This window comes from Doryrhamphus excisus, linkage group LG3 (assembly GCF_037039965.1).
Source record: "Doryrhamphus excisus strain RoL-2023G ecotype Guam linkage group LG3, RoL_Dexc_Guam_v1.1, whole genome shotgun sequence".
NCBI lineage: Eukaryota > Metazoa > Chordata > Actinopteri > Syngnathiformes > Syngnathidae > Doryrhamphus > Doryrhamphus excisus.
Window position 1 is genome coordinate 14,984,112 of NC_136359.1, and position 71,423 is coordinate 15,055,534.

A 71,423-nucleotide genomic window follows, 5' to 3' on the forward strand; every position below is an offset into this window, starting at 1 on the left:
GTTGTTCACCAGAGGGATTTGCAAAGCAAGACGTGTGTTTCCCACCTTCTTCTGTACTTAAAATATGAGCAACCGTTTAGAAATGGGCATGAATTATTTAGCTTTCACCTGAGAGCACTCACATTACTTCATGGGAAGCGGTATGCACAAAGCAAAGCAGTTTGATTTTCCTACATAATGAGCATTTCTTGAGCCATGACTGAATCCTAGAATTTGATGAAATGTCACAAATCTTCGCCAATATGTATGTAATCAAAATTGGCCTTGGGTTTTTGGTTCTTAAAAGGTTGCCGTTATAAGGTTGTGTTTAACATGTAGCGTTGAGTGTGTTTGGAGTGCATAAAAAATTCAGCATAATTGTGTCTCTATGCACTCAAGCCAAACATCGGTGAGGTTCCTCAATGGTGTATGAACAAACACTCTCGCTGGGCCTGGTCCATGGCTCAACAAGGTTGAGCTATACAAAAAGTTACAAAACACGTGGGCTCTGTTATATGAGACAAGAGAAACAACTAGAATACATGGACAACACATACATACATTGACATATATGGACAACTAAAGGTGATAGTCGTATGTTTTAATGTTCTTATTGTCTAATCCTCTAACAGTATTTTCAAACAATTAAAGACAGAGTACTGATACAATGCTGTAGTAACACAGGCACATCAAGTATGTATAATATGGATTTGTATAATAGTCTATCAAAAACGCAGGCAAGCACATTAAGCATGAGATTGGCCTGCGTTTCCCTCACAAACACCGTACTGACGTAAATATAAGACAACCCTGAATAAAAGACCTCTTTTTAAAATTATTATTGTTGAGACACTTTTTTTAGAGCAGGTGTTATGCCTGCATCTGGCATGTGCAAGTGACAAGAAGAAAAGCTCGGACCCACTTGGGGAGAAGTCAGTTTGTGTAAATACATTTCTAGACCCTGATAATAACAATGGTATGTCTTTCTCTTTTTGTTTTTTTTTAACCTTTTTATAGGGGGAAATATAGGTCAACACAGTAGTTTACTCAGCATGCCTCTGCTGGTTGAAGTGGAGTAGTACACCCCATTTTGCCTCCTCACCAGAGTCAAAAGTATCTCCTTAGAAAATCTTGCTTTTTTTGTAATTTCTTGATTAGACATTCTGATTTGGGGCAAAGCTAAAATCAGGGGTGTCCAAAGTGTGTTTTGTGCAAACATATGAAAAAATAGAGCAAAATGGCAAAAGTAAAGACAAAAAGCAGATATGTTAGTACTTAATAGTAAATAATAACACAATACTTGAACGTACATAAAGAGTTTTTTTTTAGCCATTTTGTAAAATTTTAAAAATATAGAAAAATATCAAAGTGATCACCTGCATCCTTTGATTTTTCTGTATGCAACCCTCAGTAGAAAGGCACCTGGTTTCTAATAATCGCACTGTATGACTCCTTCGCATCAATTTATCACACATAACACTGAAACGTTTTACTTCTCACAATACATCCTGCATGTCTTTTCAGATGGCTCACTGATGTGCTCTTCCTGTTCATCTCTCAGGTGCTTGTTGTATTTCCAGGAAACACACAAACAACGCCGCTTGGCTGCTTAGTATTCACATCACGTAAAGTGGGTCTGTGTTCCTCATTTAGTTCTCCACTGTACAGCTGGGGAGCTGGCCATGGTGCTATGCAAATGAGTCCACATTTGAATGGGGGTGGAGGTAGACACAAAGCTCAATTAGAGAGAAAGAGAGGAGGGTCCGTGGGGGAGCGTTAAGTGTCTGCAGGGGAGGGGGAAGGGTGCAAAAAACAATGCCAACCTGAGAAAAGCAAATGGGGCTTTAAAATGTATTTCTAATTTCTTTCGACAAGCTGGTGGATCTCACAGGAGTGTCACACATAACCAGCATGCACGTCCTCTTTTGTTTAAAGGAGGATTAAAGGGGGATTGGTGGCCATCTTACTGCTGGGTGTTGATGCCCAGCTGCAGTGCATATGACCCTGTGCCTGTATGAGTGTCCTTGGAGGTGTCCCTGATGACATCAAACACTGGTTGCCAAGGCAACAGCTGCACAGAAAAAAAAGTAGTGGGGGGGCATGTTTGTTATGTGAAACATAATTAATATGCACACGGAAGGATTTAGAATCAGGCTTTAATTGCAGTTGTTGGCGCGTGAAGCTGAACTGCATTGGAAGGCTGCATGCAACAAAAAGGAGGACTGTCAAATGAGATTTAGTGAGCTCATTGGTCAGAGAAATCATTTGCATGACTGCCAAGGTTATTTCCTAATTATTTCCTTTTATACAAGAGAGATGGGCTTCATACTGTATGGAGTACTCCTCCTCCTCAACACCAATAGTTGAGCCAAGGTGAGGCACCAATCCATCAGTCAGGTGACTTTGTGTCCACAAATTGCAATCTTTTCACATTTTGTGCATGAAAAGATTTCTAATATGGGCTCAAGGTGGAGTCGGACTTGATCAGGCAGAAACAAAAAATAATTTCTATGACAAAGTGATGACCTGTAACACTGCCATATATCAACACCAAACATTTCATCTATAAATAAAATACACTCCACACTGCTGCCTCATCACACAAAACGTAGTACAAAAGTAAAGGTGTTTTGGCCAAACAGATATGCATGTGCTGTCACCAATGCTCACAAGCATACACACACACAGAGCAATGGTCTCATCAATATTGCATGTTTCCTTATGTTTATGCAATGGTGGCTGTGCTGTAGACGCTGCACGGTGCTCATAACAAACAAGCCAATCACAGACAGACCTAACCCCGCACAAGTTCAAAATCATTGGCAAAGGCAGAATAATAGCAAGGATAGTACAATTGTTCAAGCACATACCTGGTTAAGCTTTAATTCTTTGCTTGCGGATGGTTAATGCAGGCTGGCAGTGCTGTAAAGACAACAACACCAGGCTAGGAAATCAAACCGTTGCTGCAGTGATATATGCAAATGAGCGACTCTTGCTGAATGCACGTACATTCATTATTCATAAATGACTCCTGTTTATGCAAATGATGGTATGCGGAAACACGGGTGGGTGTTGAGACATACTGTCTGATTCAAGAGCTGTCATGCTGTCTGATCTTAAATGACTGCAATTGTCTGGTTTTGTCCAAATTAACTGAAGGTGGTGACATTAGCACATTAACCATAGTGGTAGTATATATAGTATATATATTATATATATATATATTCTTTCCACTATATACTATATACTATATACATATATATACATATATACACATACACTCACTCCAAACTGTGCAAACCTTCGACTAGTATGGTCTATATTTTTTGTATTTATGTACCAACAATATTTATGGGGATGTAAAATTGCAGATTTAGTATATTTAGGTTTTTTTTTAAATTCCATAATTATTAGCAAAAATAAAACGTGTTTGATATAGAGAAAATCAGTATTTAGTGCGCATTTCGTCCATCAACGTCATCAACCAGCGACGACGTGGCGTACACATATGCGACCGTCACCCAGTGCTATTTTCAATTCAACTTTAAGTAGGATTCACTAACGCGAACAAGCTAGTATTTGGGGAAGTGTTGTCATCAACGGTAAATAATGTGTGCTTCGATAACTAGTTTTTAGGCATTATGAAAAATGATTGAATTGACGTAGCGCAAAGTGACGTAAAATGCGCGAACAGCATCGTTAAAAGCATAAACAAGCTAATACAGCTAAACTAGCAAGTACCCACTGGCTAACTTTATCGTCAACGTCGGGTTTTTTTAAGGACGAGACTCGGCCTACCTTTATAGTACCTTTATTGGCGCCAAGGGGAAAGCTTGTCGTAGTTTGAGCATCCTACAAAGATAACTTGCTTTCTCTCTGACATGTTTGACGCCCTGTTTTGCAGACATGTTCCATGACAGCTCACAGAGAAAATACTGGACGTTTAACAGCGAAGAAGAAGTGGAACTGTTAAGATGTGAAGCCAACCAGAAGTTCAGAAAAAAGGCGCTAGAAAGCGGGAAGGTAAATACTTTCTCGTATGCACAGAAGCTATTAAAGTCACGAGGAGGTGTTTGATCAACAAGCTCTTTGTTGCATTGAAATGACTCCACCCATGCCGCGTTCACGGCAACCCAAATCAGTCAGACAAATACAACCCATAGCAGCATAACTTCAGGGTTGCTACAATACTACTGATAGAAACATAATCACATATTGTTCCTCACCTCCAACCTGACAATTTTGACTTGATCCCGCCTTTTCCTGTCTGCTTCCATAGCACAAAATAAGTGAGTCCATCTTCCTGGAGCGTCATGAAGAAGACATCCTCTTCAGAAACTATGAGAGGAGGCTGCTGGACTTCTGCAATGTGTTCAAGCCTACAATGCCAAAATCTGTTATTGTATGTAATTGCATTTTTTTTTACGTTAGGTCAATATAATCTCAGTTCTCTCATGTAGATATGATAAAGTTGTGTTTGCCGTCACAGGGAACATCGCTCATGTACTTCAGAAGATTCTACATGAACAACTCTCTTATGGAGTACCATCCAAGGATTATCATGTGAGTAAAAGTTGGTACTGGTACATTTCCTCATATAGTGGTTCAGGATGTTTATGTACCCAACCAGGGCCTTCCTTACTCCCTGAAAATGATTGTCTTCTGAACATGTGCTGTCCTCTTGAAATGAACTCACCATAGCTTAAATTAGATTAGGTTTTTCTTAACCAGTCTAGCAGCATCTATACCCCTTTCCCTTTTAAACACTGCTGTAACACTTCAACTTTACAGGTGCAACATCTGCTTTGCAGGCAGTTTGTGTTATCATGTACCGCAACATATGTTTTGGTTTTTTTTTTTCTTGAAGGTAATTATATTTGAGGTGTAGCATTTTATTAAATACCCAGCGATAAATTGGAGCATGGTGCCAATTAGGGCAGAAGCCACTGTTTGAGGGGAATGCGGTCAGTGCCATGTTACGGCACATATCAGGAGTGGAATTGAAATGCAAAAAAGTAAACAATACACTACTTATCATGCATGCTTTCATTACACTGTTTCAGGCTGACATGCGCGTATCTGGCCTGCAAGGTGGATGAGTTCAACGTCTCCAACAGCCAGTTTGTGGGCAACCTTGTGCAGGAGACCACAGCAGAACAGGAGCGGGTTTCAGAACAAATCCTGGAGTACGAGCTGCTGCTTGTTCAGCAACTCAACTTTCATTTGGTAGTCCACAACCCCTACAGACCCCTGGAAGGCCTGCTCATTGACCTCAAGGTGGGTGAACCGCTAAATATTGAACTAGTAACATTGGTTAGTTTGAGTACTTGGAGATATATATATATCCATTTTTTCTTCAGACCAGATATCCTACACTGGAGAACCCGGAGTCACTGAGGAAGAGTGTTGATGACTTTCTGGCATATGCAGCCATGACAGATGCAGGGCTGCTGTTTTCTCCATCACAAATCGCCCTTACTGCTATCCTGAGTGGTGCCTCAAGAGCTGGTCTCAACATAGAGAGGTAGGTCACTTGGAGTTGAGTCGTCTCTTTGTCGTGTACAAAACACACATATAAAACCTTATTTTATTTCATGGACAAATATTTTATTTGCTAGCTACCTGACTGGATGCTTGGGACTGAAGGATGACAAAGAAACCCTCTCCAAGATGTTTGATTCCATGCGACGTGAGTAAACCGCACTTCCAGCTGGGTGCCACAAGATGGCGATGTCACATCCTCTGAAGGCCCGTCTGTCTGCCTGTTGTAGGGATTAAAAACCTACTAAAGAGATACCAGCTTCCACAACCTCAGGAGGTGAATGTCTGCAAACAAAAGTTGGCGAGGATACACGCAGAATTTGGCACAAGTTCAAACAAGTAAGGATGGAAAAACGCTAACGATGGTATTGATGCTTCACTCAGACATTGAATTAGGAACAACGCTTCATTGAGATCTTGAAAACATTCTACTTTCGCAAAGCTAACAATGCTCCATTTTGAGTGACTCAATAAATGTAATTTTTTTAAACTGTAAATAACATTTACGGTGCGGTGTTATATAATTAATGAACCTTTCTGAACAAAGAAAACTGAGCATTATCGTCTTTGTGAAAGCAGAATTGTTGATAGTTGATTTGATCTCATGAGATGCTATTGATGCAACTGCAGGTTTCCTTAACACATTTGCAGCTCTACTATGGAACCCTTTACAGTTTCTACCCCACACATCTGAGTGATCCACTCCTTTTTTTGCGTCATGTCACAACAGTTTTATTTCTGCCAGGTTGCCGTATCTAAGATGCAAAAGAGTCAATATCAGGTAGAAAAATAAAAAGGAACACATTGGCCTGTATGAAATACAGCAAAGTACAGTACAGTAAGAGAACGCCACATTCCTTTTGGGGGTCATCCATACCTGGTGGGTACAGCTGATAATGCTTATCTGCCTGATTGCTAGTTGACACTTGGTGAGGTCCGTGATATCGTTACGTGCATCTACAGTTGAGTAAACAGTTTGGTCAACTCTTGAGCTACAGGACAGGCACAGATTCACACAGTGCAGCTTTCAATCACAAGGAGGCCAACCCAGGTTGAATCTGTGCACGGTGTGACTACTTGTGAAGCTAAGAGAACAGTCACGAGGTGTAAAGGTGTTTGTGTGTTCCAGCACCTGCTTTGGCTGGAGAGACTGCAGATAAGTAAAAGCATTAGGTGGTGATGTACAATATGTACTAGCTGGAGGTAACATGCACAGGAACGGGCTACACTTAAACAGGATCTCCTAAATACGACTACCTTTCTGCTGTTTAGCTACATTGTACAAACACACATTGCTTCTGTATAAGTCGACAAAGCAGCATATAAAAACTGTCATGTGGTTGTTAAAGGAGGAAGAGCTGGATGTAAGGATGGTGTGTAGAAAGGAAGTTAAGGCTTGTGTAGTCTTATTAAAATTCCCTGACGACTGCAGACAATGCTACCTCTTTACTTTGGTTGCCCCACCCACCCCATCCCGTGCTACTATGTCCACATCCAGGGAGTTCATAGAGCTTACTGTAGCTCAGGTCCATCATCTAGTTTAACATGCCGTCTGTGTCTAAAGCATATTTGGGAAAGGCTTTGGAAGGACAATGTTCATGTACACAGCTAGTCTGTCCTCTCGATGGAGGGCAGCAGCCATATTGCATTTGATCTATGGGGTTTGTAGGCCACATGCTGCAAAATACAAGCCGACTTCAGGCTCCACGCCTCTCGCTCTTCCTCGCCGGCACTGTGACTCTCAGGTGTGATTCCGCAGTATTCACATTACCTGGATGGCAGCAGCTAGTGACAGGATGGTGCACTCAGTCCTGGAAGATAGAGTGAACATGTTGGGAAAAGTAAATGCTGTCACTATTTACTATTGTAAATGTACTTACTTGAAATGAAGTGATGAAAACTACACATCTACGTTACATCAATGATAATGGGAGATGATCTTCAAAACATGTCACTATTTGCTTGCAACAGCAAACGCAAGCGAGGCTATGAGGAGGATGGCCACGTCGCAAAAGAGCCACGCTTGACAGAAGAGGTGAGGCAATGATCCACCATTTCATTTTCACTTGCAAATCAGCTATTTAAAACTTGTTTTATTTCAGGAGTGGACTGATGAAGACCTGATATGATCATTTAAATTTGTGTGACCGACCTCCTTCCACTGCTTAATTGCAGTACAATGGGGTAAATTGCCATTCATTAGCAATTGTTTGCTCCCATTCTGTGACTAAAAAAAATAAAAGCTATTTTTCTAAACATTGTGTCTTAAGATGACAATGAAACAGTCCAGCTACTTAACAAAAACTGTTTAATAAGTGCATGCATGTCTGATACAGTCGGTACTATTTCCAAAAACATCTGCTGTAAACACTTTGCATTATACTTGGTTTCTCTGATTATGTCTTGCTTGGCATTACAAAGTTTGGAGGAAAAAACAGCACAAAAAAGCTTAACCAAACAATCAAAATAGCTGATACAATCTGAGGGAGAAGAATTCATCTCACTTATATACTCATGATCCCAGCAAGAGAATTTATTCTTATATAAAATAACCATATTTTGTTTTTCACCAAAAGAAGCATGCTTGTTTCAGCACTTTGCTGATCACAACAAACTTAAAATAAATCAATCACTAATTACAGTATAAAAGCATCCTTGTTCTGAATCCAGTTACAAAAGAGATAACTAGCTTCTTCATGTCAGTTTCCTCATATGAAGCAAAGGGGGGGTTGACTTTGGCAATCTCTGTTAGCAGGTACAGATAATCGAATCCAAGCATTCTCCCTCAAGACCAAGGGAAAGGACTAAAAACCAAGTTGGAATCTTCCAAACAGTTTAAAAAAAAAAAAAAAACTAAGGTTTTCCTGTGCGTACAGCTGTCAGTCACTGGTGCAGGTTTCTTATTAGAACTGCATTGGTTGTACTCAGCTGTTGTTGCATAGCTCTTGGCGGTGGCAAACAGGACAAGATGGATGGGACGATTGGACGACATGAGGCATGGTGGTGTTGGATGGGTTGCCATGGAGATGAGGGTAGAACATACTACGTCTCCTCAGTGCAGCACCCCAGTGGAGGAGACTTGTCGTGGGGTGGGGGAGGAAGATGGGAGTGAAGAAAGGTGAGAGGGTAGAGCGGATGTGGTACTACCTGCTGCTGTTGGACATGGCATACTGAGCCTGCTTCTGCTGGAGGAGCTCTGTTATGGCCAGAAGCTTCTTTAAAACATGCTGCAGAGGGAACAAAAAGAAACATGCATCTACCAAGCTTAGAGACAATTGGATGGTAATTGCAGAAAAATTTATATAATATATATTAGTGCTCTTTGACTTTTGACATGTAAAGAGTTATGTCAGGTGTTTATATGGATACATAGTGACTATTAAATGTTTTTATGTTGATTTGTGACTGGTGGGTTTGTGACTGTGCTGGTGGACATCATAACAACGTCACTTTCCATCACATTTTCTATACCGCTTGTCCTCACTAGGCTCACGGGTATGCTGGCGTGCAGGAGGAGTACATCCTGTACTGTATGATGTCAAATACCTCATCACAACCTTTAATTTGATGTATGTGGGGTTTGTTGATTTTTTACTTTATTACAGCTAAACCATTAATCGTTTTCAATACAAGTTACAAGCGACAAAATCTATACAGTGAAGCAATTCTTATTTGTGAGTTTAAAGCCAGGATCCTGTTTGAATCAATCAAAGCATTAGGGCTGCAACAATTATTCCAATACTGGTAATTCAAACACTAAAATAAAAAAAAAAATTGTCAAGGATTTTTCTGCTTCAAGGAATTGCATAGATGCATACGTCACCCATGCAGAGGACGAAGAAGGAAGCGGGTGTTTGTTGAAGATGTGGGAAGATTAAAGAGATTGAATAGCTTCGGCCCATTATTAAAATTTATAATCATGATTAATCACATTTTCAGTTAACTTGTGATTGATCTTGTGGGGCATGTATGTTGCATTGTTTTGTTGTATTAAATTATCCAGATTAAATATTTTTCTGAATGTTCTCCACAATACGTACAACACAATGCTGCATTAAAATAAATCCTTAATGCTGCATGCCAAGTGATCAATGCGCAAAGTTTTTCATTATAAACATAAATAGGAGTGCATACACCATACTGAAGTGGCACTACAGCGGCGGTAACTTGGTTCACAGCCTAGTTGCATTGCTTCCCGTTTCTCCAAACGGCAGGACATGCAAGCAAGCGTTAATTGTGTGTTTTCAAAAAATAGTGGCGTCACCTACTACTACCTTTAACCTACTGTTAATTCAAAGAAACTAATGGTGTTTGTGAGTGTCAATGGTTAGTGTTGCACAGAGACAAAGCGCTTCACCTGCTGAGCCCCCCTCTCGTTACTGAGTGTCCGGAGCTCATCTGAGTGTGTGGCACAGACCTCGTGCAATGCAGCCAGGTCTCGGGACAGATCAGTCCTAAAGTGCTCTGTGGCTTCAGGGAGGTCAGGAACATTCTGCAAACAAACCACAGACTTAACGAGTTCAATAATCCAATCCTCTATGTAGGTGTGTTCATACATGGATCAAATATTACTCACCCCCAACTCATCCAGAAACATGATCATCCTATGCTTATTGTTTTTGATGAAAGGATTCACACCCTCCATGTAAGGCTCCTATTTGTGGACACAATTAGCTCAAATGTTGACAAAACAATTTCAGTTTCCAGATGGATAACCCATACCTTAGCACCAAATTCGACCAGGTTGGCCAGGTTCTGAACAGACTTTGCCACCAGTGTAAGCGTCCTGCCTGCCGTTGATGATGGAGGATCTGAAAAAAGGATGGATGAAACAACACTGCAGACATATACAGTATGCACAGTAGATTTGGAGTATAATTCCAAATGGGTACACACCAGCAATGATGTTGAACATTCTCGGATTGAGGATGGCGGGACAGATTAGTCTGAGAAAGACGAAACCACTGAAAGACAAATGAATGAGAAAGAGACACTTTATTTCTCTTTTCAGTTTTACCTGCAAATAAAATACAATTCAGAAAATATTAGGTTAGCTATTTGACATCAAATGCCCCTAAATCCCTTTGTGTGATATTTGATGAAAGTTGAAAATCCTGATTTACAAAAAAAAACAGCCATCTGCACATGACAGTGTAGCACGGTTGATCACATGACCTGAAAATAGGGTGGGTAATCATGGTGTGCAAGCACACCACTGATGTGTCAATTTTTAAATATTGGGTCTTTTATCAGCAAATACCATATCATGTACCATGTTGACTAAAGGAGCTTATTTTTGTATAACTATATGCACCGTAACTTTAACTATTTACAGTGTATGGCATGTGAAATAAAGCCAGCCGACCTGACTTTTGTTAACTCATTCCATCGTTTTATTCAGGTGATGCATCACTATTTTTCAGAGTTTTGCACATTCCAGGTCAAAATCAACAGTCATTTGGAAAAATATGATTGTTGCTACGCCCCGCCTTGCCACTTGCCCACAATAAGAGTTGGTGAATTTGCTAAATGAAAATGGATAAGCCATCGGGCATTTAACACGGAAGGAATGTTCAGTTAATGTGTGTGAGTTTACCTTACGACTCTCGTCCTCATTGTCGTATTAGTGGGCCACTTTTGCTGCACAGATTTTTGCAAACAGCCATAAATGAATCTCAGCGTCCTGGAACAGCAAAAACAGCTTCATTTTACTTTCTTGGGTCTGTGACATTTTTAAGACGCAACAATGAAAATGCTGAACTGCATTATAAAGTGTGATTGTTCTTACGATGGTAGGATCTCAGCAGCCATGAAGATCTTCTCTACCAGTTCTGACAGGATACTGAGGAGATGCGCCAGGTTCAGGTTCACATCCTCATTCTTTTCCAGTTTGGATGGGTTCAACTTCAAATTAAACACAGATGGAAACCGTGAACATCCATGAGGACCAACATTGCAAGAGACTACAGTGACATGTAAGACACCTAACTTAAATTATCATCTATTATTGTTGAAGCAAATGTAATATGTATGTAAAATATGTCAACTTGAGACTTGAATTGAAGCATGGCTTAAATCCACTGTAACCTCTTTAAGTTTTAGTAACAGCAGTAATGCCAGCAATAGTTTTGTTGACAGCAGACCATTACCATTCCACATCATAATACTAGTACAACTAAAAAAAAAAAAAAGTCATACAGCTACACAGCTATTATTGGATGCATTGTTATAGCAGCCATCTCATTGTGTTTTTGTTACTAGCCTATTTCTCGCTCTCTCTCCTGTGCTTAATTTCTGATAGTTGCCTTGTGCTTATCAGATCAGTTTCATGAGTTTACCTCACAGGACTGTTTGCTCTCCATGATTTTGAGAATAGTGTCCTTCAGAGCGTGATGGACGAAGGGCGTCGCCGTGGCCTTCATGTACTGCTCCATCAGTGTGCTGGCCAGTGTGGTCGCTCGAAACAACGTTGTGGCTTCATCTGTCCACAATTAAAAACAGTTTTATTATATTCTGCAGAAAGGTTTTGTGTGATCAATTTGCTTCTGGGGATGCAATAATTAAACATCCATATGGGCTGGATAATTACTTTGAGCCTCAAAGTAAAATTACTTTCCTTTACATAATTTTGGCTGTTTGTACAGTATACACAATTTTTGACTGCATACACATCGTACCCTCCATGCTAATCTCTCGATCATTGAGAGTCCTGAGAAGAGGGGCTTCAACTTTTTCATGCCTGAAGATCCTCAGGAGGAGGCTTGCCAGTAAGGTGCGGTCCTGACCACATACGTGGGCCAAAGCATAGATGACATGGAACTCTTTCTGCAGTATCATCTACAGGAGGACAGACAAACATAGATGGATCATTGTTGACAGTGCAGCGACTATGCAGTGCTAAGCAATTTGCAACTGGATCTGACCTCTTTAAACTCGCTGTACTCTTCTTCAGGCATGATTTTCTCCATGGAGTAACGGGCGCGGACACGTAAAGAGCCCGGTTCGATGCCCTTCAGAGGCACGTGAGAGCTGAGATGGAACCACTCATCACTCATCTGGCCTTTCTGCAGACGGCTCAGCTGGCAACGCATGAATACTGATGGAGAGTAGAATAGAAGAAACCAAAACAGCAAAAGTTGAATAATGGAGGAAACCAGAGGACCACAGGGGTATTAACACAAAAAAGCACGTACATATGTCACTTTCTTTGCTCTTTTTTGTTTTGTTGCTCAGGCTGATTTCAAATCTGTTGATTTCACTTGAAAGGTCACTAAAGACAGAAGAGCACAGTTTTATTTTAGAAAACCAGAAGAGACAGAATGTAGTGTCGTACTGTCAAAGAGACTCACTCAAAAATGAACTCCTCTGTGAAGACTGGGTTCTGACCCTCCCTCGGGTGCGTCTTCGCCACTTGGACATTGTTCAGGTAGATGTTACAGTAAGGATTGGTGAAATACTTGACTGGTAGCTTGTGGGCCTCCTCCACATAAAGCACCAGGCTGCTCACCTGAAAAAGGAAGATAGCTGTACATAAATACAGGTTTTCCCTCAGAAATGTACACACACTTTAAATAATATGTTTATTATAATTAATTCAATTTTCAAAATGTAAGAAAATTTACTAACACCATTCTATTTTTGTGCTACCCCTGACTGACATCCGTTCTGACAACGCAAAGCAATGGAATCGCACACATTGCAAAACAATTACCGGTACTTGCTATCTTTGTTTTGTAGGTGTCCCCATTCAAAAAGTCCAACAATTGAGTTATCAGCTGCTAAAAGGTGTATACTGTAGGTTTGGGTCACCCAGCAGTTTCATCACACATGGACTTGTGCATGTCAGGCATGTCTACCTGTCTTAGCCTTTTGTTAGAGGTGGGCTGAGTTGTTTTCCTTAAGTTACTGCAGAATGTTTGAAGGCATTTCATCCAATCCTTGGAAAAAATGAGAAAGACATACGATTAAAACTACTTTGTAGACATAAAATAATGAAAGTTCTTGAAGGCAGAGATGACTAAAGATGTTTTTTCAAGTTCACACGAGCAATACCTGTGCTTGTTCTGGAACTTCTCCCGCAAAGTAGAAAATGTATTGTTCCTCACTAAAGTGCTGGACAACAATCTGGAAACAGTTTGGCCTGAAAATGACAAAAGGAGAAATGAAAGTATTAGAATTACCCACCTACAGGTTCCTAGTAACATCACTAAATTATACCAAAAGCACCTGACCTGCCAAATAGACTGTCATGTACACCATAAACAGAGCACACACTGAGGTCGATCAGCCCTTTGGGTTTTGTGGCTCTTTTCTCACTCTCAAAGTAGATTAGCTGGGCGTCATTGCCCTCCAGAATGAAGTAAAGATTCTTCCACCGTTTGCCTTTGCCTGAGGGTGAGAAAATTAAAATAAGAACGGAATACATAATGATGGTGCTGTTAAAAATTTTATTCACATAACATACCTTTGTTGAAGAGGAGGTAGCCTTTCTTGACAATGTTTTTATAAAAAGCATCTTTTGTTTTTCGCCGGATTGTGTTGTAAATTTCTCGCCCATCTACTGTGTCCGTGATGACTTGCTCCTGGTGCTAATGAAATACATACAATGCTATACAACAACACAGATACACACAAGACCACCAGCCTACCTACACTATGACATCACTTCAAATACCTTGAGCAAAGTAAAGAAGACCACAAAGTCATTCCTTTTTTTCTCATTCAGTAAATAATGTTCAGCTATGGCTTCATTACTTTTAAATTTGATACAGACAATAGTTAATCATTGGAAATTAAAAGTTAAACGCATGTACCAACCTGCACTGAAACAGGATCTTTCAAGTTGTAGCCCTCGACAATCTGTTCTTTTTTGTAGTGGTCAATGATGTCGTCAACACTGCCAAAAAGTGAGCAGAGATGAAGTATCACACATAAGGAACAATATACAGTAGCTTAAATATAGTTAAAAATAAGAAATATACAATTTAAAAAATCCACAGCATCAGCTGGCTATAATGTTCCACATCTAAAACTATGCATTAGTCTTTTATTTTACTCCCAGCATACTGTCATACTAACCTGTTGTAGTACCTTCCCCCCATCATGTACTGGTTGTTGGGGGTGGGAGAGATCTTAAACCTTTGGATGTTCTCATTGGTGCGAAAAAAGAGGGAGTAGTCCCCAGGTGTGTTGTCTGATGGCCGCACAAGAAAACTGCACACCTGTCCAACTATGTATGAGCAGGGAGAAAAGGAAAAGTCGTAATTCTGATTTGTTTTGTCAAGGTCAAAGAAGAATTGTACCTGTCATCAGCAGGTTGTAGGCCTCTTGTTTTGTTATCTTTCCGTGGTACCAGCTGTGGAGGATTTAACAGGACAATTAGTAATGTAGGTTGTTGAACAGTATGAGTGAGTGACACCCTAATCATTTAGATGCTGTACATGTTTAAATTAAAATACACCAATACACTTACATTTTTCCCTCATGTGGATCCTCTTCCCGCCCCTACAAATACAATAATGGAAACAATTTTTCAGAACTGTCAAAAAACTGTTAGTATTGGTATTACTATCTGTTTTATCTCCACAAAATGCAACTGTATTGAATTGTGCCCTATAAAACAAATAGTACAGCATGTATAAAGTCAAATGTAGGATCCACTTACCACCTCCTCCACTAGATCTTCCACAATGAGGCCCTGCTCCTCTGTGCGAACATTGGTCACCCACATCCAGCCGTCATCCAGTTCATTGTGAACAATGAACATGTCCCCCTTCAGGAAGCTGAAAACACATTTAATCAACAAGGATCGTTACAAAAAGGTTTTATGTAGCATAATACAATGTAGGTTATTATGTCTTCACTAAATCATCATACGTTATTTGTGGCGCTTCTAAATTTGCACCAACATTTTGGCTGAAGTATCACGGTTTAACCAGCAGGGGTCTGACCTGTGCAATGTTTGAGGTTTGTATGGCTCAGTCATTAGGTTAGTGGTAAATATGTGAACCACCATCTATTGATGATATATATGTAAGACAAATAGAAGCTCTTACCTGATCTCATCAGTATCTGGCACTTTGGTGTATGGCAGTATGGCCCTTACTCTCCTCCTGTCTTCTACAGGCTATGGAAAGAGACAAAATAAAAATAAAACTCAATTAATGGGCTGATGGGTTGTATCATTATGCACACTGCTCAAATCAAATCAATCCATCATGTAAAAATACTTCAGTTCTTTTCGTCCACCTTTTCACAAATGTTCACAATTTGTCTTTCGGTCTGGTATTCATTAGTCTTACCATTTTTCAAAACCGTTCAAAATTCACATTTTTTATTGAGGGTTGGATTTTATTTATTGCATAGTTTCAAATATGCATTGTCAAACACAATAATGCATATAAACATATCGAACAGAAGGTAATTTAGTATAATTCAGAGCTAAATGCAAATGCAGATACAATAAACAATGCAAGACAACAACATGAGGGGTATAGTTTAAATCATAAATGACATGAAACACAATCTCACCTCTGGAGGGGCCACGGGCCATTGCAGCTTTTCTCCTTTGAGCAGGCAAGACACATAGCTGTAGTAACCAATTAGGTCTGATAAGGAAGAGAATCGCCGCCCGCCAATGTAATAGTCCCCACACATGGCGATTATCCTGTAGAGAGCACATAAAGCAATAATAGTCATTAAAATTGATAAAATTTGTAAGACCAGGTGCAAATTGCAAAAATATATATTATGCACATTGGATCCTAAGGAGGGCTTCAAAATGCAAAAATAAAAAATGGAAGTTTAAGACCACACAGCCATATAAAGCCAAAATCTTCTCAACAATGTGGATTCAATGTCATTTTCTGTGAGGTATTCATACTGTCGTGGTCTCTTGGTGGCAAAGAAGAAGCTTTTTCTCTTTCTACATAGATTGTTGCTGCACACCATCTTACTGTTGTTTACAGGAAACAATTTTTAACAGCTGTCCAGGGACAACAAAAGAAAAAAAGCCTTTTGGCTAATTCTGGTTCATTTGCAGCATCCTTTTCAACCATCCTGCATGCCCCCTAATCTAAATCCAATTGAGAGCATTTGCGGATGGATGGCAAGGGAGGTCTACAAAAATGGACATCATTTCCAGACAGCTTCACAGAGGGCATTCACTATCTCCACCACCCATGGCAACATTCTCAATAGCCTCCAGAAACTGGCATCAAGCATACTCAAATGCAATGTTAGAGGTGATTAACAAAAATGGTGCAGTGCCGCTACTTGGGGGGTGGTGGGATTACAGCTATGGTCTTAAAACTTTTGCTCAGCTGATGAATTTCAGTTTAATGCTTGATACTGAAAACATTGTGGTATTTTATTTATATTTTTATTTCTGATGTATTTTATGCTGTAGATTCAGACAGTTTACAGTTTCCATAATGAAACATACCTGAAGTGGTTGACCACATTGGTCACGCTGAGGAAAGACAGGACAAAGGAACCGGGCCGGCGGTCACTCTCCCTGATGAGGTAGCTGCCATGGGTCCGGGCCTGACGCAGCCGCTCCTCTGCAATGGTTCGGTCTAGCTTGCCATGGTACCACCTGAGACAAACAAAAAGAGTAGGTGTTTTAGAGAAGAAGGATATGTCTATGTACAGCCATGTCCTGCGTGTATTTGGACTGCATTTGTAGAAACAGCAGAAGTCTTATTCGTCACAGTTCCTCAATAGTGCATAGTAAAAGAGCAAAAAATGTATAACTTTTTAAAGATGTTGTGTCTTTTCTCTACATTTTCAATGACGGATGTCAGTAGGAGTGTTCAATAAGTTTCAACAATGTACCTTACCACTAGATGTCACTATTTCTCCAACATAGTCCCTGATTTATGTAACCAATCTTTGAACTTTCTTCCAAAATAATGACAGGTTTAATTTAACCTTGCCTATAAAACAGACATGGTGTATGTGTTAGCTTTGTATCATCTGGTTTTTAACAAACGTTATCTCCACTTTATTTATTAAAACAAAGTAATGATAATCAGTTCCGTTCTCAGTTTCAGTCCTAATGTTAGGGAAGAAAAAAAAGAAGCAGCAGTTTTATTAGGTCAACATCTCAATGCTCATCGACTTGCATAACCTAGTTCTGTAAAACCTGTCAAGCTGTGTTTTTATTTTTATTTTTTGCAGTAGGTCCTGTAACAGGACAGATACAGAGATATGTATATACAACATAAGCCAACTGGACCTGATCTTGCTGTTTGTCACTAATTTCATTCTACTGTGACCCCTCAACTGTTTTTTCCTCATTATGTTCCATCTTGGTGGATGCAACTGTAACAAACATCACCCAAAGCATGGTGAGGCAGAATCCTGCACACACTGTCCAACGGGCGTAAAAAACAAACATGCTATTTTCAAATTTAGTCTACAAGTGCCTGTCAAAGAGCAGAAAACTGCAATATTTCTGTAACAAGAGAGCAGAAAGTGCTCCCACCTAGTTATGACCTAGCAGGTCTGTTTTTGGAAAGCAAGTGTGATAAAGCCCTCTACAAGGACAGCTTGCTGAGTGGAAGTAAGGAGAAGGAAAGAAAAGTGTCTGAGGAGGGATTTGGATGGATTTGTGTGATAAGAGTATTGAAGAGCGAAATTGAGTGCAGTTGGAGAGTAAGGCCGAGGAGCATTAAGAGGCCAATACAACTGTGGGAATAATGCTGAAGGAAGATAGAAGAGGCAAAAAGAAAAGACAAAGTGACAGTGGCAGACAGCACAGCTCAGCACGTCATTTTCCAAGCCAAAGTAGCTTCACTCCAAATATTACATAAGGTTTAACTGTTTGCTTTACTCTGTATTCTGGAAAATAATGTAAATCCTAAAAATGCCCGTCAGTGTTAAAATATTACAAGAAGCAAAACCTAACTTACTGTACATTAGGGTTAACAATAAACCGATGAGATTGGATGTCCGATGTAACAAGCAAGTGATGTGGTTGCACAGATAGAAGCCTTCTGGAGCGATAAGAATCAGCCATAAATCCTTAGATTAATCAATTGTGGAGACATGAACTAGGTATTGTAAGACTAGCAACCGGATGACAGGCCGTCTCTTAAACAATGTGAGAGCTTGGGCTGCAGGCAAAGGATTGTAGCGTATTCACCGTAGCTCACTGTGACTGAAGACAAGAGTGGCTATAAATAGTAGCAATGCGTACATTATAGTGATCTAATTTATCATATATTATGTACCATGTAAACATAAGACAGAAAAGCACACTATGAATGGATTTATCCATACTGAAATATCGACACTTTCATACCAGCTCCTTCATACTCGAGTCGAAATCAAAATAGTGATACTTTTGATACGTCATGAAGTTGTTAGTTTTTTCTTAGCTTGTATATAGTATTTTGAAATCACACCACTACCTCAATACCAGACACATCAGGTGAATTTGCACATACAATCGGACCGGTATCGATGATACCAGCCTAACTTTTTACACAGTATCGGCATGAAAAGGAAATCACTAACGCTGATACTGCACCTATATTCACTTCGTACACACATAGACATGTGAGTGATGTAGTGCTTTTGGCACATGCACATCACTTTCCAGACAGATTAACATGTTGCATTTGGTTGGTAATGTGAATGACCAAATAAAAAATCATATTTAAACAAAAAAAATCTGAATTGTGTATCAAACCCTGTCGTGTCAACGTTGCCTTAGTTTCTCTGCATTAACCTAATGGTTGACATTTGCTCAATATTACAAGACTGCATACGTGTTTCTTTTATGTGTCACGCACAATTATGTCAAGTTTATCATAAAGTTTTCTTTGACTTGATCTACAAACTTTAAAACTCGATATATTTCATACGGTAGATCAGGCAGGAAGAGTGTTAGAAAACACACACACGCACACAATGACAGTGGTGGTAGGTTTAGGTGCAACTTGAGGAATGCCCAGAAACAGTTTGAACATGCAAGAACATGCAAACAGTGACGTCCCGCTTCTCTACTTGACTGACATGCCACTCAGTGGAAGGCATTAATATTCAGTATACAAAATCTCAATACGGAAATTGTTAACAGTGCAGACCATGGTGCATCAGAATTGGATAACACCTTGAGAAGACAACATTTTCTAGTTAAATCGAGTCCTACTGGCCCAGAGTCATGCCAACACGCTAATCAGGGCATACATTAACACAGGTTCCAGTGTATATAAATAAAGATCATCAAATACCATTGAAATTTGTACTGTGTGTTAAGTCTGAACACCACACTGCTCAAAATTAGGGTGTATGCTTCCCATTAAAAAAAAGCAATGCCCAAAAATAGATTAGCTGAAAACAAAAGCGTCTACAGACAAACAAAGTAAGAAATGCTGTGATTAAATTATGCAGCAGTTTTATTAGGTCAACATCTCAATGCTTGTCGACTTGCATAACCTAGTTCTGTAAAAACTGTCGAGCTGTGTTTTTATTTTTTTGCAGTAGGTTCTGTAACAGGACAGATACAGAGATATATACAACATAAGCCAACTGGACCTGATCTTGCTGTCTGTCACTAATTTCATTCTATTGTGACCCCTCAACTGTTTTTTCCTCATTATGTTCCATCTTGGTGGATGCAACTGTAACAAACATCACCCAAGGCATGATGTCAGCCCTCATTGGCACCAAAAAATCATGAAAAACTGCATTATTTGACATTAGTCTTACCTCACTGGAGCTGTCAAAATTTGTCAAGGGAGGCGTAGATGTTTTCAAGAACAGAAAATGATCACAAACTAGCTCAAATCCAACATTTTAAAAATAACCAATCCACAGGAGGATACAACATGGCCATGAAATGATAAACCAAACTTGGTCTTGAATAAAATTGTATTTAAGGTATCTCAAGAATATTCAAACAATGCATTTCACACTCATACATGTATCACTTAAAAGATGTATAAAAATTAAATCCCACTTTCATCTGCAACAGGCAACAGGGGGTCAGTTGCTTGTGTGGTCAGGTATTATTTGTTGATTTAATTGATGCCCCACTTACGCCGAAGTCACCCTCTGCTGCATTTCCCTCCACTGTGTCCCGTGGTTTCAAAAGCTGTAACCGCTCCGCCGATTCAGCTACCGCGTGGCAAACTGTGAGCTTTGACGTGAGAAGCGGAGCCAAGGCAGCTTGAAATCCAAACAAGCCATGATGTTACAATGCTGCTGTCGCCTTGATGCATTCATCTCCCCGTCATCATCCACATAAATAGGACGAGCACAAGGATACGACGATGCAGATGAACACCCCGGATGCATTTATTTTTACTAACGATGTCTGTTATCCATTAGCAGCACAATGGGGTCAGTCTTTCTTTTGAAAAGTGTAGCCCTGCAGTTGTTGCTCTTACTTTTCCTCCTCCTGCTTACTTCTCTTCCCTCATTCCCTCTCATAAAAACCACGAGCATGCTGCCTATTGGTTTCTTACTTAGTGGGACAGCAACCGTGGGGAGTGGCATCCATGCATTCAGAAAACTATAGTAAGCTGCATTTTTATGCACATTTGCATATATTCTTATGATGCGCATAGACCTGAAGAGGTTATTTAATATAAAGCTGGCTTTAGCCAAGCCTCCGCCATCAAATACATGATGGTGTCTTTTGCATGGTTAAAATCACATGAACAGCAAACAAATCACACAAAGGATCTTTTACTTCAATTATGGAGTTCATGAATGGATGAATAAATAGTCGATGACCACCACACTTGGCACATCGTACAAAAAAACTCATTCATATCATTATTATTCGACAGATTTAGCACTAGAGATTGAAACCATTTTACAGCCATCACTGTGTGTTGTGCATGCATGTTTATTGTTTTAAAATTGCAACTCGTCTGGCCAGTAGGGATGAGCAAGTACACCACTATCTGTACCTGTATCTCTTCACTAAGTGTACCTAATGTTGTGGCCATGGAATGTAGGTTACCGATACCATTATCTGTATACTGCTAACTGAAAATTAACAAATTTCCAATATTGGAGGTTGTATGCCTATTGATATGCATATATGTATTCATGTCTGTTTTTCTCTCTGTGAAACATAGGCTAGATAACAAGAGGGTTCAAATCTATCTGCGCAAATTGGTCTATAAGTGGAATGAAGGAAGCGAATGGGCTTCTACCTACTACCCTGCTCCGTTAGCATGGAGCCAGCATATGCTAACAGCGACTCGTGATTTTAAGGTGATACAAACATAAACCAAACAGTGCAAAATGTTGCACGGCCACAGAGTTGACAGTGTCACTGGCTACATTGCAACAACATACACACATAAGGCAACGCCTGCGTCAAGCTATTGTCTCACACAGGTGCACAAGTGGTGCAAATGTGAATGACACCTCTTATGACTAAAATTAATTTAATAATTTGTCAAAAAAATGTATAATATTGATTATCAACGATACTCTGAGACATCTTTCAAATTACAAATTCCAGTCTCAAAAACAATTGAAATGGAATTGAGGATCCCTGCTAAGGTTACAATGAACAGCTCTGAAGTGTTGAAAAACAGGATGCTGGAGAGAAAAGGCTGGGTATGGCAAGTATTGGGTATGACAGGACATTGCATAACACATTGGAAATGGATGCAAACCAAAGGTTTTTCCTTATCAATCAATGTGCTACACAAATCTTATAGGTCAAGCCAAACATGGAAATCTATCACTTCTGAGCTAAGTGAGCTGGTGAGAAAAAAATTTGCAGTGTCACATTAGCCACAACAATGAACAAGTCATTGAAAAATGTATGTAAATACTAACTTGATGAAACCATTTCACTAGAATTCTGAATTAAAATTACAGTAAACCTCGGATATATCGGACTCGGATATATTGGAAATTCGCTCACAATGGACAGATAAAAAAGAACCAATTTTTCTGTAATGCATTTCCAATAAAAATTCATTGCACATATCGGATTTTTTATAACGGATTTTGCCTATTTCGGACAAAATCTCCAGTCCCGTTCCAATTTCCCTCGCATATATCGGATGGCCGCATTGTGTCTTTCTCCTGGCTCCAGATTTAGGACAAATATAAAAGTGAGTGACGTCAATAACACTAGCACAGCAGTGAATGAGATCTTAACCTCACTATTGGAAATAACGTAGGCCTGACGGGCGTAACAGGGCCTAGCTTAATTAACAATTTGTTATGCTCAGAGTCCAATAAAGTTAAATTCTCATTACCTTACGTCTCTTTTCATTGCCCAGTCCAGGTACATTGGAAACATAGTCAAGGAAGTGCCTTTTTATAACGGATAAAATCAGATTTACGCATATACCAGATATAAATCCGATATATGCGTAAAACGGACATTTTCCGGTATACGCATATAACGGATTTCGCTTATATCGGACAAAACCAGTGGGAACAATTGAATCCGATATATCCGAGGTTTACTGTAGAATTTTTCTTTTTATATCATCATATTGTGATACATCCCAAAAATATTGTGATATACGCTAAAGTCCATCTCGCCCAACCATATTATAAAAAAACAAAAACAAAGATCAGTACCGGATCAGCAAGACAATAACAAAAAACGGATCGGATCGTAAGCCAAAAAATGTGGATCGGGATGTGTACATGTAATGTATAATGATTTTCCACCAATAAGAGGCAATGAAGACGAACACACAGTTACAGCGAGGTTCAGCAAACTAGTGAAACTATGTGCCATTACGTATCAGGAGACATTTCTGACTTCTATTGTTTTTGCCACACTTCACACAGCGGGCAATTATTATGTACATTTTCATATCCATCGGCTAACTTTGGTAGGTAAACTAATTTAGAGTTATGCCAATCTTCGATTTCCCTCCCTCCTTTTTCTCCTTCTGTATGACCAACCCCTGTGGAAAAGCCTTCATGACTTAGGCGGTCTCTAATCTTCGTGGAAACTTGAAATCTACGACTCCTTTCCCAGTGTTGTTTTAAGCTCAGGCAATAAACTTGGTACTTTCTCTAGACAGTAGAATCCAACACTTCTGAGGACAAATGTCTCTGTTTAACCTTCAGTGTGACATTCTTATTGCACTAAGTAAGTTTATGAATGGCACACAGTTTGCAAGAGTTGTAAATGAATCTCTCTCTCCATATCTCTCTCTTACTGTGACACATATTTTCACTCTGCTAAATGTGCAGAGTTGAGCTTTCACGGTCAGTGTGCAACGTGCAGTGGAGATGACTTCTACCACTGCAAAGACATTCCACTGTCCATTCTTGTAAAATGCACTTTACAAGCTGCTGACTCAGAGTAATTGAAGATCAGTTAAAGACATACACAGCAAAAAATTGCTCAACGAAGGGGGTCAGAGAACAACCCTGTGTAGTCTCCTGTGACTGGAAGATACAAGATAAATGCACTCACATGAGGAATAGGTGAAAAGGTGACTCTTAATACAAAAATTATCTATTATTACTCATCACTCTCGACATAAAGTTGTCATGTCATAAATATCTAATATTTTTCTGGCTTAATCCTAAGTACAGCTGCCTTTTTGTGGCACATTGTTAATACTGTTAATACACTGTGGCACCGTAATGACCAGCTAGGAGGAGACATACACTGAGGAGAGACTGCTTTGCAAATCAAGTAGTGTTGTGCCAAAATCTGAGCCATGTCGGAGCAAGTACCAGTACCATTCTAGAAATAGGACTTATCAGAGGTCCTACACAAGAACAATTCTTGATAAGTAACCTCATGTTAACTGGGTCATCATTACAAGGCAAGAACAGCACAGCACCTCACAAAGTATTAGGAGATAATCTGGAGATAATGCCACCATCAGTATTGAAGTCTCATCTCCTGTTTTTTGCCAATGTTTTGCCAAAATTTTGTATTTCTTTGGATTTTGGAAACCGGTCTGATTTAATGTATTCCACACACGGCCCGCCTCCAGGCATGCCTACTCCGCTGTGGTTGGTCACAATCAAAACAGCGGATGTATCTTTTTAAAATGTCGTCTTTTAAATATGCAGCCATATGTGTTGGATTCCGAATCCAATCCAGACAGTCCAGGGTTTCTCAAGAAAAGAGGTTACTTCAAGACGTCTCTGAATGGTAAGTAGCTTTAGCATTTTAGCGTTAAGTTTTCTACAACATTGGTAAAGTGTAAATTTGTCATTAGATGTCTTTTGCAGGATTACCAGTGTTTGAAAAAAACTCGAGTAGACCCACTGATTGTGGGAAGTGGCTATTAGCAACTCCAGACTCAGTGAGCTTGTAATTTGCACCATGCTCGCTGTATGCATTTTCCATAATGCTACACAGACAGCTGTTTTTGTTCTATTTACATTACCGTATTTTCTGCACTATAAGGAGCACTTAAAAGCCTTTAATTTGCATGGCTTCAAGTCAAACCTGACGGTGTACGCATAAGTTTAGGAACCACTGCTGTACATGATAAACTAAAGATATTTTGTACTGCTGTATTTGGTCAGTTAACCGGCTCATGCGTTTACTCGGTACTTTCTGGTACCTAAGCATAATAAACCTCCAGGGTAAAACTTTGACTTGTAGTAAATTGTATCCACTTCCCAACACAATAAGAAAATAGTGGAATGCCAGTCCCGTTCTTGCTCTGCCTAATCTGACAGGGAGATATAGGGTGCCACCTAAAATAAGAGCTGAATCCACACTCTGCACTCGGGCCGTTCCGTATCTCATTGCATGAGGGCATGAAATGACAAAGCGCTGCACTTCTCTAATGAGAGTATAACAAATAGGGAGAGAATGTATTAGCGTTATTGCAAGACTGGTACGCACGCCTGACTGATATGGACATTAAAGTGTCTACAGTGAAGATGGGAATGTTTCTCTGGTCTAATATCATTGGAAGGCAGGGATTCTAAATGTATCCACATATGTCAAACATGTTAAGAAAAGACACCTATTACAAGCATCCTAAAAATTGCATATTTTATCATTTTCCATGACATCACTTTTACTTTTAACTCTCAACCAAGGAGTATGCAGAAAATGCTAAAAAATAAAAAAATATATAGAACAACAATTCATTGCTTCATTTTCTATCCTGCTTGTCCTCATTAGCCACAGGTAAGGTGGTGGCCTTTCCCAACTGACTTTGGAGAGGAGGGGTATACCCTTGACTGGTCCCCAGTAAATCACTGGCCAAAGAACAACATATTATTTTTAACTATTTTAAACAAAATTATTTGTGGTAAATAATGATAAAATATGAATAATAAATATCTTCTTAACTCAATCTCCTTTACATCTCCTTCTTATCATTTGTCTAGCGCAACCTCCTTCCGTCCAGCAATAATGGTGGTGATGCTTCCCCACATGACACACTTTGGCCTCATCCTGAATGACGCAAGCATCTATCACTTTAATTCTAATAACATTTTATCAAAACTTGCCTCTGCAATCACACTCACATGGTAAATTTCTGATCTTAATATCTTGTTTCCACATTGATAACTCTGGAATACAGAGTTTTGTTCATAAGCAAAATTTAACAATTGTTCTTGTGTTTGAAGCACGGCTACATTCTACAGTTTTTTAGCTTTGCTGATTGTCACTTTATTTTCAACATTTTTTTATTACAACACATCACGTGTGATTAGCTTTGCTTCAATTTTTATATTTTAGTATGCAAACAGCACTTGCAGTGTTAATAGCAATCACCATTCATGGCTTAGCATAGCTCAATTTTTGTGCCAAATGGCATGGGGGTGATGACGCTGCCAGTGTTTATTTTCCAGGTATAACTGGCCAATGTTTCATTCACACTTCTTATATATAGTACTCACTGGTTTGTGGGAGGTGCAGAGAGGGGGAACACCACCTCTTCTTCCTCGTATTCCGGCCCATCTTGCATGTCGCTTTCATCCATAGTACCACCGAGACTCCCTAAACCAGGAGGGGGAGGCGGTGGGGGTAGTGGGGGGAAGTCAGTCACCCCTTCCGGCCCTGAAGATGTAGGTGAAATCCGACTGGCCGGTGCCTCCAAAGTGGGAGAGCAACACATGCCGCCCACGTTCCCTGAGCTTGATCCTTGGAAAACTGACTGTCCACATCCGCCACTCCCTGCGGTGGACAGTGCTGATGCGCTAGTGTCGCCACTAGACAGGGGATAGATCATACTGATGTCCGGGAGAGGGTCCGGAGATGTATTAGAATTCTGACGGAGGGCTCCCAAATCAGCCCCCCTCACTCTAGCTGACCTGGGATAGCAGGGGAACGAGGCCGTCTCCGGGCCTCCGCCTGTCCCCGTTGTGACCGAGCTCGTCTCCTCGCTGCTGACCTCCGCTGCCATCATTCCAGGGAAATGTGTAAAGGGGGAACAGTCCAGAAGGGAGCCCGCCCTTCCCCTATTTTGTAAGAACACTCCGTCAGTGCTTAGACTCCAAGGTAACAATACTAAAAGTTGAACAAAAACGTCTCTCGCTTGTCAGCTAGCATTAGCCGGCAAGCTAACTTTGCTTGTTTGGTTACACTAGCAGGCGTTAGCTAACGGTGGCGGAATGGCTATCACACACTTGATGAGTTCTTTCTTAGCTAGGTCTTCATTGTTTCCTGAGATTAAAGTTCACATTGATACGCTGCATGGAAACAATCATTTCAAATACGAACAGCAAGCCGGTAATATTTACTGTTTCTGTACTCGGACTTCACCCTCGTTGTGTTGTTTTATTGTCACTGCTGTGTGCAATCCTCGTCTTCTTGCCACTCGTTGTTCTTACGTCCACAGTTCCCCTGTCGTATCGAGTAGTGTCCATGAACGAGCCGCTCCTGTCGCCTAAACCCACGGCGCGACCCAAGCATATCGATATCTAAAACTAGGTATTTGTGGCTGCCCAATGCTAACTTTGCTTTAATTTCCAGGTCTATGCCTGGTGGCTGGCTTACCCGCTCTCTCTCCCCTCCCCTCGCCCACTCCCCTCCAGCCGCTCAGCAGACATAACTAAGCGAGCCCTATGTAGTCAATCCATGACATCTGCAATCGATACGATGACTGGATTGTATTTATCAAATTTTCTGTGTTGAGTAGATTTGGTGATACAGCATTACTAGAAAAACGATAATCTAAAAAAAACAAGGAAAATACATTCTACTGCAGCTTATGTTGTATAGAATCAAAATCTTTATTTACCAAGTGTGCTTACACAAAGAATTTGATTAGCTTTAGTTTGCCAATTGGTGCTTTGGGATGATGTGCACGCTGATTAAGTTGAGGGTTAATTCAAGTGAGCCAATTGAAGGCAGAGTGATCATCTTTCAGCAGGGAAATCTTTGAAGGAGCAGCAGACACCATCCACATCACTTCTGACAAACAATATAAAACTTTAGAGCGCATGGCACGTCATTGATGTAACCTGTGAAGACATCAGTTAAGACGTTCCAAGATGAAGGTTGTTCAAATATTCAGAAATCACCAATTCGTTTGTGCAATCTTACCAGTTGGCCACATGTGCATACAGTATTCTTGGTATTTGGCATTATTGGGCTCTAGAATTCCCCATTGAGCACGCTTGCTGGTCTTGTCCCAATAATAGGTGATGTCAAAGGTGGAGCCATCGATCCATTGCCAGTGATAATACTGAAAAATGAAAGGAGGTAGCACCGAGCTGCAAAGAGTGGCAAAGAGGGAGGAGATAAGGCGTGAGAGGGTTTAACACAGCCGAGTGTAATCTTAACCAATCAAATGAACGCCTCTCATTGTCTTTAAATGCGCCGGACTGGACTGAGCATCAGAGGCCACTATGAGTATCATTCACCAGATACGCCACGTCGTGGGACACATCATCTGTTCCTGACAATTACATTAAACACAGCATCACGCTAATCCAAGCATCTTGTTTTCCACCGGCATTCCTGCTGTACATTGCCAAATAGGAAAACCTTTGATCCTGTATTCGCTGTATCTCCTCTCGATTCTCCTTGAGAAAACGGAACCATAACAAAATATATTTGAACAACCAACTTTATATTAATCGTTTTTAGTTGTCTAATAGGTCACTTTCTGTTTCCACAATGTCTGCGCTGTGTGTTGGCTCATTTGTGATTGGATTACTAAGCGGAGGGGCGACCTGGTGAGCTGTCTTGTGTTTTTTTCAGTTCTAAAATGTTGATTTTGAGGGACAAGCCATTTATTTAGGGGGGCCCAGCCCCCGCACCTTGCCCCAGTGTAGAGTTGGCCCTGGTCATCATACTTTCAGCTGCTGTCAGGTTGCGTGACGTCTGAGATGTGATGGGACAATTAATACAAAAATGGACAAGCTGGTTCAGACACTGAAATGTGCGCGACAGTCGTAAAAATCTGCCTGTGTGGTTTTGGTGACGTGTCTGCACAGTGCGCCTGTCAGCCAATGCCCCATTATGCAGGCAGCAATTCACCTGCGCCCCGAATAGACCAGGTTGGAGCTGGCAAGCTTTCGTTTGGCACGCTGTTTTGTCACAAAATTGTCACTGCACCAAGATGAAAATGTTGGCTAGGCGCAGTCCAGTCTACCAAATTACCATATTGGCTGCGCACAGTAGTGTGCTGCACCAAATTACCACTGTGTGGGCTGTGCCTTGCTCTGCCACTCTGCGCCACCTTGCACTGCACCACGCAATTACAGCCCATGTATGTCCATGTATGTCAAGCTGTGGTTATTACATCACCCACCGATTTGAAGCCGCCAAGCCAAATCGAACCTTCTTTAGCAAATCCCTTCAGGAACTTCACCGTGGCTTGGCTGTGAACTGAGGCCAAGTGTCCGCCTAAGGCTAAGCAGTACTCCTGAAAAAGCACAAGATTGGCATGACTAACTGTGGCTGTAGGCAACCTCCTCCATGAGATGGCATTAGCTGCATGTGGCTTTCAAATGAACAGCGTGTTACACTTGTGAACAATTCGGCGAGAAGCCTATGAATGATCAGAGTAGAATAGTGGCAATGTGCAAGGCATCATTGCTACCCATAGTAGCTTGCTGTTCCCAGCGTTCAAGCTGTACTTCTACATTTCACTTACTTTTTACTTATTTTGTCAGATATTGGGACTTCGCCTAGAACTTCACCTGTGTATACATACTGTTGTTGAATAATGGGCACGATATGGTTTTGCAGGTGTGATGGAGTTGATATTGTTGTGGTGAGGGAGAAAGGAGGATGTTGCTAAGGACATTTGAAGAAGGGATGGCATACCTCAGCTTCATTCCAGGTCTTCTTTTTATCAACATACAGGTAACAGTGAGTGCCATGTGTGAGCCATGGCGGAAAGCAGATGCCTGTGAGAGACAATATATACAAATAAAAAGCATAACACACTATTGATTGTAAAGAGAAATGGATTGACATGCTAACCTGGTTGTTCCTTGAGAGTCTGTCAATGTAAAACAAAGAATTCTTATTCAAGTGAAACGATTCTTTGACTTGACTCATCTTATCCTACTGTTTTGATTTCAGCCTGGCCCCCAATACTGTCAGTAATACCTGACATATACTATGACATCATCTTTCTACTCCTTTTTGGACATGTGAGTTGTACTTTTTTTTCCAACAATTTAAACTTTCTTGAAATTTTGACTTGATTCCCAAAATATTTTCACTTTCTTCTCATAACATTAATGTTTTCCACAACCTGATTGGAACTGACTGGAACAGCTGCTAGCATATCAAGCTAACTGGCTAACTGGTGAAGTTTAAAGTTGTTGACCTGCAACCGTGCCATGGTACCGGACCCGCAATTACAGATTCAAAATCGGAAATCAGGTCAGTCTGGCTGTTGAATGAGGAGGTGGACAACGCCTCAAGTGAAAACAACAGTCACACAATTCCAAGATATTCCCAGGGGCAAAAAATCTGATACGTGCATCCATCCATCTTCTAGCGCTCATTCAAGGTCAGGTCAAGACGTCTTTCTCAGCCACTTCGTCCAGCTCCTCCCGCCGGATCCTGAGGCGTTCCCAGGCTAGCTGGGAGACAGTCTCTCCAACGTGTCCTGGGTCTTCCCTGAGGCCTCCCCAGGGAGGCGTCCAGGAGGAATCCTAACCAGGCGCCCAAGCCACCTCATCTGACTCCTCTTAATATGAAGAGTCTCGGTTCTCAGTGCTTCTCACTTGATCTCTAAGGCAGAGCCCACCTACCCTGTGGAGAAAGCTCATTTTGGCTGCTTGTACCTGTGATCTTGTCCTTTCAGTCACTACCCAAATCTCATGACCAGTAGGTAAGGGTAGGAACATAGATCGACTGGGAGATTGAGAGCTTTGCCTTTCAGGTTAGCTCTCTTCACCCCAACGGACCATCACGGCACCAATTAGCTTGTCGATCTTGTGTTCCATCTTTCCCTCACTCGTGAACGAGACCCCGAGGTACTTAAACTCCACCACTTGGGGCAGGATTTCATTGCTGACCCGTAAATGGCACTCCACCCTTTTCCGGGAAAGAACCATGGATTCGGGACTTGGAGGTGATAATTCCCATCCCGAAGGCTTCACACTCAGTTTCAAACCGATCGAACCAGAGTTGAACGTCAGGTCTCGAAGCCTGCAGGACCACATAATCTGCAAAAAGCAGAGACACAATCTGGCAGCCACCAAACCAGAACCCTTCAACGCCCTGGCTGCACCTGAAAATTCTGTCCATAAAAGTATTGAACAGACTGAATGACACTGGGCAGCCCTGGTGGGGGCCAACCCTCACTGGTAACAGGCCCGACTTACTGCTGGCAATGTGAACTAACTCTTGACAACAGTCATACAGGGAATGAACAGCCAGAATCAGCTGGTCCGATACCCCATACTACCGAGTCTTCCCCACAGAATTCCCAGAGGAACATGGTGAAATGCCTACTCCAAGTCAACAAAACACATGTAGACTAGGCAAACTCGCATGCATCCTTAAGGATCCTGCTGAGTGTAAAACCGGTCCACAGTTCCACGACCAGGACTAAAACCACACTGTTCCTCCTGAATCCGAGATTCAACTATCGACCAGTCGACCCGAAACTCCACGGTCGCAGTCTTGTATCTCGGGGGCTGAGGTTTTCAAAAAGCTCCGAAGTGGCAGAGCCCGTGGGTGGATAAGATCCGCCCGGAGTTCTTTATGGATGCTGTGGGCGTGTCTTAGTTGACACGGCTCTGCAGCATATCGTGGATATTGGGGGCAGTACCTCTGGATAGGCAGACCGGGGTGGTGGTTCCCCTTTTCAAAACTGCAGTCCAGAATCTCATATAGAGCTTCAAAAGCTAACCAAGGTAGCACTTTTACTTCATGTATGTAAACATATCTGTGTGTCTTTTACCTTGTTTGCGTTGGGTGCTCCACCGTTCAGCTTGTCCTCCTGTCCTGCAATTTCCTGTAGTAGAAATGGTAATACTGTGGTACTTGCTGTCCTTGTATGCAAATGAAGTATTCCTGTGTCATTTACCTTGTCCATGTTTGCTGCTCCACCATTCAGGCCGTTCAAACGTCTTGTCATATTCTGTAGTATTACATGTTGTGGGTAATACTGTGGTACTTGTGTGCAAATCAAGTATCCGTCTGTGTTTTACCTCAATCCTGTCAATTCTGACGCGTACATATTCAGCAAAGGCAGCCAAAGATTCAGTCAAGCCCTGCAGAGGACATGTTATGGGTCACTGTGTAGTCTAGGACGGGGGTGGCGAAGCTTTTTGGCTATGAGCCATGGAAGCCACATTTTAAAATGGATTTTCCTGAGAGCCATGTCATATTTTCAACATTGAATACAAACAAATGTGTATTTTTTAGAATAGAGTAACAATAACATTGTTATAGTTGAGCTAAGCAATGATAATGCATGAATAGCATGAATGCCATGACTGGTGCTGCATGGTTTTCCACCCTACTTCGTATCTTTGTCTAAAGGCTTTGCTGTGCAGAATAGCTAGCTGGTTATTTGATCAAAGGAGGGAAGGCCCCAGTCGGTGACCACACGATGCATCCAGAAAATACGGGAAGGGCAGCTGGCATTGGCTCTGGCCGCCCACGTTGCACTAGAAAATGTAAAGTCTGATTTAAGATTGTAATGTCAAAGTTCCTAGTTATCACAGGTTGCAGGGGAAGGCTTTAAGGGAGACACATAACAGCCAATCATGTTCACCTTCAATAAACCTTTAACGTCTTCAATAAAGTGACGTTATGTTCAATGTTGGACTTTCTACAATAATTTTTCTAATTGAAAAAATGACTTGAAACAGACAAATGATGAAGTGTTGTGCTGCAATGTAGAAATGATATCAACTGTGAAATGATATAAAAAATGCACATAAAGTCAAATATGTGTTGAATACTTTCCTCCAACAGTTCCATGTGGGCTTCCATCTCAGTCATCAGGTTCTGTATGGGAGGACATGTTGGTTACTATACTCCAGTGCTTCCTGTACATGCATGGAAATAAGTATTCACTTGTGTTTGTACCTCGCTGATCAATGGTTCTGGGGGATTAGACGTCCCTGACACCATGGCCATCAAGATGAGTCCAGTAATGAAGGTCAAGCGGATGTTGGCCACATGGAGGATGAAGGCCTTTGAAGTCTTCCTGCCCGGTATGTTTACTTTGCTCTGCTTCTTGCAGGGTATGTCTGCTTTGCTCTGCATGTTGCAAGTTCTGCTGTGATGGAGTCTGCCTGTACTTGAGAAGATGGAAGAGGACACTTGATCAACTCACATCCACTAGTTTTTATTGTCTATTTATTTCCAGAAGCCTGTCAGCTTAGCTTCAATATTTCATCATATGTATGCTTGTGTATGTGTATGCAAGTATTTTATTTAGTAAAAATAAGCACTAAAATGTGGCTAAAACTGTTCCAAAAGACTAAGACTTGCAAGTCACTTCGTTGAAATGTGATTGTGGACTGAATGTTGTACTTGACCCCCACTTGAGTTGTATTTGTTGTCATCACACATACGTACAAGCCACGTACCCGAAGTGGGGTACAAAGTGCGGTAAGACAGGGCTATAGACGCAATAAGAGTTCCGACTTACCAGTTGGTTCTCTGGTCTTGGATGCTTACTTTGGCTTGTGCGGCGTCTTCTAGAATTGCAACCTGCAAGGGTAACTCCTTTATAGCAACATGTCATATGAATCATAAACATGTCATCAAGGTACGTGTCAGTCGCATCCTTGTCATGGAGCTTTGATTTCATCACATCAAGAGTGAGGAGTTATTCGCACCAACAGTTTCCACCCCCCTTCTCGTTTACCTTCTACACTATACATAATGCCCTCTGCATTGAGTTGTGCGCCTTTGGCTTTCCACTGAGCTTTTTTCATTCTCTGAGGCATTATTTTGCGTGACTTTCAAAATGGAGTGGTATTCTTTCAACAATGTCTTTCAAAATTTGTGTTTGTATCATGCATACCTAATGCTGCTTCTTTTGCTATTTTATCAGCAAATGCATTACCTGTTGAAGCTTCATCTTGTTTGCGACTGTGTGCAGCACATTTACACACCGCAACTGCTGTAGGGAGTTGTACTGCCCCAAGCAGCTCAGTTAACTACTCTGCGTGTGTACCGTTGATGTTTTCATGCCTCGGTTTTGCCTTTGTGGTGCAAACACATGAAGAGTTGAAAACGCATGCTGGCTGTCTGTCCAAATAGTAACTATTTTCCCTGTCATCAATTTGTCTCTGTTAATCCAACTAATTCAGCAGCCTGTTCTGAATAGCGAGATGGTAGCTTTCCAGCTTTTAAAACAGTGTCAAGTGTTGATGAGCCATCAACATAAACATGTAAAGAGTTGTCAAGGGCTAAGTCTTTTAAATCTGCTCTGGGGCAGATTGGCCTTTTGACTTTTGTCTATAGACAGAAATATAAAATTGTCAAGAATGTGAGATTATTGCAAAAAAAAACCAGATTCCTTTCAACTGGCACACCTCTATTAATTGCATGTGTGTATTTTGTATATTAGTTATTTTGTGTACAATATTTGTTGTAATTTTCTCTCCTGTATGTTCAGATATGTAAATTGAGGGTTGATTTGTATAAGTGTCTGTTCTCTCACATTTTAAGGTTTTCCTATTTTATTTCAAGTGGTCATTTATCCCTATGGTTCCCCAAAAGGAGCCCACAAAGCTTGTCATATATTGTGGGATTGAGGATGCTTGGTTTTAAAAGCGACTTCTTCACTGCCAAGATTCCTCCCAGGGTAGCCTTGAGCTAAAGCTTATAAAGTACATGTGCAGCTACAGCAGTGGACGGTCTTCACCCACCATCTCCAGTCATGGCTTGAGGGCAGCTGTCACCACTATTGGCCAATTGTAGACCAACTGGAATATACGATATAATTGGTCCTCTTCTTGTTGTTCTTTCTTTCTCTTGTTTGTCACTATTTTATCAAAATATTGTCAAATATGTCTATAAAAGTATTACTATATAAAGTACATGCATGGGATGAGAAATTCCCTGTCAAACCCAATCTGCACACGGAAAGCTGTGCTGATTTGTTCAGTGTTAAGTGTCACTGTCAACCGACCAATCCAGTTGGTTGTGTCGTCTGAGAGCTCATGAGGAATGGCTTCAGATATGTGACGTGACAGAGGGGGATGGGCCTGAATGTGAATCACACTTTGCATCCCTCTGGGGTCGCACAGGGTGATTATGTTTTGTTTTCTTTCAGGAAAGTACATATTACACAGGGAAGAATGATGATTTTATCCATGCACACAAACAAGCAGCACCATTTATGTGGAGTTAAGACTTTACTGCTTACTCACAGTCCTTAGTCTGAATGTGACAGTGTGTTGTGGATGCTCAGACTGAAGGTAATAAGATTTTGGACAGGATGTGGATAATTGGTTTTCCCTGACTGACCAAAGAAGCCAGACAGTGACCTTCACATGAAAATGAAAATCCATCTCGTGTTTGGATACCTTGGGGTTTCCAGAATGCACATAACAAAGTTTACCTTTACAAACATGAAAGTAAAAGTTCACAATTTTATGTTTGATAGATTACTTTTTTGTTACAACAATGCTTCAAGAGCGGCACAACTACAGTATGCCCAAAATATGCCACATACTGTGTACACAACATACCAAAAGTGCATTCTGCTGTTGCAGTGTTTTGTTTGGTGTTTCTTTGGTGTACTGGATGATTGAAGTCTTATCAGCAAATAATATTTCTTATTTTAACAAGCAGTAAGAAGAGCTAAGAAGCAACAACACAACAACAGCTCATCATCCTGGTCACACACTGCTGTGGGATGTCATAGCATTCCTCAAACAGTTGTCACCAGTCAACCAGCATGGTTGTGTTGGAGAGTCGAGCACCAAAAGCACGTCATAGTCTTTCTACTTCTAAATTCTGGTTCAGTTTTGCTCACTTTCACCATAACTCAGCTTCACAATGCAAATAGTAACAACTGCTTAGTGTCCTGAAAAATATTATTGGAAAGCTTATTTCAAACAATTGTCTTGTGTAGAGCTGTGATTGACAGGTGACAGGTCCACTGTGTACCCCGCCTCTTGCCTGAAGTCAGCTGGGATAGGCTCCGGCATACCCCCGCAACCCTAGTGAAGATAAGCGGCATAGAAAATGGATGGCTAGGTGTAGGGGCAGTATAGTACAAACAGCTCATATAGTACGATGATGCGGTGTACACCACTACACACCATTTTATAAAATAGTGTAATATTACCATATTGTCAGTCAAAATTGGTAAAGACAATTGTTTTTGATCCAGCTCTTATACAGTATTCGACCTCTTTAGATGGTGGGTGAATACCTAATGCTCAGTAGTGAGAGTCAAATGTCTAACCATGTGTCTCCCATTCAGACGCATTCTGCTGCAAGCACGCATGAGCCCACTTGGCCTCAGTTCAAGTCCAAGGATACTTGTAGTCACATCAGGACATTGAGTGAATAATTCACAGCTTAGACATTAAAGTTTAAAAAAAAAAGACGGTGAGTGACACATGCAGGGATAGCGTGAGCAAAGGTCCTTGGGATTAGGAGTCTGCTTTTCCAACATCACTTGTATTGGATTTATGAAAGTTGTCCATGTCATGTTCAATGTCAAACAGGCATTTAAACTTTAATGAGCTATACAGGAATTTTAAATGCAACATGACATTTTAAGTGTCGTATCCATCATTTCTTGTTGATATAGATACATTAATTCACTTGATTTGTCCTATTCGTACTATTGGTTTTAACTTTCTGGTGTGCTCCTGCTTTGGAAAATTCGCTTTTTTTTGCACTTGATCTGCTTGCAACTGAATTTTCAAATTTTTACATGCTGCTTTTTTACATTTCTATTTTTGTTTGTATGTATTACATATACATTTTTACATCTCTGTTATTTCTGCAGAACAGATCTCTGTATATAGGGCTCTATATGTAAAATGAAGAGTGGGGGAAAAGCAGTTTATTAAGAGAGTAATGTGGGTTTAATCTCAGCCCTGAACATCCATCCATCGATTTTCTATGCCGCTTATCCTCATTAGGGTTGCGGGGGTATGCTGGAGTCTATCCCAGCTGACACCGCAGGGCACATATAGACAATATGTCACACTCCCATTCATACCTATGGACAATTTGGAATCGTCAATTAACCTAGCATGTTTTTGGAATGTGGGAGGAAACCGGAGTACCCGGAGAAAACCCATGCATGCAAACTCCCAAGTGGAGAATCGAACCCAGGTCTTCCCGATCTCCTGAGTGTGTGGCATATATGCTAACCACTCGTCCACCATGCGACCACCAGCCTGGGACTGTATTAAAATTATGTTGTTATTTTGCACAAAAAGTTAAAATTACAATTATTGAACAATTTTTTTTTATGTGGCCCAGAATTCCTTGTGGCACAGTGATACGGTCATTTTGTAATGAGGGTTGTGGCCGAGGGGTTTATTTTTTTTTACAAAGACACCAAAAAGCCCTTACTGTGTCCCCCCGTCTTTTTTTTTAACAGGCAAAGGGGGAAATTGCAGCTGCCACTTAAATTCATATGTGGAGATACAGAGTGATGGTAGTGTGAGTGGGGGTAGATGGACCGACCAAGCACATGTCCTGCTCAGTCACACTTTTAGAAAAGGACTGGGGCAGCTCTGTGCAAGCATGACTTTTCAATTTGTTATATGAGTGGCTTGGCACTGAGGCTCAATAGGAGTGTAGCCATGCACCAGTCTTCTGCAGAATGCTTCATCTCCACCAGGGGTTAGCAAACATTACACTCAAAAGAGCCAGTTTACCTCCAGTATAGAAAAATATTCCAGAGCTGCAACAAATCACACAGCTTATATACTTTTTAGTATTAAGTTTTAAATCGTTTTAAAATTGTTCCAACAACAATTAGGTGCAGAGTGCATGTGTAGGCCTAGTTTGGAATAAAACACTCAACTATGTAGGTCTTTTCAAGTTGTTCTCGTATTTGTGTAAAATTAAGACAACATAACTAACCCTGAACACCCCATTAAAGTTCACATAAATGCCCATCAGTGCTGTCTGCTACCATTTACATCACTTAATTCATCACAGGCAATTGAATATACTCGCGCTGATGATGATGTCATCATGCCCACTGGTGATGTTTGTCACCTTCCATTGTCTTGTCCTTGCTGGCTTTGGAGAGAGAGACATTTCTTTCATTTTTTGAATAATTTCCCGTTTATTTTTTCATTTGGAGAATAGTGTGTTTGCTCTGCTCAAACTTTGGAAATTGGTCTTTAACGCCCACCTGCATTTGGGAACTTCACAGAAAAAGTTGACTGCTTGCTCTGAAAATGTTTAAAGCTGACCTATTTTGTTTTAAATGACTTATTAAACTAATTTTAGACCTTTATTTTGAGTTCTGGACTCCTATAGAGTAGCTACACACGATAACCAACACAGAAAGCTTTCTGGAGCTTCCAGCATTTGCACCTATTCCAACTGTATTTCCTTGGATTTCCAAAAAGAGTGGGGATGAGGGCAGGCCAACATGGGCACGCCCATATAAAGAACTGTCACAATAAGCCTCTGAAACCTAGCATTCAGAGGTCCACTTCCGCTTTTCCTTGCTCATCCAATCAGCAGTCAGAACACAGTCTAGATGCAATCATGGACTTGCAGTGAGTTGGATATTTCACAGTATTTTTGAAACTGCACATTTCCTACACTTTGGTGTTAAAAAAATCACCAAGCAATCATTGTAATTTCGAAAGCTTGTTTTATGTTGATGTTGTCACCTTAGGTCATATTGTACTTAGCAGCCAGGACAGAGACTTCATCACACTTTTCCTCACGACCATCAATGGTACATTTTGCTTACATTTTCAGGCCCATTTGAGAATTTTGGTGGGTTTCCACATTGCAAGATTATAGTAGCATTCAAGTTTCAAGGTTCCGTTATGTAGTGTTACCTGCTTCCCATTTTCACCATCATTGATTTCCTATTTAGCAACATTACATATACATGTCATTGTGGTGTACTGTATGTGCTCGTTGATAAAGACGAGCATACAGCTGCAACAGGGCTTGGTGTTGAAATCATGAATGACACTGAAATAATATTAAATGTCAACTCCACTTTTTATAGCAGTCAAGATTCTGTCAGTCATTTCCTCCAACCAGCCGTTAATAATGGCTACATTGTTTAATACACCACATTCTGTATATAGTATGTACATAATTTGTATTGTATGTATTTAGTCTGTAATGCGTCTGTGCCAGGTCTACCTTTACACAGTTGTGTTGTGTCATACTGCTCAGAAGAAAATCTTGTCCAGATGGGCTCCAGTGGGGATTAAGAGCACTCAAATACAAGTAGATGGACAAGTGATACTCCAAAGACCGACTACAATTACAACTAATGGATGGCATCAATAAGACAAGCTTTGTTAAGCTTTAGAGGTTTGGAGTAATGTTTTACCGTTGAAGTTGATAAGCCTAATTCACTTTTACATATATCATGCTCACAAATTCCCATTTTATAAGACAAGCTACGTGGATCAATATTTGCAGGAAATAAAATGTCCAAATTATATAATTGTTGGAATTGGAATGTGAGGGATGAAGTCTTTCCTCTATATGAAAATGTACTGTGTGGCTCAATGCCCATGTTTGAGGTTGATGATTGGATGATATCACCTTGGCACCAAAACCGGTCTGGGTGCTTCCTTATCTCATCTGGACATGCCAACATTGATGTAATGCAAAGAGGCTCTCCTGGGGTCCATAAATGAGGTTGACAGAAGAGGCAAGTCTTGTAAAAAGTTACTCTCAAATATCATAAAAGAAAAATGGTGTGTGTGTGCAAAATCAATACAATCCCTGTTTTAGACCCATCTGGAAACACTCCATTAGGGTGTGTTACAAATGGACCAATCCACCGACTGGTGATTTGGTGTTGTTGAGACCCCAGGGTGCCACCCTGTAACACCCCTCTATGGTGTTTGTTGTACAAAAGATGTGGATGGAAATATTGTATAATATTAGGCTTACTTTTCTTAATAATTTGGGTTTGTGTTTTCTAATCTTCTAATCGAGTATTCATTATTAGTAGTAGCAGTGGTTCTCAATTATTTTCTGTCATGCCAGAAATGTTTTTGCGCCCCCATAACCCACAATTTTAAATAATATTGAAAAAGACTGAAACTGAAACTATCGAAATAACAAAATGGAGCATACAAGTGAAGAATACATTCAAATGTAGTCTACAAGTTTATTGATGTGTGTACACTACACAAAGCGAGGAAAAAAATATCATCATTCCTCAAATTGTATGTGACCTCAATACCCATCAGTCAAATTGTATTACTTCACATATGGGAGGGGGTCCTCTTTTTTTATGGGCCTGGGCTTCTGTGTGCTGCTTTGCTGCATCAGTGAGTAAGGGTCGAAATGAGGTTTTCAATCCATCCATCCCGTCTGAGCATGCTGCATGACACCAGAAGCTGCTCATTGCTCGGCCTATTTGAGCAACAGCTGAGACATCACACACCCCACTGACTGTCCGCTCAATGTATGACATCATCTTTCGCTGCTGTGTTTTATGTGCATCCGGAAGAGATTCATGTCTCATGGCTAAATTAAGGCTGCTGTAGCTGGTCTGCCTCATTACAAGCTCCTAATAGCATTGCAGCTATTCATGTGGGTTTCTAGCATGTCTTATCTGTTACATTTATTTTCCATAAGATTTTTCTCTCCAACTTGCTCATCCTCCTGTCTCTCCATCCCTTTCTTCATGTCTCACCTCCCTTTTTCCCCTTGGGTCATGCGACATGTGCAATCTGCAACCTCAGTACTCTGCTGTCTCCCCAGGCCTTGCCATCACCCAGTACCGTCCCCCCTTGTGCTTTTAGGCCCCTGTGTTTAATTTATGAGCTTCCTGTAGCTCCTGTCATGTCTCATTGGGGTCACAGGAAGGCACAGTGTAAATAATGGAGCATCCCCAAAGACGTGCTGACAGTCAAAGCAGCTCCAATGCGCTCCAATGGTGAGGACATGTAACTCGTGAGTTGCCTTACTTAACTTCACACCTATGTCATACACAAAACATAATCTCATATGGGAGCCACAGAGCATTGCTATATATATACAATAGGTAGTTGTGGATAAACAGTGGATTGCATTTGCAGGAATCTTTATCATTGCCATTTGGGTAGTTTATCAACAAGTTGACAAGATGCTGCAAATATATAGTAGATATTGTATTGTGTGAGATAAAATAGGAAATTAGGGCATTGTCACAGAGTTCATTCTAAACACATTTAGATGTAATAAGGTCTTATTCTTTCATGACCCGAGCACATTTTCAATGAAAGTGAATTAATAAGATTGCAAGACATTTTCTGAAGATATATTAATGAAAAAAATATTTATACTTTGATAGTTCCAGTATATTTTCTCAGTACAGGCACATCTGATGTACCTCCTATCCTTACAGTGAAAGATTTGATTTGTTTTATTTGAACAGTTGATTGTTTAATTACACTTAAGTATACATTGCATATCACAATTTGTCATTTGACATGCTCAAAAAGAGTTTTTTCAATCCCACACCCTTTTTGTTTCCCATCAATTGCTAATACATTTCACAGCTGTTAATACATTTCCCATCAATTGCTAATACATTTGTTCATTTCCCATTCAACATTGTTCCATTTGCCAGTTCTGAATAACTCTAGACTATGATAAAAAATGATAAAGGAATATAACAAAATTCGAAAGCTAGAAATGCAAAATAGTCTACTAAGAATACTAATGTAATAACATTAACTGTGATTAATTAGTCATATTTAATGCATTATTTCTTATAGCATTAATCAAATGTTTAATCTCTAACTTGACTTTTTCAGTATGCGAGTTTCCCTTGAATAAAGTTTGTTTTTGTGCGTTGGGCTTCTTATGCTTGAGTTGTTCGGGGGTGGGAAACAGTGGTCAGTCACATTCTGAAGTGGACATGTTTGGGCTTGTTTAGCATTCACTGATAGGCTCCAATTGTAGTTGGGAGGGCAAAGTGAGGAGAAGAGGAAATGAGAAAATGGAGGAGCATGTGAAAGTTGTCATATATTTGCAGTATCTCCTTCTCATCCTCCTTGAGAAAAAATGTTCTGTAAAACATATATACTACAGCCACATTTTAACAACCAACTTTATATTAGTCAATGATTTTAGTTGTTGTTAATTATTAGTTGTCAATTTCTCTATTGTGATTGGATGGTTACTAAGGGGAGGGAGGGAGGGGCGATCTGGCAATCTGGGTTCATATCCCATCTCATGCACAATAATACTTGATAAAACAAAACACTACTCTGGCATATCTACTGAAACAAGGAACTATACTGACAAATAAAGTGATGTTTCTATTGCAGGTGATATTATTATTAGTAGCAGCAGTAGTAGGAGTCTTAACAGCATGATACAGCTGGTGATATTTTGATTTGTGGATATTAAATAAAGTTGTATATTTGGTTTAAATGACCAGAGTGTATTTCTTTTCTAAAGAAATAAAAAAAGAAAGCGGTGGTAAAGCGCTCTCTGCTGGCCGTCCTGCAACATTATACTGATAATATATTTCTGAAAAAATAATAATTATACTATACTTGCATATATCGCCTTTTTTCATGATATTATTAGAAGTTTACCTCTTTCTTTAAAAAAAATTCTATTACCTCGTATTCCAGTATGCAAAATGTGATCAAAGATGTGAAGTAAATCATTATGCAAAAATTATCCTACGTGGTATGGCATTTTAAAATAAATTAAAAAAGAGTATGCAATTAATAAATTATATTTTTGGAATAAAAACTACAGATTTTTATTGATTAAAACTGAACATTTTGAATGAGCTTTTTAAATTGCACACTAGATGGCAGTACTGCACTACAGGTTGTATTGTTGTATTGACAGATGAAGTGCTGCTGTAACATCATATCACATTCCTTTATGTACATATATATGCATTGTATGCCAGACCCATATTTTTAAAATAGGGAACAGATTGGTTGAGAAAAAAAGTCAATTAAGATGTGCCTCAACAAAAATCAGGTTGCCATTTTACCCAGGCCAGAAATGATAAAACTACAAGCTGTGACTCCATGTGGAGTAGAACAGTCTGTACTATATACTCACCCTTGCTGTTCAGACAAGGAAGAGAAGAATTTAATGGAAATGACTTGATCTCGCTTCACCTTACATTGGGTCCCAGCAGGACCTAAAGAAGGCAAAAAATCACACTTTTCTGATGGTTAATTTTTTGCCGTTTTTCAGGTCCGTGGTTGTCTCAGATTCTCCTTTTTTAAAGGTGTTTAAACAACACTTGTCTGGTCCGGGAGGTGGACAAAACCCACCACACATTCATCGGGGGTCCTGGCAGGACCTAAAGACGGCAAAAAATCCCACTTTTCTGATGGTTCCTTTTTTCCCATTTTTCAGGTCCACGGCTGTAGCAAATCCTCCGTTTTTCACGGTGTTTAAACAACACTTTTATGGTCCGGGAGGTGGCAAAACCCACCACAAATTCATCAGGGCTCCCGACAGGATCTAAAGACGGCAAGAAATCCCACTTTTCTGATGCTTCGTTTTTGCCCATTTTTCAGGTCTGTGGCTGTCGCTTTTTCTCCTTTCTTTGAGCTGTCGAAAAGGACACTTTTCTGGTTCGGGAAGTGGACAAAAACCACCACACATTCATCAGGGGTCTTGGCAGGACCTAAAGACGGCAAGAAATGCCACTTTTCTGACACTCGTTTTTTTGCCCGTTTTTTTTTTTTGTCTGTGGCTGTCGCTTTTTTTCCTGTTTTCAAGATGTTTAAAACGACTTTTTCTGGTCCAAGACATGGACAAAACCTACCACAGTCATGCAGCGATAAATAAAGATAATTCTGCAAAAGCTTAATTAAATGGCATAAATTCTGTTTACAATGTCTGTGAGTGATTTAGTGAGCCACTAAATTGCAAGGGGAGGGCTACAGCGTCAATGCATCAACCTCCGTCCTGCTGCTTTATACATTATGTGCTGCTTTCACACTCCAATAACAGTATGTTATGGGGTTGATTCAGGCTGAGGGTATTTGTGTTGTAATAATGACCTTGTAACCTGATGAGAAGTCTCTGAACCTGCTGAGCAACACCCACCTATTTGTTCCATGACAGCCTTTATTGAACCAGTACCATGCACAGCTCATCATTTTCGCAGCTTTGCATCTCACATGATTGAGTGAAATTAGATTGGTTGTTGTTTAAGGTCCATTACAATCCTGATTGGGCTTCACATTTTAATGGGAAGTGCCATAACATCAGAAGTTCCCTTCTGGTGAGTTTATGCAGTATTGTGTTTTACACCATTAGAGACTCTCACAAAGACAAATTGGTTACATTAGCAACTGTCTAATGTTCCTTTGTTACTTGTAAGAACAAGGTGGCATGTATTTGTAGTCTTATGAAAAATGATGCTGTTATATAACAAAGATGGTGTTTTTTTCCATCACCATTGATCATTTGAATGGTCGGCACTCACCATACACTTGATCAATGATTCATTCTCTCTCAACAATACAGTACATTTTCTTTTAAAAGAAAATCTACTCCTCCAGTATAACTGATTTGACAATAATTAAAGGTAGCTCATAAGCATTGTTTTTATGGTAATATGATGCCATCGCTATCGATGTAAAAACTTAAGTGAACAAGAAAACCATAGAAATGCCTTGATACCAGCTCTTAAATTAAACCCTATGAGCTATTTTTGTTGTCACCATATTTGTCTCAACAAATGTACCACGCATTCAAATGAACAAGAAACCGAAGAAACAATCTAACCTTATTGGACAAATATGAAAAAGAGTTTCAATCATTTTAAGCAAAATTTTAATTTGAGCATAAGCGAAAGCAGAGGTGTCCAAAGTCTCACCTAGGAACCATTTTTAGTCTCAAATTGTTTTTTATCTGCCCATGACATGTTGTAAATATAAAATTAACATAAATGCTATAATTATAGCTTGGGTGTTGTTTTGACCTAAAACAGCAAAAGATGAGGATAGCAATTAATTGGACGCAGGAGATAATTGCTGAATTAACAAAGTTAAAACTTCATAAGGAACTGTTATTCTTATACCAATAAGATTACAGTATTTTATATCAACACAAAAACATCCCGATGTGAAAGATGTGTAACTTGGAAGAGTTTGCAGCTGTGGAATGGGCGGATTACGCGATTCCCAGTATGCTTTAAAAATAAAATTATTATTTTTGACTGTCTTATGCCTCTTTATGGTGTTATTTTTAGTCTTGTAATTTATACAGAAGTACATGCAAAATTATCCGTCCATACATATCCAACATATTAAGCAGAGAGAGAAGGGGTGGACAGGACATAATGATTGGGCGATGGGGGGGGGGGTGCAATTCCATGGTAACCTCCTAAAATGAAGGAGCACAGTGTGGAACTGATAAAAAAAGTTAAAAAAAACCTTGGCATACAAGTAAATTTACATTTGCACAAGTAAACAAAACATAAACATAAGACAAGCGGCACAAAGGGTGGCACTAGTAGCCTGGTGGCCAGGTTATACAGACAGGGTAGGGTGTAATATTTACTGTTTTTAGTCATGTACAAAATTTGAATGCCAGAGGAGTAGTTTATATTGGAGTAGTTGCTTAACACAGATCACTGTAAGCACTTTGTTAGATAAGGTCTGCGAGGCAGGCCAACTCATTTTACAAACAGTTCTGTGGGCCGGATGAAATTGCAGCGTTGTGTTCCCTCCTAATACATCTTTAGCTCTCTCTGCAGCCCATAATGGCTAGCAGAAAGTAGTACTTAAAGCCCAGAGTGCAATGCAACTACAGTGGCAGGCACCCACACTAACTAGTCCATGCTGCTAACCTTTTTTTTTCCAGCAGATGAAAAACTGAAGGGGCTTTAATGCTGCAACACTGCTTGCACATCACTGCAGGCTATATCTCACATGCACTGTGTGGCAGAAAAAAAGTGCAGCGAGAGCTTTTGGATCAAGGGGGAGAGAATTATAGTATAAATTTAATGAGGGCATGTGAAGTGGGAATCACAGCATTGGAGAGCTCGGTGCAACACTGGCTGGTGGAGAGAAAAGTGCAGCCCAAAGCAAAGAAGCTGGAGCTAATCCTTAAAACTGATTCAAGCATCCTGGTTCTTTATAAGAGAGCAAAATAAATGAATTGTAACATAATCACCAGAGCTCTAAGACTAAAAGATACAACATGGACAAGAGCACAACTCCATCGGGGTGATGAGACCAGCATCCTTGCTGGGCTTTATCTTTCTGTGCGCTCAGTTTGGAGGAGCCCTTCAGCGAAGAAAGACGAATATTGAGACCGGCTCAGCATCCCCTCGCAGTGGATTATGATTGTATGTGGCCAATCTCTCAAAGGTCAAGAGAGGAGATTTGTCTACTACTACCCGCCACTCTGAATCCCAGTGGTGTCTGGGCAGGAATGATAGAGCAGTAGGCAGTTTTTCTGTCATTTATTTTCTTCTCATATGTCATATGTCAAGAAAGGATGCAAGGCGTGTAATTTCATGTGTTCTGTTTGAATTTCCTGATGCCACTATTCCCAAGTGTTTGTGTTGTATAAATACCTCTGGAAAAGAAACAGCCTTTTTTTTTTTTGACTGTATTGACGGAAAACTTTTCTCGTCTACTTCCACTAGTCCTTCATTTGTTTTGCTCCCTCGCCACCGTATCTTTTTGTGTTGTTTTGCAGCTGGTGCTACAGATTGGATTCAGCATTTCCGGAGTTTAAAAATTCCCAAATGCTCATCCTTGCCTGCTTCGTTCAAAGATGGCAGCTGGATGGCACCCAAAGCCAGGGGATCTTTGCAGGGTTGCATCCTCTGCGATAGTAAGCACTTTGAACATAACACATTCGCCATAGTTTTTGTTTGCTTGGATCCTCTTTCCCTCACCCTGGCTGTAGCGCTTTGTAAGGCCAGGAACCAGATTTGGTAACTATGTTAAAATGGCAGTAAAAAAACATTAATCTGCTTTTCTTCATTTCGCACTGTCAGTGCTCCAGCCCTAATAATAAACATTACGATTACAATAGGGCGGCACGGCGGAAAGCTCGGTGCAACACTGGCTGTCGCCTCGGCCATCTCTGTGTGGAGTTTGCATGTTCTACCCGTGCATGCGTGGGTTTTCTCCGGGTACTCCGGTTTCCTCCCACATTCCAAAAACATGCTAGGTTAATTGGTGACTCCAAATTGTCCATAGGTATGAATGTGAGTGTGAATGGTTGTTTGTCTATATGTGCCCTGTGATTGGCTGGCGACCAGTCCAGGCTGTACCCCCTCTCTCTCCTGAAGACAGCTGGGATAAGCTCCAGCACCCCCACGACCCTCGTGAGGAAAAAGCAGTATAAAATGAATGAATGAATGAACGATTACAATAGAGCTTTCGCACTCTCGGTGCGAAACCAAAAGAATAGCCTCTCCTCGGAATAGAGGAATTAATTGCACCTTGCAGAAAAGGTATTGGACAACAGGGCAGCCGGTGAATATCAATATAGTAAGCTCGGCCCTGGTAAATGGCCATTATGTAGAGCTCCGCAACACCCGCTGAGAAATAAATTAACTTATGAGAATAGACATTAAGAACAAAGACACTTCAGAACAAAATCACATTTAAAGTCAAAGAACTACGCTTAATTGTATTACCCCAACTTTGAAGTGTAGGTGAAATCCAATTTCAAAGTCTAAAAGAGCCAGAGCCGCGTAAGTCGACACACTTGCGTCAGTGTATTCCAATGAAAATGACACCAAAGTAATGAAATGCTATTGATATTGGCAAACGGGGAGCTTTTGAAGGATGGATGAAAACAATTACTCACATTAAAGGCACTCTACAGTATGATGAGATCGTATTGAGATAATACAGCTTTAGACTGATGAAAGATGAATGTCATTCTGGTAACCTCTTCACTAAAGAATCCTTATAAACGACTTTGACTTTAAGATTATATCTTGAGTCACTTTTAAAACGCCAACATTGCAATCACAAACCAATGTTAGTGATTAAAATGTTAAAGGCGAAGTCTGCCTTGGTTAGGTATGACATAAACACTCAAATGTGTATACTCCGCTCCAATGTTAAAAAGCCATGCTTGGAAAAGTTTAGCTACGAATATTAGCTATCGTTGACTATATTGCCCAGAAACTGATAAGATATATGTATTTGTCTGTACTGTACGGACCGAACTCAAAACGGAAAGCAGCGAAATGCAACAAAATGGAGAGCAGCGATGCATACAAGCATGCTGAGTATGACAAAATTCATATATGTTGGCAGGCCTGCGGTAATATACCCCTGACAGTACACTGTGCCTCCCAGGGGGGCCCGCCCCACTACTTGAGAAGCAATAGTAGATCCCATTACAACTACACACTGACTCCAAATTGTCATTCGCTTCTCTGAGACTACTTTTGTGTAAATACACACGCAACGGACGCATACATAAAACAGCGGTGAGTGAAAGCCATAAACGGCAATCATTTTGATGCGAAAATGTTGTGATCAAAAAGATCCGCCGGGGCGACTCTGTAATCAGGAAAAAAGCAGAAACAAACAAACAAAAATAAGGCACACCTATAGGTGGTGCTGTGAACTGACACACAGACACAAGCAGGTGTCAACAAAACAACTGAAGAAGAATATAAGATTGCATATAAGATTGTCTACCGCATGACCGGCTTGCATAATGTTTGATGCAGCAGTTGTACTGTACAGGTGTATCTAATGTTGTGGCCGGTTAATGCAGGTTACCACGTGTTTTATGATGACTTCATCAGAATCAGAATCAGAATCAGAAAAGGATTTATTGCCAGGTATGATCAAACACATACTAGGAATTTGTTTTGGTATAGTAGGTGCAGACACATCTATTAAAAAAGAATGAAAAATACAAAATATACAGAATAACAGTATAAATATATGTTTTTGTTGTTATTCCGGAAGTGCAGTCTGATTGTTTTTCCTAAAAACATCATCATTCATGCAATTAAACAAAAACACATAGTATCAAGGAAAAAGTGATCCTGCTACTCCAGCTGTGTTGTTGCGCAAGTTTGAGTCTTTGTTTTCCAACATCAGTCTCCCATTCCCATTACCAATTCAGCAGATGTTTCTCTTTAGTCAGCTCCCCTAATTTGCCATGCAAGCTGAGCTGTCAGGGGGGCGGAAGGGTGAGTGTTTGGTGGGCACAATCTTCAGTCCTTATCGCACTTCCTCTCATCCATCCCTTTCTCTTTGCCTCACTTTTCCCAGAGTGGCTGCCCACCCCTTGCCATGACTTTGTTCCCCAAATTAACTTCAGGACCTTCTGTGATTGGACTGAGCCAGCGGAAAGTCAACTTTAACCTTGCTTATTAATTGGATATGGCACCCTCTGCTGTCATTGTCAAGTAGATAGCACACACCTGTTTTTAAAGCACTGTATTCATGGGGACCTGTCATTGACGTAGTACATCGCTCAGCCCATTCACCCTCATTACAACCATCACTATAAACTCTTATCTAATTCTACACCAGGGGCATTCGACACGGAGCTTGTGAGCTACCAGTCGTTCACCACTTTATTTTTATTTGCTCTCAAATAACAAAAACATTTAGTATTTTAAACATAGGCCAGCACTCCTGATTCTGAAGGCCCTGAGTACACTGACATGGCAACAAATAGAAGCCACAATGTGATTTAACAAAAATCGCAACATAGACACATATGTGTACTGGAAGCAGTGCAGCTAAGAAACAGGCAATGAAGATAATAGATGTTTTGGAAATGTAGGCCAGTTCTTCTGGTGGTGTTTCAGCCAGCAGAGAAGGCTTTGCTGGCCCTGACGGCTCACTACTGGTTTACAGTAATTTGTATTTGAGAACACAACCATGATAAATGGATCTGTACTGTTCCTTGCAAAATGTCCAACCCTGATGAAAACTCTTGTCATTAACATATAATGACATTATAATGTATAATTTGGTTAGTTAAAAAACAATATAATACTATTAGCATGTTAGTGTGTCTGATCAAAAAGACCAGTTGAAAAATTGTTAAAATACGCATTGACCATAATGAGGTTTTAAGTAGAGCTACAGTGGGACACTGGCACTTCTGGTGGTGCAGGGTCGTCAAACGGTGGTTTATTACATGCTTACATGCAGATGTTGCAGCGGGCATCTTTCATGCGTGAGAGCCCTTGACTGGTTTTTCAGCAGGACAACGCTGTAGTTCACAATGCTTGCTTAACCAAGGACTTCATCAGGGAGAATAACGTCACTCTTTTGGACCATCCTGCATGTTCCCCTGGTTTAAATTCCATAGAGAACATTTGGTGATGGGTGGCAAGGGAAGTTTATGAAAATGGCCATCAGTTCCAGACAGTTGATGGCCTTTGTGAAGCCATCTTCACCACTTGGAGCAATGTTCCCAATATCCTCCTGGAAACACTTGTATCAAACATACCCAAACTAATTTTTGAAGTGATTAGCAAGAATGGTGGAGCAACTCATTACTGAGTCCTACTGAGAATGTTTTCGAGTTATTTTGTAATTGTGGTCTTAAACTTCTGATAAACAACCTATTTCAGTTTAATTGTTGTTATCAAAAAAATATTTTCTCAAAGTGCTTGTTATAACACTCCCCCGTTGTGCTTTTGCATATTGTTGATGTACTTGAAACCTCATTAAGATCCAAAAACGCAAAAGCTAAATTTGAGCAATTTTTCAACTGGTCTTAAGATTTTGACCAGGTCTGCATATGGTTTATACTGAGCTTGCATCTACTGCAATTTCTGACATGACAACCCACTCAATAAACATTGACTTTGGATGTGGATATATTGCAGATGTAATGCATCGCAAATGCTTATTTTTTTGTAATGTTTTATGATGTATAACTCATGTTGCTGCATTCCAGAAAACGGAAACAAAAGTCTAATGTCTGCTGACTAGGGAAGGTGAATTGGAACACTTTTAATTCTGTCAAACAAAAAGAAATGTGACATTAGCTATCTTGGTTACTTGGACACTATCTACAACTTTTTGACAATCTGACACTAATGCACTACACGTTTAATGCTAAACGACATACATATCAAAGTTACGTTGTTTACTTTCGATTTTACAGTACTGTATATAGCGTTCATCGAGTGCGTTATGTCAGTAGAGACCTTCAGTTCAGTGCTTCAAAGAGCCTTTGAACACATTCAAACATCAGCCATGGCTGCTTGTGATATGAAGCATCAACAATGGCCAAAGAGCATCCGAAGAGACTATCCTGCAGATAAGCACAAAACATTCATTCTGTGCTTTGCTGGTCCTCCTCCGTAGACATTCCTCCTAATACTGTCAATCTTGCCTTTATGGTTCTATATTATATTTTGGCATTCAAAGGTAACAATGCACAACAAACATTCTGACATGCTGCTTGTGTAAACCCTGTGGTTCTTTATAACATGTGATCTCCATTGAAATGATTTCATCAACGTGAAAGCCATATAATCAAAGAGTTTGTACATGCTGTATTCACCTCATCATTTACTGTCAATACGTCATGCGATTCCTTGCATGCACATGTGGTTTTTCCAATTGGGGGCGCTATTGAGCTACAAAGTGACAGGAGTAAAGAAAGACTTAACCTCTTGCTCTGCCCTGAGAGACCACTCTATCATAAACATTTCAAAAAGATGATAGAAACACAATTTCAGCGATAATAAAAGTGCTGACTTTCATACTTGATATCAATAGTTACAAAAATAGGGAGCGACAACACAAATATGGCACCTGTGGAGGATATTTGCCAGTTGGCACCAATTCATGAAGAAATGTTGATTGTACAACACCTGCACTAACTTTACTTAATTTCTGCAACTATGCAGAAATGAATGTACTCACAAACACGTAGCTTTGACATAAATGTGCCAGATTATAGCAAGCTGGCTGTTTGATTCAGGACAGAATACACACACAGTATTTGAGCAGTGAGCCTGTGTGGATGTACTTGAGCAATGTTTGTGCATCTGTTTGGGGGCTTAAATGTGTGCAAACGCAGATGTGAATATGGATGTGTGTGTGTGTGTGTGGCTGAGTTGCATGTTTGGGCTCGACTAACAATACAGGAGAGCAACAGACAGCTCCTGGCCCAGAAAATGTTCAAATATTTTCTCTCGAAATGCTGATGAAAAGAAATGAACAGCAGAAAAAAACAATAACAACTGCTCAGCAGTGCCTTTTTTCTTCACTTTCCATCTGTAGTGGCCTCACTGTTACAACCTCATTCCCACACTGCATGCATACTGTTTGAGCGCAGTGGAAGTGTCTGTTGTTGTTTTGTTTTTTATAGACACAGCATAGCTGGCGGGACTGACATACACAATATTCGTTCTATGTCCTTTCTCTAGTTGAGAGGGTCAGAAGAGAACCCTTTGCTGCAAGTTGCCAAGGAAACATGTGGTCATGATAAATTGGGATTTTGGCAGTAGCGGCATTTGGTACCTGGGCCTTCAGTGGGGACTTCACCGGCTAGAATTTCTCTCGGCAGATACTGTGAGGGATGTTAAAAGATAAAAATATATCTGGCTGTACGTTGTCATTCACCCTGACTGAGATTCGAGCTGCGGTCCACTGTGCATAGTGCTGGAGGAAGGGATGAGCAGCTACACATAGTAATCTGCACAGAAACCTTTCTAGATCTTCCAGAATCTGCACCTATTCCAGGTGTATTTCCTTGGATTTCAAAAATGATCTGTTTTAATTTATTCTGCCCACTCCACTGTGATTGGTCCCATTCAGCTTGTACATCTAACAATTTGTACCATGGCATGCCCATATAAGGATGTCACTGGCCAGTGACTTCTCACAAGGCTCACTAGGAAGTCACAATTAAGCCTCTGAAACTGAGCGTTTAGAGCCATCCTAAAATTATTTCAGAGTTCAACTTTCCAAATGTGCAAACTAAATTATCTGAAACTTAGGCATCGTTTAACACGATAATACAACATTCTAACAAAATGTAAAAAAGCATAATAGATGCCCTTTAAGAGTTCAAGTCACCGTATACTGTGGGAGCTAACTGAGTAAAATGCACATCTCACCCACCAAAAGCTGTACCGGACTATCAAACACTCGGGACTAAAGGGAGACTCAAACCGTAATTGCCTGCCGCAGATTGAAGTGTAATGCATTCTGGATGTAAATGTACCTTCATAGTGGAGAGTCCCTGGTTCTCTGACAAAGTGAAAGGAGCAAGTAACTTCATCTTTCTGCCTGAACAGTTCCACACTTTTCCATGAGTCAGCATCCCTGCATGGTAAACAGAGACAGTGGTGGATAAGTGGATGTGATTAACAGGAAACTTGAATGTGCCCTTGAAACTTGGAAGGACTGACAAACAGACTTATGTCTGGCTTCTGTTCACTCACTGTAGATCTAACCTGCTTTAAACTCAAGACGAGTGGGGGGGCCTTTTGACATTAAACATATTGGTTGAAACCCAGTTCTACGCCTTGGCCCTTGTCTAACCTCTTGCCACTTAGGTGTTTTAGGTGTTCACAAGATTCAAGTGGTGTCCTACTTCTCCTTAAACCAAGGGGCATACACCCCTTGAAACCTAGTGTGGTCAGGGACCACACTTGAAACAAAGGGCAAGATTCACCTACATTGAATCTACATGACTAAACTGTCTGAGAGAGTGCCATGTTTGAGTCTGACTAAAGCTCACCCTTTTCATTTATCAAACTTTATTCAACTTTTGGAACCTAACCTGGTCCATCCATTGTTTTTATTTACTATCACTCTATATTTGTTTTCAGTAGACTATATTACTATTAGAATTTTATTTACAATGCGTTGATATTTGTGGCCCATCAATCATGCATGCGTGTCATTCGTCCAGGTGATGTAAAAATACAACCAAAATACAAAAAGTAAAAATACAACAAAATGCAAAGGTCTGGTCTTTCTCAGAAAACAATCTGAGAGAGAACATCAATGACAGGAGAAGAGCCAGCCCAAATAAATCTCATCAAGTCAAAATCATGCTTGATAAGGTTTAAACATGGAGTTTGTGATATAGTTATTTCTATTACATATGCATATTTGCAATAAATATTAGAATTTGTAAAATGTGTACCTTTTATTTAAAAAAGTTGTTGTAAAGTCAACTATAGAACATTGAAATGTATGCACTTTACTTTATGGAAGGAAACATGTATGTCTATGTCACAGCCAGTAAGCGGTGAAGAGTGGTGATGTAATGATAATCAAGCGGTGTCCCATTTCTTAGTGGCTTCTTCCCCTTGGTGCTAGGTTTTAAGGGGTAAAGGGCAGGGTAAGACGAAGGGGAAGGGCTATGGCGTAGAATTGGGATTCAGCCGCTGACTGCTGCAATGAACTGCTTCTCTGCAAGATTAGAGCTTATTAGAGCTCACCCAGAAGGGTAATTTGGTGTGTGAAGTATTTGTCTGACACCAACTCTCATTTAGACTCAGTCAATCTTTATAGTCGTTCACAAATATCAACCACTGTTATTGACATATTATAATCATACAGTCCATAATCAAGGAAATTGACTCTTGTTTGTTCAACCTTTTTACCTTCCATCCAAAATGCTTCTTCATTTCTAAAATTTAGGTGCGGAGTTACCCTATTATTCCTCTGGTGGGTGTGTCGCCTGGGGGGGGGTCACAATAGTGTTGTTGTTATTGTGGCTGGTAGGTGACTGTCCTGCATAACAATAGGTTGCCTGGTGGCAAAACAACTCGTTAGTGGTCAATCTTGAAAGAAACAATCTTTGGGGAGATATTGTTCGATTGTCTGGCTATTGCCTGTGAGTACCATAGGCTATAGCCAGATAATACAACAATATAGTCATATTCCAGGGAGACACCCGTCAGAGACATAAAGGCTATATTCAATCACAAAATAGCATTATTTTTTATAGTATATATATTTTAAAAACTTGATCAAGTGAAGCCACAATATTCAAACCGTGAAGTGTTGTACACGATTAAGCTAGAAAATGGCTGCAACAAGACAAGCGCTGCATCTTCTGCTAGAAATCCTGTATTTCTATACATGTGATGTAGTAAAGGCCAGCATTAAGCCATCAACAGTGGTGCTGCAAATATGGTGACTGCCTACTTGGACAAATGGTTCTTGCAGAGGTGCTGCGCCAAAAGAAGAAGTTTTAAGTGTAGTCGAGGGTAACATACTTATTTTATTAGCATGCATGGTGTTAACTGGCATGGAATTGATCTTTAATGACTATATTTTCTTTTATTTACAGCCTATACGCGGTGAATGCATTTGACATGACAATTACAATAATGAGTTTACTTGCTTAAATGAAGATGCAAATGCTGGTGAACCACACATTAACAGCAAAACCCACAATAGCATCTACTCGGTTGCATTTTGCTCACACTGGCATACTGAATGGACCATGACAAACTCCTGCAAGAGACTTGGCATGCTGCTGTCATCCCCTTCTTATATATTCGTTTTCCGTCTGCTCTGTGCTTCCCTCCTCCAGCTTCTCCACGCTGGGGAGATATGGCTAGCTCAGGCAAAATGTGTGATGTGAGCTTTTGTGTGTGCCATAGGACCCCCTGCTGCAGCATGCCCTCCTGCAGGACAGACTTTTGCAAAGTGGCCTGAAATGCACTGCAGCTAGGCCGCTGTATGTAGAGGATAACACTGCTGTGTCTAATTGGTCTACAGTGATGGAGCTGGGCATCTCCCCGGGTTCTTAATAGTCCCACTCAAAAGCATAATGGTAGATAAAAGATCAAACATTTATACCATAAATGCCCAAAGAGTGTACTTTTTTCTCTTCGATGCCCAAATAATGTGATTTTCCACTCTATTTAATCCTTAAAGTGGCAACGTCAGGCTAAATTGTGAAGAAGCAAATGCACTTCCCTTGTCACTTCTCTGGAATGGGGTCCAAATCGGGAAACATTCTCGAATTAGTGCTCTTACACAACACATTTTGACTCGACACTCGATTAAAATGGAATAAATTAGTTCCAGTGTCAAACCATCACTTTCGTAACACTTTCCCATATGGGGAATGCTTTAAGTGACGTTCTTTAAATTCTCACCCGTACTCACTGATGTATTGAGTATATCATGCTTGGAGGCTGCATGGCTCCGGTGGTAGAGTGGTCGTCGACCAACCTAAAGGTTGTTAGTTTGATCCTCCATCCTGCCTTGACCCCCTGTTACTCCTAATGCGTTGCCATCAGCAGGTAAATGCGGTAACACTGTTAAAGGGATTTTAAGTACCTTGAAAGTTGAAAAGTGCTGTACAAATAATAGACAACATGACAACAACATATGGCAAACTTTTATGATTCTTAATGCATGCTGTGGCTTTTTCACATTTTTATTTCTCTGTAGATTGTACACATTGTATAAAAACGCATGCATGTGTGTAACTTTTTGTGATAATATTTTCATTCACAGGCTGCACAGCGGACGAGTGGTTAGCGTGCAGGCCACACAGCTTGGCCATCTCTGTGGAGTTTGCATGTTCTCGCCGTGCATGCATGGGGTTTTTGCGGGTACTCCGGTTTCCTCCCACATTCCAAAAACATGCCAGGTTAACTGGCAACTCCAAATTGTCCATAGGTATGAATGTGAGTGTGAATGGTTGTTTGTCTATATGTGCCCTGTGATTGGCTGGCGACCAGTCCAGGGTGTACCTCCCCCTCTCGCCCGAAGACAGCTGGGATAGGCTCCAACACGACTGCCACCCTTGTGAGGATAAGCGGTAAAAATGAATGAATTAATGACTTTTCATTCATCTGGTGCTCTGGTCTTCATCTTGTTGCTATTTGTCACTCATTGTCATCACATAAAAAAAAGCAAAAACCTGCAATTCATTCATTCATTTTCTACCACTTATCCTCACGAGGGTGCTGGAGCCTATCTCAGCTGTCTTCGGGCGAGAGGCGGGGTACCTATGGACAATTTGGAGTCACCAATTAACCTAGCATGTTTTTGGAATGTGGGAGGAAACCGGAGTACCCGGAGAAAACCCACGCATGCACAGGGAGAACATGCAAACTCCACACAGAGATGGCCGAGGGTGGAATTGAACCCTGGTCTCCTAGCTGTGAGGTCTGCGCGCTAACCACTCGACTGCCATGCAGCCCACCACCTGCAATTCAAACTTGTTAAATAGTTTTGAGCAACTTTAGCCGTGTAGTTTTCCAAATAAGTTGCAGTACTGCCAATGTTCAGCTTTTAAAGATTCCCAATTAGGACAGAAAAAACCTCCAACCTGGTGTGTTTCTTGCCAAGCGACAATGAAATAACGCATATTCACAGCCTCTTGTGTGATAGCCTACTCATGAACAGCGTGCAAGGATGAAGCATCGCTTCTGAGAGGTCGGTTTGTCCCGGATGCCTCTTGAGCTCTTAAGAGGTGCCAAAAAGAATGAGGAACATGAAGGATGGCTCATTACATGCTGATAGGGAAGATTCTGAAAGAGATTGTTGTTGGAGGCGAAGATGGGCCGAGTGTTGTCTGCATTACAGGCATGGAAGATATTGCGACATCAACGTGCAGAATTTCAATGTCATGCATTATGCAGTTTCTACTGAGACTTATGTCACGTTATCACTTGTGGAAACAGGAAAAATCTAAGGTTCTGGACTAGGTCCAGTGAATACATGATGTATGTTTATAGTCACAAGAGTTAAACATGCCTTTGAGCAATACATCTTTCGGGATTTTCGACCAGAATATCCTCTCTCCCCTCGAGCAATGCACAAAGGACAACCTATTCCAAAACGAGACACACATAAAACAACGCCTCCCTGACCCCATTACATGTCTGATACCTTTATTAGCACTGAGCAAGAGCAGTGCGACCTGGATGCGCAACCGTCCAGCAGACCCAAAGGCACACGCAATATAACATCATTACACATTCAAGAGGCACTAGAGTGTGTATTGGTTCTGCCAGGTTGTTTCACATACTTACATCTTATCTGCCACCTCTTGTGTAATCGGGCCAACTCAATCAGTGCATGCAGAACTTCATTTTCACATTAACGCCTAGCTTTTCATACTTTTGTCCTTGGATAATTATTGCCACAAGCACAGGGTTAATTGAATGGAAATAAGGTACTCTGAGTTCAACTGACGGAAGGCATATCCTACCCATCACGAGGCAAGGAAAGCATGACTACATTGCACTGCGTTTAATTTATAAGGTTTGAAAGTAATGTTGATGTCTTAAGTTATACAATAGTTCTGCAATGCAGATTTCAGGTCAAAGGATAACCACTTGCATAAGGTATTCACTTCTTGTGGACAAAAGGGCAAATGACGGTATACTGTAATTCCCCTTTGCAGATCCATAAGGAATGGCTTGCGTTTAACTAGGAATACATTAAGACAGTGGTTCCCAATGGCCCGCTTTTAGAGATGAAATTATAGAAAAAGAACCGTGAACAAGGCTGACAGATTACTTCCCTGTTCGCCTCCATTGAATGTTTGCATTAATCACCAACTTCACAGATCATAAAAAAAATAATTACAGATCACTTCCACACATACACAGTACACATATAGTGGAATGATAATAAATATAGCAACTTCTGATCACAACACGTCAATTGCAGACTTAAAATAATCGTAGCGGGAATGTAAAACTCACAGAACTACCCACAGCCACGGGATGTGCCGCATGAAATGCACTACTAATAACGCCGAGTTTGTGTGAGACTATGAGAAGTGTATCCGACATTAGATGAGCTTGTTGGGTTTTGTGGAGACAGGGATCTGACCATTTCCGAGCTTGGTGACATCACAATACAAATCAGGTGAGAGAAACCCAAAATGATTCATTTTCATAATGTGTACAAAGTGCATACTTATTATAATATTTAACCAGTGTTGTGCATATAAAAATAAAATAATATGCATTGTCATATTTGAGGTACTTTTATTTACAAAGCCAGTTATGAGATTCTCATTGTTCTCTACATGTAGAAGTCTGACATAAGTATGCTCCTGCCGATAACCTGCAAAAAAAGAGAACGACCATGGGATGACCTGCACATTAAAATAAAAATCACCAAAACTACAAATGATGTTCATTACTTAACTAGACTTGACTCATAACAAATATACTAAATAAATAAATAATATACTAAATCAATATGGAAATTCACGTCACCTCAGAGGATCTTTTACTTCTTCAGGAGCTGATGTCTGACAACAATGAAGGGGAATGCAAAGCCACTGCCGAAGAACACCACCATCATGCCCAACAGACGCCACTTGTTGTCCACGGAAAATGGAAGGTTCTTAAAAGCACAATGGTTTACCAAGTCAGCCAAGTAATGTCAAGACATGTGACACAAATGCAAGTAATTTTACACACATTGCATTTATATTTCAAAATTGTAATAATTTAAAGTACAGAGCATAAAGTGTCTCAAGAGACGCTGCTAAGTGCAAAATGTGATAACACATAAAAAGCTTAAACGACCATGGCTTCTCAATCATGCTGTGAGTGCTAAACTAACCTAACCTAGTGCTAACCACAGCTAACCGAAGGAGCTGTATGTCTTGTATATGTCCTCTAAAGCACACGCCAGGGAGAACAGACATCCGAACTGGCCAATTCTCTCCTTGCTTACTGTACCAGTCGGTAACACCTTAATGTACAAAACCAAAAATATCCATACGCACGCCCCTACTTAGTTAACATGGCGTTCATTTTGTGGTTGTATTACGAATACCTGTTTTATTTAGTGCTAGCGTTAACTAGTTAGCTTAGCAAGAAAGCTTATGCTAACAAGACGCCGCCTGTCAAAATTCGCTTCTTTTTTCATTCTTCCATATATATTCGAATATTATTCTGTTAACGTAAAAACAAAATAGCAGCTACTCGCACCGTTTTACTTGGCTTAAGAAACATTACAAGCATAACGTGTACGCCATGACCTCCATAGTACCTTAGCAGGCTCCGTACATAACACCAGGCCGCAATTTCTATTTACCTCATTTAACAATATAATTTGGCTTTGCATCAATTGTCTTACATTTCCTGGTCCTTCAGCATAATGTGAAGAACGAACAGCAGACGTCGCGAATCGCCTTACAGCTTGTCCCAGCATGATTCCGCCTTGGCTTCGGTGCTACGTTGCTACCTGCGACCTTCCTGTTTCTGTGAGAGCGTATATTTGGTCTGACGCAAGTAATGCTGGGAAAACCTGGTGGTCATGGGAAATGTAGTTCATTTTTGGCTGCTCACATTAGCGTCTCCTGTACAACATTAAATAAATAAATAAACGTGTGTGCAAGGTTACGTGTGTTCTGCACTTGTGTTTAAAAAGGTGAGTCATATATTTGTGAGGTAAATGTAAATTGCAGTATACACTGTATGTGAGCATTTGTTACTCTCTATATAGATATACATGCTTGCAAATGATACACTGCATTCCCTTAACACATTTAAAACCAGCACATTTGCATTTATGTTTATACTCTTGAGTGCACAATCTTGATACACAAGTGGTAATGCATGAACCTGGGCCGCACGGTGTAGGAGTGGTTAGCATGCAAGCCACACAGTCACACAGTTTTCTCCGGATACTCCGGTTTCCTCCCACATTCCAAAAACATGCATGTTAGGTTAATTCATTGGTGTCCATAGTTGTGAATGGTTGTCTATATGTGGCCATTTTGATTACAGTTGGGATAGGCTCCAGCACACAGATGACCCTGGTGAGCATGTAAGTGTCATAGAAAATGGATGTATGAATCTGTTTTATTCATTGTGGTTTATCTATATTTTTCTTTTTTACTTTCATTTGTTTCTTTAAATGCGGCAGAAAAGAAATATAATCAATTAACGGCAATAGGTTTTCTTTGTTCTCCCACATCTATAGTGATAAATCCCTTTCATTTGGAATTTTAAATATTGATAGTATATTTCTTTATATTTCTTTATGATTTTGTTCATTCATTTTTTTGTTCACTTACAAGGATTAGCAAAAAAAGACAATAAACATTAGGAATTAAATGAACAAATTTCAATGGTGTGAAATCTAGGCATATAGTGTGTTTCTTTTAACTGTTTTCTGGTAACAACCTTCATGTTATTAAAACTATGAATATTTTACACATGGGATGGTGTGAAGAAAATGGACAACTTTTTTCAATGTGTGAAAACACAACATTGCACTTCTAAAACCACCAGTTTTGAGGATGAATTTCTTCCAGTTTTGGTATTGACATGTCAGATCATATTTATTCATATTCATATTATTTCATTGCAGCGTTGTAATTGTAAGATCAGCTTATCAGCAAAACAGGCTAATCGCTGCTTACTAATCAGTGCTTATTTCTGTCAATTGAGAGGTGTTTATTAAGCCATGCTTCTTTGTCTCTCCTCCCTGTATAGAGCCAGCCTGTCTTTCATTACCTCATTCATTTAGTTCATATCCAGGCTCATGTGAAGCATATTAAATAGAACAGGTGTGCTGTCAGAATAAAGCACACTGGCCAAAAGTTAATACACTGATATACATCAGTCATTTCATTTAAACCCCCACCCCCTTTCCATTTAAATATTGCACAGCACAAAGTCATGTCCTTTCTTCTTGTTACGAGCATTGGAGTAAAACACAGCACATGAACTCATTCAAAAGGTATCCATTATAGAAAAAAAAAGCAAGCAAGTGTAAAAAAGTATTTTAATAGAACTGTAGCAGACACCCATCAACTTTTTATAATGACATTCTTAAAATGCACCTCATATCATGTAAACAGTCAAGGACCGCTGACAGCAGAAAAAAGTAATTTACAATAAATAAATAAACATAGGTTCTTTTATTTTTTTGTGTCATAAATACTTTTCCTGTTTACACTCATTGCTTCTTGTCCACATGTCTGCACTATACCAGAATCCCCCCTATAGGTCTGGTTCCAGGATGAAGTACAATTGCATTACAATACAAATGAATTGTATAAACTACGGCAGGAACAACATCAAATGAAAAGCACTAAATGAATACAGAGCTACCAACCTGCTTGGTGGTCTTTGTTTTTCAGAGAGGTTGTGTACCACAATCATGCACATTAGCACTCAAAGTCATCAAATCTTACTTTTATGCATTCCCACAAAAGAAAAAGGAGGAAAATACATCCAATTACATCCATACATCCCTCTGTGCATCGGAGGATTGTAGATGGTGTGTTCAATGACCGTCAAAAAGTAGGACAAATCGCAGCTCACATTAAACATTCAAAAGCTGATTGCTAATTACGAGTTACAGTATTGTAATAAAATAATATTTACTGTAACATAATCATTAATGTTTATGTATTTTAACGCATTTTAAAAGATAAAGTAAGTTACATTGAATTTGCAATTTTGATTAACTCTTTTATAACAATGATAGGTGCATTGAAATTGATATCCCTTGAAATAAAATTTGATGTAATTATCGTTGTAGTTGCACATCCACTCTTTTACCACAAAGGGATTTCCTCGACTAATTATATATAAAAATTGATTTCTATGTGTGATTAATCCAGAGTTAACTATGGACAAAATGTGATTAATCATGATCAAATATTTAAATCGATTGACAGCCCTATTTACAATGCATTAATTGGGTCTGGTTCAATCTGGTTTTTATGCTTTGTGGAGACTGAAAACACATTTGTGTGTTCAGAGCAGAGGCTTGACTTGCATTGTCAAGTTGAACTTGTTGATCGTGGATGTTGGACTGTGCCAAAGCTGCCCTTTAGCATCTGTTGTCTTAATTATACTGTAGTTATAAACAGCATAGTCATGGTGTCTGATGGTGGCCTAAGGATCTCATCTCTGTTATGTGCTGACAATGCGGTCCTGATGGCTTCATCTAGCTGTGACCTTCAGCATGTGATCAGAATAAGCAGCTCCAAAATGGTTCTCAGGCGGAAAAGGGCGGACTGGAGTTCAATAGGATTGTGAGAGTGACAGACAAAAGTGGTCCAAAGTACATTTCCTAGGCAATGTCATGTTTCTGCTTTTATTTCCACAGCTGAAATATATGGAATGCATAAAATGAGTCTCAGTGTGCTTCAAATGGACTTTACAGTACTTGGCTATGATTTATTATAAGCCAGTGCTTACATTGACATTTAGAACACTATTTAATTTGTCAATGGCCACATGGGTGGAGGGAAGTAGTGAACAAACATACAATGCAAATAATTTCACATGGCTGTCATATGAAATAATAACCTGTATTCTCATTTAAGACTACCAATTAGCATGACGATAATATTACTCTGATGCAGTCATATCTGTAAACGAACCTAATGAGGCTTCCATAGTGCATAATGATATAGTGGGATCTGTGCATAATTACAGTACAATATAAAATTACCAGTTTGATACACAGTCATTAGAAAGCAAACTAATGTGACTGTATGTCATAAATATCCCAGGCTTTATTGTAATTTAATTTTCAGTCAATGACCGGTTCTACATAACGGGTTGAGCTGCCAAAATGGTAATCAATGAGGACAGCAGTGAGGGCAGTTCATTTTGCATGCCACTTTAAGGCGTTCTGTGTAATTGCCGGTGATGGAGGCTGACTTAAAGAATTACATTTACTCAAGGTATGTGGAGAGAAAAGACAATTATCAGGATTGATTTGTGTTCATGTGATGATGCGTTAGTGAAGCCAAAAAGAGAGTAATCTTCATCAGGCACAAAGGGGAGGTGATATGCCCACTGTGCTGTGATATCCTCACACATCATCAACATCATCATCACCCTTTTGAGGTGGCATCACAAAAAACCCCACTGAGCTGAAGTCATGTTTAATTCTATTGAAAGTATTGCTTACTTTGATCGGAGCGGCTGCTCATACCCCTAAATTACATTTCTGGTTCTCCAGTTATTATCACACATTTCGTCTTTGCCATAACCCTGATCGCAAAAGCCAAAGAAAACGCAAAACACAGTGAGATGCACAGTGGACTATTACACTCACAGGTGTTAAATGATCTACATACTGTGTATATTTGAAGAGCTTGCAACCAAAAGGCGCTAAATCCAATTTTGCATGTTTTTCATGAGTTTAATAAACCTCTGTCATGTGTATCCAAATCACATATTTTGGTCTTGAAATCATTTTAAAGAATATGAAAAAAAGTGACATGAAATTTATGCTTTCAACCAAAAGGCGCTATTTCCATTTCAGATTTCAACCAAAAGGAGCTAAATCCCTTTCTTTATTCTTTATTCTGATTGACCCATGTTTCCCATCTATTGATAATCTGACCAATCAGAGAGAAGAATACAATTGGCACTGCACATACAGAAAGCCAGTATCAGTGCGCATCCTGTTTTGTTTGTGTACATTAAGTACACGTATGATAGTTACAATATGTTATGCAATTCAGGAGAACACAAATTGTGTTTTTACAGTATTCTATAACATGGAAGTTTTTTTTACGCCATAAAAGGCATGTCTCTACCTTGACACCTCCAACTTTCACGAGAAACATTATTTTACTTGTACTAAAAAACATACAATGTAAAGAGTTTGTAATGAGATGATTTTTGTCACTCTCACCTTCATGGTGCAGTCAAATATGAGCACTGCTTTTAATAAAATTTGTATTATTGTCTGCAAATTGTTATTTTTCATGTGTCGCTCTACTGCAGCCTACAGGTTGAATGCACCTGCAATGTATGGCATGTCTTGTACCACCATTGTCTTGTATAATTGGGTATGTTGAGTTGTGTTAAAGCTGATCATCATGGAATGTGGATGATGTTAATGTGTGCTATAATATCTTAACAACATTTTATCAGTAACAGTGAACTAGTGGTAGGTTATAACATTTTGTTTCTGTAATGTGTGAAGGTGAACGAGTGCATGTGTGTGTGTGGGTGGGTGGGGGGGGGTGTATTGTATGTTGAGAATGGCTTCTGTGTTGTAATTATTTTATTAGCATAGCACATTAAAGCACCTTACATTCTTTTACAACAATGCCATTGAAGAAGTTAAAGGTGACTTCAAATTTATTTCAGCCAAAAGGCGCTAAATCCGTCATTTCAGCCAAAAGGCGCTAAATCCGAAAAAAATTAATTAAAAAAATATATAAAATACATGGTGTGTGCAGGATTTTTATAGCATGCATTTTTATGACCTATATTGATAGCTCTTTCATTTGCAATATAGACTTGATGACCAAATAGATTGATATGTGCGTAATTAAAAATCATTGATTTTCTCGAAATCAGTCAAAATGGATTTAGCGCCTTTTGATTGCAAGCTCTTCATTTAACAAAGCCTGTCAATTGATTAAAATTTGTAGTCAAATTAATCGCAGTGTTCAAATTAATTAATCATGATTAATCACCATTTGCCACTCACTATGTGTGAAATATGCCCATTTCTGCTGTATTTTAGGAACAGAAACAATTATTCCTGGGCACAATGACATATATATTTGTATGTATTAACACCTCCAAATGTTTACAATACAATTTGTCCAACACTAGTTTCTTTAATAGTAGTAATAGTAGTAATAGTAGTAATAGTAGTAATAGTAGTAATAGTAGTAATAGTACATATAGAATACACTGTATTGTCATGGTCGGTCTCGAGAGCTTTAAGGTTCGACCCCAGGATGCAGAGAGCAGGACCAATTGCAGGTAAATTATATTTATTTGTTGCAGAAATTGCAGCAGCAGGAAAAAGCAACTCAGGGAGCAGACGTACAAACTATAATGATCCCACACGAGGAGACGCACACACCTGAACTAAATACCAACAGAAATTAGGGACAGGTGTGGATGATTGGGGCAACGACGGAAGACAGGGCAAAGTAGGAAGTTCCATACAAAATAAGGGTGTCAAAAACGGAAACTAAAGCCCAGACAGGGAACACAAACAAACTGTCACGAGGGAACCCACACAGGGCGTGACATGTATATTGTATATACAGTATATATTAGTCCCGGCCTCCTATGAAACATTCTACCTCAATGTGGCTCGTGAGTCAAAATGTTTGCTCACAACTGGTCAAGAGCCTAAAGCTAAATCACCATGGCAGTTCATTGTATAGCAGACAGCACTGTGATTTGACATTAATCTTTATTGTGGATTAGCAGGGGAATTGCAGCTGGTCCAGCAATCTCAGGATGACCAGCCCTATGCCCTCTCATATTCAGGGTTAGAATTCTTAAAATAGCATCACTACTTGTCTCGGTTTGAGTTCATGCCCCGTGCCGTCCTTTCTGTAGCACAATGTTATTTCAATAGAGCTTGGTGACCCCGACGGTCCTCACCATTACTCTTCTTCTGAAAAGACATGGACACGACTGAAGTCTACATTGCACCTACCAAGCTTGAAAGGATATTTGATAAAATATTGTAATTAATAATGTATTTTTTTATTTTTTAGATCACCTTACACGTTCTATAAGATGTTGGAATCTGCTGATGCTGTTTGATGGGTTTCAGGTTAGGGCTGTGCCACAACAAACCCATCCAAACCGTCCCTTGTGAACATTTCTTTATTCCTCCCCATGACATAAAAAACTAAGCGAACTGGCCAGAAAATGACCTCCTTGGTACAAACAACAAGGCTTACCAAAGCAAGGCGTTTTGCTACATTCTGTCATTCTGAAACATGCTGAGTCCACTGTGAACCTTTTATGCTTGATGCAGTACAAGTGATCCAAAAGAAGACTCTGTTATGGTGAAACTTCAAGCTGAGCAAATAAAAACAACTTTCCCCACAAGGGTCAGTCATTTTTAGTCTCTTTTTTTTGTCCCACTTTTTCTATCCAGATACTTCACAGTCTCTTTACTGCCAGCATTACTTTTAAGCCCCATTCTGCCGAACCCTTGAGGCATGACAAACTTCAAAAAGGTGTGATGGAAAAATTAATAAATTTATGTTCAGTTTTACAAAACATTTATGCCTCTAGCATGGATTGTCCCTTTCTCAGGTGGTGATTTCAAAGCGAGACGCAAACTTTGGAGCTTTGTGCCATAGTTGGAAGTTATTTAAATGTTTCTCTTTAAAAGGAGCCAAAGGAGCAGAACACCTTGACTCTGTGTGCTTCTTGTCCAATTCTGTGTGCATTGAAACTTTTGTCAAGGTTATTTTGTGGATGCAAGTGTACTTCATCCACAATCTAATGAGGTTGAATACAAGAGATCCATCAAAAAGTCAATTGACATAATATACTGCATTTATTTAACAGAAAGACCTGACCTAAGATCCCAAATAATGAGTGATAAATTGTGTGCATGAACCAAAAAAATGCACAGAATATTTGTGGGTGTGTAGCGGGCAATATAATGCAGTTTTTAACTTGTGCAAATGGTGCAGACTGCCCCATTGAAATGAGGATTTTGTGTGCGCCACGGGTGTCACTATGGAGAGTTTGGGAGAACAGAGTGGCTATAATGATAACTGCTGGTGAACTCCAGCAGAGACATTGCATCATCATAATAATGACATATTTGTGTTTTTGTCATTGAATATACTGGTACATGTTGTGGTGGTTTACACCAAAACCTTTTCGCTGAAATTTCGGATTGATCACAATATGATATTCATGTGAACATGTGTAAAATGTACTAATATAATGTTATATACTTGCACATTCCTTAGACAGCTGCATATCCAGTTCAAATCCACATTGAAATCCACATTATTGCGCTAAGGAATTATTATTATTATTATTATTATTACACAATACACTGCAATGGTGCACTGGTATGATCTAGACACAAGAAAATGTAATGTTGCAAGGAGTTTTTTTCACAGGAACTATGGCACGGCTCCTTCACATTGGTTCCAAATCAGCTCCTCCAGGAGCTTAAACATGGCATTACTGGATAGACAGTATGCCTGTACTATTTTTCTCTCTGACAATCTAAATATGTTGACAAGCGCAACATATTCATCTTCTCTGTTGTGTCATTGCACATATGCCTCCTTCTCCTTCTCTCTGTGCTAAAAAAAAAAGACACAGAAACACAGACCGCAAACAGGTTTCAGCTTTGATAAATCACATTGTGGGTGCTATATGATTACATTTTGCATCTCCTCCTCCTGATATTTTGTGAATTTCAATTATCTGCATATTTTCTGCATGTTCTTGTAGGCAAACAAGCAAAGTGGACTGCCATTTTAGATGGAATCTTTGGTGGAGCTTTTTAGTAGATCAGTGTTGCACACATGATCACGTTTGCATATTTTCATACCACTTTAGCATTCATTCATTCATTTTCTACCGCTTATCCTCATGAGGGTTGCGGGCGTGCTGGAGCCTATCCCAGCTGTCTTCGGCCGAGAGGCGGGGTACACCCTGGACTGGTCACCAGTCAATCACAGGGCACATATAGACAAACAACCATTCACACTCACATTCATACCTATGGACAATTTGGAGTCACCAATTAACCTAGCATGTTTTTGGAATGTGGGAGGAAACCGGAGTCCCCAGAAAAAACCCACGCATGTACAGGGAGAACATCTCCACAAAAGGATACCCGAGGGTGGAATCAAACTCGAGTCTCCTAGCTGTGTAGCCTGCGTGCTAACCACTCGGCCACTCAAAAAAATAAAACATTGAATAACACTATATATTCAACCATACTGATTCTTTGACTTCTCAGGGATCAGGGTCAACATCACAGCAAGCGATTCTTTTCAAAGGTCAAATTTCACTTGTAACTAAGCCTTATTCTTATTCTTAAATATTAATCTCTCATAAGTCTGTCAATTTGATACAGTATAGGACATTACAATATAGCACATATTAACAATGAATGACTTGGCAGGGTGCTTTGGCAAGCGGCCCAGTACCCTTATTGGTGACATTATTACTTCTGTTAATTTCCCAGTCAAATTTGAAAGATAGTACAAGTAGTATATTAATTTCATGTTTCTCTTTAGTGTTGCGTTGATTTGCGTGTGTGAATGAGCCTTTGCTAATCCCAGTAGTCCATTGAAGATGAGCTACTGCTTTACCACCCAGTCAAGCATGAGACAAGGCCACAAAGCCACCTGTCAGCAGGCCGTTATGCAAAGCTCCAGGCTGACCAAAGACTGACCGGGAGCATCTGTGCCACAGTTTGCATCTAATACTCTAATGAGAGCTGTCAAGCTGTCGTACTCATTGCCGTCGCCCTCTGGTGCTAACAATAGCTCCTTCCGTTTGGCTGTCATGAGTGACATTAACAAACACACAGCCACAAAGAAAACAGGCATGTACCAGCAAAATGTCCACAAGCATGATGAACATCTTATAGATGAACAGGTACAGGCGTTCAATAATAAAAAGGACATGTTAATTGATAATTCCCATCCCTTTAGTAACCTATAGAGGCCAGTGTAGTAACAATTTTCACAATGTCACACCAGCCTTAAAAAAATAAGAAAATAAAAATGTAAAATAAGCATAGCTATGTAGTTTTATTAATTTTTTTTTGGTCTTCACAAAACAACCAAATAATTACACAGCCGGTTTTGCATGGCCGTAGATTTAATGCTAATGAGCTGTGCTTATCCATGCTTATACTTTGACAGATAAAGACAATGACAGTAATTTACTAACAGCCTGCTTTTTGGTGTCTCAAAAAATCGGGACAGTAGCGTCCTTCAGTAATGTATTGAAGAATGCGGCGTCAAAGTGCTTTGATCACAAAACAGCTGTCCATGAAGTGGAGGGGCGGTGCCAGTAAGGTAGGTCTCCTTCGAAGGTCCATGGACAGATAATACCAGACCTGCCCTTTCAATATAAAAGCCAGAAAATGCGACACCAATACAAAAAAAACAATACCATACCATACCATTACCAAACAAAACAATGGACTGGGTGATTCCTGTGATTGAAAATCACAGTCATTACCCAATATAACTCACGGCGTCACCTTATAAACAACACACAACTCATCACACAGCAACTTGACAGTCACAAGGTGCTCATAAGAATTATACAAACAAGTACGATTTGGGGTTTAAAATGAAAGAAAACTATTATAAAGTTTTCCCATCAAGCATTGCATCTAAACATAGCATTTAAGGACGAGCGACATAGAAAATGGATGGATGGCATTACAATACTGCCTCTGTCTATCAGAAAGAGCCAGAGGAGCTCAGAGGGAGGCTGACATCATTGCAGAGCCTTAGCAAGCACCAATGAGTGCTTTGCTCAAGTGAAATGCTAAGTTGTTGTGTCATGAGTTTAGTAAGTCAGACTGTTATACTGAGTATCACAGTATTTAAAGGAATTTTTCCACTTTTCTGACCTATAAATGTAGTTAGAAAGTCTTATTCTGGTGTTAAACGATGCCAACGTTTCAAATAATGAGGTATGCACATTTGAAAGTGAGCCCCGAAAGAAGTTTGGGATGGCTCAAAATGCTTGGTTTCAGAAGGTGTGGTAAAATTGCCTCTTTGTGATGTCACAGAAGGGTGGACTTCCTTATATGGTTCATAGTTAGCAGGCACTTTGGGTGTGTGACCAATCACAGCAGTGTGGGCATGCCCGGAGGCGGTCCATGGGTGGAATAAAAATAATACAGACCATTTTGACACAAAGCACAAATCAAAGAAAATACAGCTGGAATATTTGCAGATTCTGCAAAAGTTTCCTGTGCATGTTATTGTGTGTAACTGCTCTATAGGAGACCACAGGGTCAAAGGGTCAAAAAAATTAGCATAAGGGGTCCCCTTTAAATGATTAGTCGTAATTCTGAAGTAAAGGATATTTCACAAGAAATATGTACAAGTCACAAGGTTCAAAGTTTTTGAAAAGAGACTTATACACTGGAAATTATAGTACATAAGTTGGAAATGTAGGATTGGGGCACTTTAAGTCTATCACAGTGTGGTACCCTCCCTAAGGAAACCTATGATACAGTTTTGGACAAAAAAGGCATTGGAACACAGCTGAAAAAAGACCTCCAATTGAATCAGAGATTTCTTCACTAATGCCATCTGCCACACTGAGCCGTCCTCTACTGCCTCATAAAACACACCAGTAAAAAACGCCCTCATCATCAAGCTGCCAAGCATCCACCCAATACACTCAGCCTCCTCTCACCTTGTTTACATGCTTCCTCCTGCAGTATCATGAGCTCTGACCTTGTTCCCCCGTTATTTTCTAAACCAAAAAAAACATTCAATACCAATACACATTCAAAGAAGTTTGCGTAACACAGAATGCAGGCTGAAATGGTGGCTCAGTAAAGTAGCATTGCAGCACTATCATCATACACAGCACTATCTGTGTACACACATCAGTTGGAAGCAGACCTGTGGGTTTCCATACATCCCTCTATGTTCTATGCTGCTTATTCGCATTAGGGTCGCGGGACTTTGCTGGAGCCTATCCCAGCCGACTTAGGGCTGCGTACACCCT

The 71,423-nt window shown here is 40.0% G+C and overlaps 5 protein-coding genes and 1 long non-coding RNA gene across 8 annotated transcripts; 1 reads left to right on the top strand and 5 right to left on the bottom strand.

The window, feature by feature from the left end:
* Positions 1-1,337: 1,337 nt before the first annotated feature.
* LOC131128201 (uncharacterized) lies at positions 1,338-4,053 on the bottom strand. Its single transcript, XR_009129603.2, has 3 exons — positions 3,778-4,053; positions 2,850-2,901; positions 1,338-2,050 (listed from the first exon to the last, which is right to left on the bottom strand). It is a non-coding gene; the product is annotated as an uncharacterized LOC131128201 (long non-coding RNA).
* On the top strand, positions 3,455-7,776 carry ccnh (cyclin H). The gene is made up of 10 exons (XM_058070825.2): positions 3,455-3,581; positions 3,884-4,002; positions 4,259-4,381; positions 4,469-4,542; positions 5,043-5,256; positions 5,340-5,503; positions 5,598-5,668; positions 5,751-5,859; positions 7,492-7,555; positions 7,623-7,776. The coding sequence occupies exons 2-10, from the start codon at positions 3,886-3,888 to the stop codon at positions 7,647-7,649; spliced, it is 963 nt and encodes a 320-aa protein (XP_057926808.2). The 5' UTR covers positions 3,455-3,581; positions 3,884-3,885; the 3' UTR covers positions 7,650-7,776.
* On the bottom strand, positions 6,217-27,485 carry rasa1a (RAS p21 protein activator (GTPase activating protein) 1a). Of its 2 annotated transcripts, XM_078789726.1 has the most exons (27): positions 27,196-27,485; positions 26,353-26,913; positions 16,964-17,116; positions 16,051-16,186; positions 15,576-15,646; positions 15,185-15,302; positions 14,993-15,024; positions 14,823-14,875; positions 14,599-14,749; positions 14,338-14,416; positions 13,985-14,108; positions 13,752-13,908; positions 13,573-13,660; positions 13,377-13,457; positions 12,870-13,027; positions 12,714-12,790; positions 12,444-12,616; positions 12,198-12,357; positions 11,859-12,001; positions 11,309-11,424; positions 11,117-11,203; positions 10,417-10,484; positions 10,243-10,331; positions 10,097-10,174; positions 9,878-10,012; positions 8,668-8,747; positions 7,812-8,598 (listed from the first exon to the last, which is right to left on the bottom strand). In XM_078789726.1, the coding sequence occupies exons 2-27, from the start codon at positions 26,859-26,861 to the stop codon at positions 8,445-8,447; spliced, it is 3,270 nt and encodes a 1,089-aa protein (XP_078645852.1). In that variant the 5' UTR covers positions 26,862-26,913; positions 27,196-27,485; the 3' UTR covers positions 7,812-8,444. The 2 variants fall into 2 exon arrangements, with proteins under 2 accessions (XP_057926805.2, XP_078645852.1); XM_058070822.2 differs by lacking the exon at positions 7,812-8,598 and adding an exon at positions 6,217-7,331 and having other exon boundaries at positions 26,353-27,484.
* Positions 27,486-27,638: 153 nt separating this feature from the next.
* LOC131128200 (C-type lectin mannose-binding isoform-like) lies at positions 27,639-32,880 on the bottom strand. Of its 2 annotated transcripts, none has more exons than XR_013627121.1 (9): positions 32,842-32,880; positions 32,080-32,141; positions 31,956-32,009; positions 31,830-31,883; positions 29,891-29,909; positions 29,732-29,814; positions 29,214-29,327; positions 28,001-28,170; positions 27,639-27,918 (listed from the first exon to the last, which is right to left on the bottom strand). XR_013627121.1 is itself a non-coding variant. In XM_078789305.1 (9 exons), exons 1-9 carry the CDS (start codon positions 32,876-32,878, stop codon positions 27,863-27,865), a joined length of 621 nt encoding a protein of 206 aa, XP_078645431.1. In that variant the 5' UTR covers positions 32,879-32,880; the 3' UTR covers positions 27,639-27,862. The 2 variants fall into 2 exon arrangements, 1 of the variants encoding a protein (XP_078645431.1); XM_078789305.1 differs by having other exon boundaries at positions 28,001-28,142.
* Positions 32,881-32,908: 28 nt separating this feature from the next.
* Positions 32,909-53,302, bottom strand: LOC144898222 (uncharacterized). Its single transcript, XM_078789270.1, has 3 exons — positions 53,204-53,302; positions 33,534-33,595; positions 32,909-33,179 (listed from the first exon to the last, which is right to left on the bottom strand). The coding sequence occupies exons 1-3, from the start codon at positions 53,300-53,302 to the stop codon at positions 32,909-32,911; spliced, it is 432 nt and encodes a 143-aa protein (XP_078645396.1).
* A 5,639-nt stretch (positions 53,303-58,941) lies between these two features.
* On the bottom strand, positions 58,942-60,234 carry cox7c (cytochrome c oxidase subunit 7C). Its single transcript, XM_078789306.1, has 3 exons — positions 60,067-60,234; positions 59,196-59,325; positions 58,942-59,040 (listed from the first exon to the last, which is right to left on the bottom strand). The coding sequence occupies exons 1-2, from the start codon at positions 60,139-60,141 to the stop codon at positions 59,209-59,211; spliced, it is 192 nt and encodes a 63-aa protein (XP_078645432.1). The 5' UTR covers positions 60,142-60,234; the 3' UTR covers positions 58,942-59,040; positions 59,196-59,208.
* Positions 60,235-71,423: the final 11,189 nt, after the last annotated feature.

Coding starts and splice junctions, on each gene's coding strand:
- ccnh (XM_058070825.2), top strand. CDS start 3,886: ATGTTCCATGACAGCTCACAGAGAAAATACTGGACGTTTAACAGCGAA. Junction 4,382..4,468: donor CAATGCCAAAATCTGTTATT/GTATGTAATTGC, acceptor TTGCCGTCACAG/GGAACATCGCTCATGTACTT. Junction 7,556..7,622: donor AGCCACGCTTGACAGAAGAG/GTGAGGCAATGA, acceptor GTTTTATTTCAG/GAGTGGACTGATGAAGACCT.
- rasa1a (XM_078789726.1), bottom strand. CDS start 26,861: ATGATGGCAGCGGAGGTCAGCAGCGAGGAGACGAGCTCGGTCACAACG. Junction 16,187..16,963: donor AATGTGGTCAACCACTTCAG/GTATGTTTCATT, acceptor TGCTCTCTACAG/GATAATCGCCATGTGTGGGG. Junction 11,425..11,858: donor AGAGCAAACAGTCCTGTGAG/GTAAACTCATGA, acceptor TTTAATTTGAAG/TTGAACCCATCCAAACTGGA.
- LOC131128200 (XM_078789305.1), bottom strand. CDS start 32,878: ATGACTGAGATGGAAGCCCACATGGAACTGTTGGAGG. Junction 31,884..31,955: donor GAGCAGCAAACATGGACAAG/GTAAATGACACA, acceptor TTTCTACTACAG/GAAATTGCAGGACAGGAGGA. Junction 29,328..29,731: donor AGACCTGGAATGAAGCTGAG/GTATGCCATCCC, acceptor GTGCTTTTTCAG/GAGTACTGCTTAGCCTTAGG.
- LOC144898222 (XM_078789270.1), bottom strand. CDS start 53,302: ATGCTGACTCATGGAAAAGTGTGGAACTGTTCAGGCAGAAAGATGAAG. Junction 33,596..53,203: donor AGGGACTCTCCACTATGAAG/GTACATTTACAT, acceptor TTACCCTTGCAG/GTTGCAATTCTAGAAGACGC. Junction 33,180..33,533: donor CAAGACCAGAGAACCAACTG/GTAAGTCGGAAC, acceptor CATCTTCTCAAG/TACAGGCAGACTCCATCACA.
- cox7c (XM_078789306.1), bottom strand. CDS start 60,141: ATGCTGGGACAAGCTGTAAGGCGATTCGCGACGTCTGCTGTTCGTTCT. Junction 59,326..60,066: donor ATGCTGAAGGACCAGGAAAT/GTAAGACAATTG, acceptor TGTGCTTTTAAG/AACCTTCCATTTTCCGTGGA.